This window comes from Oncorhynchus mykiss, chromosome 25 (assembly GCF_013265735.2).
Source record: "Oncorhynchus mykiss isolate Arlee chromosome 25, USDA_OmykA_1.1, whole genome shotgun sequence".
NCBI classification, from domain to species: Eukaryota; Metazoa; Chordata; class Actinopteri; order Salmoniformes; family Salmonidae; genus Oncorhynchus; species Oncorhynchus mykiss.
This window is the reverse complement of record NC_048589.1, coordinates 32,237,726-32,309,814: the sequence shown is the minus strand read 5'-3', so window position 1 is coordinate 32,309,814 and position 72,089 is coordinate 32,237,726. Positions and strand designations below refer to the sequence as shown.

At 46.1% G+C, this 72,089-nt stretch overlaps 1 protein-coding gene across 1 annotated transcript; it reads left to right on the top strand.

Moving 5' to 3' along the window:
• The first annotated feature begins 17,967 nt into the window (after window positions 1-17,967).
• LOC118944262 (dentin sialophosphoprotein-like) lies at window positions 17,968-35,148 on the top strand. The gene is made up of 2 exons (XM_036962726.1): window positions 17,968-18,735; window positions 33,757-35,148. The coding sequence occupies exons 1-2, from the start codon at window positions 17,968-17,970 to the stop codon at window positions 35,146-35,148; spliced, it is 2,160 nt and encodes a 719-aa protein (XP_036818621.1).
• The last annotated feature ends 36,941 nt before the right edge of the window (window positions 35,149-72,089 follow it).

The window sequence follows — 72,089 nt, the reverse complement described above, 5'->3', positions numbered from 1 at the left end:
TTATAGGAAAATCTATACTGGGACTGGGCTCTATGAATCTGATTACTGTATCTTTCCTTTGAAACTAGCCCATCTGCACAGCATTGCATTCACAATTGTGGTTTGACATTTAATTAATATGTCAAAAAATATGTTGGGCATTATTTGAAGTTTCCCCTGGAGTATTTGCCCACAAGTCAGGAATGTTCCCAGCCATTAAATCCTAACCACGCCCTCCTTCGTTCTCTTCTCTTCTCTGCTCTCTCTGTTCTGCTCTACATGCTCTGCTCTCTCTGTTCTGCTCTCCCGGCTCTGCTCTACACGCTCTGCTTTCTCTGTTCTGCTCTCTTTCTCTGCTCTCTCTGTTCTGCCTGTTCTGAGGACACCAGTTATACACTGAGTGTACAAAACATCAGGAATACCTGCTCGTTCCATGACATAGAATGTCCATATGAGTCCAGGTGAAAGCTGTGATCCCTTATTGATGTGACCCTTATTGAGGGCTCCCAAGTGATGCAGCTGTCGAAGGCACTGCATCTCAGTGCTAGAAGGGTCACCACAGACCCTGGTTCGATCCCGGGCTGTATCACAACTGGCCGTGATCGGGCGGCGCACAATTGTCCGAAGTAAGAGAAGGTTTAGTCGGGGTGGGCCGTCATTGTAAAATAAGAATTTGTTCTTAACTGACTTTTCATTAAAAAAAGGTTAATTAAATTAACTTCAGTCAGTGTAGATGAAGGGGAGGAGACAGGATTTTTAAGCCTTGTTACAATTGAGACATGGATTGTGTATGTGTGCCATTCAGAGGAGGAATGGGCAAGACAAAATATTTAAATGACTTTGTACGGGGTATGGTAGTAGGTGCCAGGCACACTAGTTTGAGCGTGTCAAGAACTGCAACGCTGCTGGGTTTTTCACACTCAACAGTTTCCCGTGTGTATCAAGAATGGTCCACCACCCAAAGGACATCCAGCCATCTTGACACAACTGTGGGAAGCATTGGAGTAAACATGGGAATGCTTTCGACACCTTGTAGTGTCCATGCCTGGACAAATTGAGGCTGTTCTGAGGGAAAAGGGGTCCTCCTAATGTTTTGTACAAGGTTGTAGATCCCTTGCTGGAAAACTTGAAGTGCAACTCAAATCTCTCACCCTGTTTGTGTTACAGTCAGTGCATTATGAAACAAGCTGTTGAGGAGTTCTATATCCAAAGCAGACTGGTGAGTGACGAGGTGCGGTTATATAAGGTTGGCTAGAGATTTTTTCTCTCTCTCTCTCTCTCTCTCTCTCTCTCTCTCTCTCTCTCTCTCTCTCTCTCTCTCTCTCTCTCTCTCTCTCTCTCTCTCTCTCTCTCTCTCTCTCTCTCTCTCTCTCTCTCTCTCTCTCTCTCTCTCTCTCTCTCTCTCTCTCTCTCTCTCTCTCTCTCTCTCTCTCTCTCTCTCTCTCTCTCTCTCTCTGGCTCTCTCTCTGGCTCTCTCTCTCTCTCGCCCTGTTGTTTCACTCTCTCACACACACACACACAGACACTGCAATTTCAATGAGCTCTTACATACTAGAGCATACATACTAGATGGAAGAAACACACACAGGACACAATACACAAATACATGATTTCTCACCTATGTCTGAATAAGGTAACAATACAGGGGCGGTCTATCAGAGAAACACAACGGTCTTCTGAAGCACCCTGCGGTTACTAAGATTCAACACAAAAAGAATGTGACGTAATATGATTTATGCCTTGAGGACTGAGCATAATAGAGCTGTAGTCGGATTGCACTGTGCCTTGCAAAAGTATTTACCCCCCTTGGCGTTTTTCCTATTTTGTTGCATTACAACCTGCAATCTAAATGGATTTTTTTGGGGATTTCTTATAATGGACATACACAAAATATCCAAATTAATGTTAAAAAAACATCCATGAAGCCACTAAATTAGATCTGGTGCAACAAATGTTTTATTTTTTTATTTATTTATTTCACCTTTATTTAACCAGGTAGGCAAATTGAGAACAAGTTCTCATTTACAATTGCGACCTGGCCAAGATAAAGCAAAGCAGTTCATCACTTACAATGACACAGAGTTACACATGGAGTAAAATAAACATACAGTCAATAATACAGTAGAAAAATAAGTCTATATACGATGTGAGCAAATGAGGTGAGATAAGGGAGGTAAAGGCAAAAAAAGGCCATGGTGGCAAAGTAAATACAATATAGCAAGTAAAACACTGGAATGGTAGATTTGCAGTGGAAGAATGTGCAAAGTAGAGATATAAATAATGGGGTGCAAAGGAGCAAAATAAATAAATACAGTAGGGGAAGAGGTAGTTGTTTGGGCAAAATTATAGATGGGCTATGTACAGGTGAAGTAATCTGTGAGCTGCTCTGACAGCTGGTGCTCAAAGTTAGTGAGGGAGATATGAGTCTCCAGCTTCAGTGATTTTTGCAGTTAGTTCCAGTCATTGGCAGCAGAGAACTGGAAGGAAAGGTGGCCAAATGAGTAATTGGCTTTGGGGGTGACCAGTGAGATATACCTGCTGGAGCGCGTGCTACGGGTGGGTGCTGCTATGGTGACCAGTGAGCTGAGATAAGGCGGGGCTTTACCTAGCAAAGACTTATAGATGACCTGGAGCCAGTGGGTTTGGCAACGAATATGAAGCAAGGGCCAACCAACGAGAGCGTACAGGTCGCAGTGGTGGGTAGTATATGGGGCTTTGGTGACAAAACAGATGGCACTGTGACACTGCATCCAATTTGCTGAGTGTTGGAGGCTAGTTTGTAAATTACATCTCAGAAGTTGAGGATTGGTAGGATGGTCAGTTTTACGAGGATATGCTTGGCAGCATGAGTGAAGGATGCTTTGTTGCTAAATAGGATGCCAATTCTAGATTTTACTTTGGATTGGAGGTGTTTGATGTGAGTCTGAAAGGAGAGTTTACAGTCTAACCAGACACCTAGGTATTTGTAGTTGTCCACATATTCTAAGTCAGAACCGTCCAGAGTAGTGATAATGGACGGACGGGCAGGTGCAGGTTGAAGACCATGCATTTAGTTTTACTTGTATTTAAGAGCAGTTGGAGGCCACGGAGGGAGAGTTGTATGGCATTGAAGCTCGTCTGGAGGGTTGTTAAGACAGTGTCCAAAAAAGGGCCTGAAGTATACAGAATGGTGTCGTCTGCGTAGAGGTGGATCAGAGACTCACCAGCAGCAAGAGCGACATCATTGATGTATACAGAGAAGAGAGTTGGCCCAAGAATTTAACCCTGTGGAATCCCCATAGAGACTGCCAGTTGCCCTGACAACAGGCCCTCCGATTTGACACACTGAACTCTATCAGAGAAGTATTACCTTCAGAATTACCTTCAGAAGTCACATAATTAGTTAAATAAAGTCCACCTGTGTGCAATCTAAGTGTCACATGATCTGTCACATGATCTCAGTATATATACACCTGTTCTGAAAGGCCCCAGAGTCTGCAACTCCCCTAAGCAAGGGGCACCACCAAGCAAGCGTCACCATGAAGACCAAGGAGCTCTCCAAACAGGTTGGGGACAAAGTTGTGGAGAAGTACAGATCAGGGTTGGGTTATAACAAATATCAGAAACTTTGAACATCTCACGGAGCACCATTAAATCCATTATTAAAAAATGGAAAGAATATGGCACAACAACAAACCTGCCAAGAGAGGACCGCCCACCAAACTCACAGACCAGGCAAGGAGGACTTTAATCAGAGAGGTAATAAAGAGACCAAGGATAACCCTGAAGGAGCTGCAAACCGCCACAGCGGAGATTGGAGTATATGTCAATAGAGTGGCAAGAAAAAAGCCATTGCTTAAAGAAACATATAAGCAAACACGTTTGGTGTTTTCCAAAAAGCATGTGGGAGACTCCCCAAACATATGGAAGAAGGTATTCTGGTCAAATCAGACTAAAATTGAGCTTTTGGTCATCAAGGAAAATACTATGTCTGGCACAAACCCAACACCTCTCATCCCCCTGAGGACACCATCCCCACAGTGAAGCATGGTGGTGCTAAGCTTATAGAGACAAACCCCAAGAGACTTGCAGCTGTAATTGCTGCAAAGGTGGCTCTACAAAGTATTGACTTTGAGGGGGTGAATAGTTATGCACGCTCAAGTTTTCTTTTTTGTCTTATTTCTTGTTTGTTTCACAATAAAACATATTTTTCATTTCAAAGTGGTAGGCTTATTGTGTAAATCAAATAATACAAACCCCCCCAAAGAGAGAGAGAGAGAGAGAGAGAGAGAGAGACAGAGAGAGACAGAGAGAGAGAGAGAGACAGAGAGAGAGAGAGAGAGAGAGAGAGAGAGAGCGAGAGAGAGAGAGAGAGAGACACAAGGCTAAAGTGGTTTTCCAGGTACAGTATAAAGGCTCTGCGGGATGTTTGTTGGATCGTCCTTAGTCAGATTTCAGCACATCCTCAAGAAGGACAGTGCAGCACAGAGCTCTCTGGGGCTTGCAGGGTTGGTGTTTTCTAATCGTTACCAAGCGACCAAGTTACGTAGCAGCTCCTCAAGCCTGCAAGAGGTTATTTGATTACAGCTTGGCACGTTGATAATGGCTTTATGACTGTGATTGTTAGTGAAAAATGTATGGGCTGAAAAAATAACAGTTTCAGTGCTAACCATATCAATGGACATATGCACACATGCACACACACGTGCACACACACACACAAACACACACAACATCTCTCTTTCTTTACAGTCCTGGTTGCTGTTGTTTTAAATTCAACCCACCTCTTTGGTCACAGTAACTTTTAGTTTAACCTCCATGTGACTTAAACATATCTCTTTTTAAGTGAGCATCTCAGTCAAGACGTCCAGGGGCCTCCCCACAGCCCGACTCCCCAAGCCTTAAAACCCTCCTCTTATGTTCTGGGAGATTGAAAGTGTCCAGCGTATTATTCAAATGACACACAGAGACAGCCTCACCAGCCTCTCTCTCTTCTCTCAGTCTTTCTCTCTCTCTCTCTTTGTCTCTCTCTCTCCCTTTCCGTTTCCCTTTCACATGATTTTTGAGGACAACTGCAGGCAGGAGAGGAGGATATGAATCCCGGTTGCAGGCACTTCTTCTTCATCCTCAGCCTGATTTGAATAAAGAGCTTTGAATTAAGTGGACAGGGCCTCCTCAGAAAAGCAGCGGTGTATCTTTAAGAAAAAACACCATGCCAGTGTAAATTATTTTGATTGACGTTATGAGAAAATGTCCTCGCTAGCTGATTTAATTGCGAGTGCCAGGGGGCATCATCGGGGGCCAGGTAATGGGTCTTTCTTTTGGGGGGAGGGCGGTTCATCTCCCCCTCTGTCTCCCCATGGTACGGTCCGCCCGTGCACATTGGGCCAGAGGGCAGAGGAACAAAGACAACTGTCTGTGGGCTCACCGGTTCTCCCTCTCCTTCAGAAAACAAAGCCTCCGGAATGGGCATCCAAAGTGTGAAAATGGATTTCCAAGCTCATTTGATGTTAAGTCTTTAGTGTCAAGAGTGGCATATTCATTGATAAAAAAAACAAGTGGGAAGGGGAGAGGGGAAAGAGGGAGAAGAGAGGGAGAGAAGCGGGTGCATCTTCTGACAAACAGCATGCTGTCGTTCCTTGGATGGAGGAGAGAGGATGAAGGGAGGAGAGAGGAGAAGAGAGGAGAGGAGAGGACATGCGAGGGGAGGAGTTGAGAGGGGGGAGAGGAGAGGAGGGAGGAGAGAGGATGGAGGAAGAAAAGAGGATGGAGAGAGCAGAGGGGTGGATGGGGTTTCAAATGGACTGAGGGATTATGTGGAGAGGGCTTAATGAGAAACAGATACAGCTGCCAGCTGACTAGCCTGTCAAACAGGAGCCATTCAGCACCGACTGACTCTCACTATCATCATCCCCACTGACTGACTCTCAATATCATCATCCCCACTGACTGACTCTCAATATCATCATCCCCACTGACTGACACTCACTATCATCATCCCCACTGACTGACTCTCAATATCATCATCCCCACTGACTGACTCTCAATATCATCATCCCCACTGACTGACTCTCAATATCATCATCCCCACTGACTGACACTCACTATCCTCATCCCCACTGACTGACTCTCAATATCAACATCCCCACTGACTGACTCTCAATATCCTCATCCCCACTGACTGACACTCACTATCCTCATCCCCACTGACTGACACTCACTATCATCATCCCCACAGACTGACTCTCAATATCATCATCCCCACTGACTGACTTTCACTATCATCATCCCCACTGACTGACTCTCAATATCATCATCCCGACTGACTGACTCTCAATATCATCATCCCCACTGACTGACTCTCAATATCCTCATCCCCACTAACTGACTCTCAATATCATCATCCCCACTGACTGACTCTCAATATCCTCATCCCCACAAACTGACACTCACTATCCTCATCCCCACTGACTGACACTCACTACCATCATCCCCAACGACTGACTCTCACTATCATCATCCCCACTGACTGACTCTAACTATCCTCATCCCCACTGACTGACTCTCACTATCCTCATCCCCACTGACTGACTCTCACTATCCTCATCCCCACTGACTGACACTCACTATCCTCATCCCCACTGACTGACTCTCACTATCCTCATCCCCACTGACTGACACTCACTATCCTCATCCCCACTGACTGACTCTCAATATCATCATCCCCACTGACTGACTCTCACTATCATCATCCCCACTGACTGACTCTCACTATCCTCATCCCCACTGACTGACTCTCACTATCCTCATCCCCACTGACTGACTCTCACTATCCTCATCCCCACTGACTGACACTCACTATCCTCATCCCCACTGACTGACTCTCACTATCCTCATCCCCAATGACTGACACTCACTATCCTCATCCCCACTGACTGACTCTCAATATCATCATCCCCACTGACTGACTCTCACTATCATCATCCCCACTGACTGACACTCACTATCCTCATCCCCACTGACTGACTCTCAATATCATCATCCCCACTGACTGACTCTCAATATCATCATCCCCACTGACTGACTGTCACTATAATCATCCCCACTGACTGACTCTCACTATCCTCATCCCCACTGACTGACACTCACTATCCTCATCCCCACTGACTGAATCTCAATATCATCATCCCCACTGACTGACTGTCACTATCATCATCCCCACTGACTGACTCTCACTATTCTCATCCCCACTGACTGACTCTCAATATCATCATCCCCACTGACTGACTCTCACTATCATCATCCCCACTGACTGACTCTCAATATCATCATCCCCACTGACTGACTCTCAATATCATCATCCCCACTGACTGACTCTCAATATCATCATCCCCACTGACTGACACTCGCTATCCTCATCCCCACTGACTGACTCTCACTATCATCATCCCCACTGACTGACTCTCACTATCATCATCCCCACTGACTGACACTCACTATCCTCATCCCCACTGACTGACACTCACTATCCTCATCCCCACTGACTGACTCTCAATATCATCATCCCCACTGACTGACTCTCACGATCCTCATCCCCACTGACTGACTCTCAATATCATCATCCCCACTGACTGACTCTCACTATCCTCATCCCCACTGACTGACTCTCAATATCATCATCCCCACTGACTGACACTCACTATCCTCATCCCCACTGACTGACTCTCAATATCATCATCCCCACTGACTGACTGTCACTATCATCATCCCCACTGACTGACTCTCACTATCCTCATCCCCACTGACTGACTCTCAATATCATCATCCCCACTGACTGACTCTCACTATCATCATCCCCACTGACTGACACTCACTATCCTCATCCCCACTGACTGACTCTCAATATCATCATCCCCACTGACTGACTCTCAATATCATCATCCCCACTGACTGACTGTCACTATCATCATCCCCACTGACTGACTCTCACTATCCTCATCCCCAATGACTGACTCTCAATATCATCATCCCCACTGACTGACTCTCACTATCATCATCCCCACTGACTGACTCTCAATATCATCATCCCCACTGACTGACTCTCAATATCATCATCCCCACTGACTGACTCTCAATATCATCATCCCCACTGACTGACACTCACTATCCTCATCCCCACTGACTGACTCTCACTATCCTCATCCCCACTGACTGACACTCACTATCCTCATCCCCACTGACTGACTCTCAATATCATCATCCCCACTGACTGACACTCACTGTCCTCATCCCCACTGACTGACTCTCAATATCATCATCCCCACTGACTGACTGTCACTATCATCATCCCCACTGACTGACTCTCACTATCCTCATCCCCACTGACTGACTCTCAATATCATCATCCCCACTGACTGACTCTCAATATCATCATCCCCACTGACTGACACTCGCTATCCTCATCCCCACTGACTGACTCTCACTATCATCATCCCCACTGACTGACTCTCACTATCATCATCCCCACTGACTGACACTCACTATCCTCATCCCCACTGACTGACACTCACTATCCTCATCCCCACTGACTGACTCTCAATATCATCATCCCCACTGACTGACTCTCACGATCCTCATCCCCACTGACTGACTCTCAATATCATCATCCCCACTGACTGACTCTCACTATCCTCATCCCCACTGACTGACTCTCAATATCATCATCCCCACTGACTGACACTCACTATCCTCATCCCCACTGACTGACTCTCAATATCATCATCCCCACTGACTGACTGTCACTATCATCATCCCCACTGACTGACTCTCACTATCCTCATCCCCACTGACTGACTCTCAATATCATCATCCCCACTGACTGACTCTCACTATCATCATCCCCACTGACTGACACTCACTATCCTCATCCCCACTGACTGACTCTCAATATCATCATCCCCACTGACTGACTCTCAATATCATCATCCCCACTGACTGACTGTCACTATCATCATCCCCACTGACTGACTCTCACTATCCTCATCCCCACTGACTGACTCTCAATATCATCATCCCCACTGACTGACTCTCACTATCATCATCCCCACTGACTGACTCTCAATATCATCATCCCCACTGACTGACTCTCAATATCATCATCCCCACTGACTGACTCTCAATATCATCATCCCCACTGACTGACACTCACTATCCTCATCCCCACTGACTGACTCTCACTATCCTCATCCCCACTGACTGACACTCACTATCCTCATCCCCACTGACTGACTCTCAATATCATCATCCCCACTGACTGACACTCACTATCCTCATCCCCACTGACTGACTCTCAATATCATCATCCCCACTGACTGACTGTCACTATCATCATCCCCACTGACTGACTCTCACTATCCTCATCCCCACTGACTGACTCTCAATATCATCATCCCCACTGACTGACTCTCACTATCATCATCCCCACTGACTGACACTCACTATCCTCATCCCCACTGACTGACTCTCAATATCATCATCCCCACTGACTGACTCTCAATATCATCATCCCCACTGACTGACTGTCACTCTCATCATCCCCACTGACTGACTCTCAATATCATCATCCCCACTGACTGACTGTCACTATCATCATCCCCACTGACTGACTCTCACTATCCTCATCCCCACTGACTGACTCTCAATATCATCATCCCCACTGACTGACTCTCACTATCATCATCCCCACTGACTGACTCTCAATATCATCATCCCCACTGACTGACTCTCAATATCATCATCCCCACTGACTGACTCTCAATATCATCATCCCCACTGACTGACACTCACTATCCTCATCCCCACTGACTGACTCTCACTATCCTCATCCCCACTGACTGACACTCACTATCCTCATCCCCACTGACTGACTCTCAATATCATCATCCCCACTGACTGACTGTCACTATCCTCATCCCCACTGACTGACTCTCAATATCATCATCCCCACTGACTGACTCTCAATATCATCATCCCCACTGACTGACTCTCAATATCATCATCCCCACTGACTGACACTCACTGTCCTCATCCCCTCTGACTGACTGTCACTATCATCATCCCCACTGACTGACTGTCACTATCATCATCCCCACTGACTGACTCTCAATATAATCATCCCCACTGACTGACTCTCAATATCATCATCCCCACTGACTGACTCTCAATATAATCATCCCCACTGACTGACTCTCAATATCATCATCCCCACTGACTGACTCTCAATATCATCATCCCCACTGACTGACTCTCACTATCATCATCCCCACTGACTGACTCTCACTATCCTCATCCCCACTGACTGACCCTCAATATCCTCATCCCCACTGACTGACTCTCAATATTCTCATCCCCACTGACTGACACTCACTATCCTCATCCCCACTGACTGACTCTCAATATCATCCTCCCCACTGACTGACTCTCACAATCCTCATCCCCACTGACTGACTCTCACTATCCTCATCTCCACTGACTGACACTCACTATGCTCATCCCCACTGACTGACACTCACTATCCTCATCCCCACTGACTGACTCTCACTATCCTCATCCCCACTGACTGACTCTCACTATCATCATCCCCACTGACTGACTCTCACTATCCTCATCCCCACTGACTGACTCTCAATATCCTCATCCCCACTGACTGACTCTCACTATCCTCATCCCCACTGACTGACTCTCACTATCCTCATCCCCACTGACTGACTCTCACTATCATCATCCCCACTGACTGACTCTCAATATCATCATCCCCACTGACTGACTCTCAATATCATCATCCCCACTGACTGACACTCACTATCCTCATCCCCACTGACTGACTCTCACTATCCTCATCCCCACTGACTTACACTCACTATCCTCATCCCCACTGACTGACTCTCAATATCATCATCCCCACTGACTGACACTCACTATCCTCATCCCCACAGACTGACTCTCAATATCATCATCCCCACTGACTGACTGTCACTATCATCATCCCCACTGACTGACTCTCACTATCCTCATCCCCACTGACTGACTCTCAATATCATCATCCCCACTGACTGACTCTCACTATCATCATCCCCACTGACTGACACTCACTATCCTCATCCCCACTGACTGACTCTCAATATCATCATCCCCACTGACTGACTCTCAATATCATCATCCCCACTGACTGACTGTCACTATCATCATCCCCACTGACTGACTCTCAATATCATCATCCCCACTGACTGACTGTCACTATCATCATCCCCACTGACTGACTCTCACTATCCTCATCCCCACTGACTGACTCTCAATATCATCATCCCCACTGACTGACTCTCAATATCATCATCCCCACTGACTGACTCTCAATATCATCATCCCCACTGACTGACTCTCACTATCCTCATCCCCACTGACTGACACTCACTATCCTCATCCCCACAGACTGACTCTCAATATCATCATCCCCACTGACTGACTGTCACTATCATCATCCCCACTGACTGACTCTCACTATCCTCATCCCCACTGACTGACTCTCAATATCATCATCCCCACTGACTGACTCTCACTATCATCATCCCCACTGACTGACACTCACTATCCTCATCCCCACTGACTGACTCTCAATATCATCATCCCCACTGACTGACTCTCAATATCATCATCCCCACTGACTGACTGTCACTATCATCATCCCCACTGACTGACTCTCAATATCATCATCCCCACTGACTGACTGTCACTATCATCATCCCCACTGACTGACTCTCACTATCCTCATCCCCACTGACTGACTCTCAATATCATCATCCCCACTGACTGACTCTCAATATCATCATCCCCACTGACTGACTCTCAATATCATCATCCCCACTGACTGACTCTCACTATCCTCATCCCCACTGACTGACTCTCACTATCCTCATCCCCACTGACTGACACTCACTATCCTCATCCCCACTGACTGACTCTCAATATCATCATCCCCACTGACTGACTGTCACTATCCTCATCCCCACTGACTGACTCTCAATATCATCATCCCCACTGACTGACTCTCAATATCATCATCCCCACTGACTGACTCTCAATATCATCATCCCCACTGACTGACACTCACTGTCCTCATCCCCACTGACTGACTGTCACTATCATCATCCCCACTGACTGACTGTCACTATCATCATCCCCACTGACTGACTCTCAATATAATCATCCCCACTGACTGACTCTCAATATCATCATCCCCACTGACTGACTCTCAATATCATCATCCCCACTGACTGACACTCACTATCCTCATCCCCACTGACTGACTCTCACTATCCTCATCCCCACTGACTGACTGTCACTATCATCATCCCCACTGACTGACTCTCAATATAATCATCCCCACTGACTGACTCTCAATATCATCATCCCCACTGACTGACTCTCACTATCATCATCCCCACTGACTGACTCTCAATATCATCATCCCCACTGACTGACTCTCAATATCATCATCCCCACTGACTGACTCTCAATATCATCATCCCCACTGACTGACTCTCAATATCATCATCCCCACTGACTGACTCTCAATATCATCATCCCCACTGACTGACTCTCACTATCATCATCCCCACTGACTGACTCTCACTATCCTCATCCCCACTGACTGACCCTCAATATCCTCATCCCCACTGACTGACTCTCAATATTCTCATCCCCACTGACTGACACTCACTATGCTCATCCCCACTGACTGACACTCACTATCCTCATCCCCACTGACTGACTCTCACTATCCTCATCCCCACTGACTGACTCTCACTATCATCATCCCCACTGACTGACTCTCACTATCCTCATCCCCACTGACTGACTCTCAATATCCTCATCCCCACTGACTGACTCTCACTATCCTCATCCCCACTGACTGACTCTCACTATCCTCATCCCCACTGACTGACTCTCACTTTCATCATCCCCACTGACTGACTCTCAATATCATCATCCCCACTGACTGACTCTCAATATCATCATCCCCACTGACTGACACTCACTATCCTCATCCCCACTGACTGACTCTCACTATCCTCATCCCCACTGACTGACACTCACTATCCTCATCCCCACTGACTGACTCTCAATATCATCATCCCCACTGACTGACACTCACTATCCTCATCCCCACTGACTGACTCTCAATATCATCATCCCCACTGACTGACTGTCACTATCATCATCCCCACTGACTGACTCTCACTATCCTCATCCCCACTGACTGACTCTCAATATCATCATCCCCACTGACTGACTCTCACTATCATCATCCCCACTGACTGACACTCACTATCCTCATCCCCACTGACTGACTCTCAATATCATCATCCCCACTGACTGACTCTCAATATCATCATCCCCACTGACTGACTGTCACTATCATCATCCCCACTGACTGACTCTCAATATCATCATCCCCACTGACTGACTGTCACTATCATCATCCCCACTGACTGACTCTCACTATCCTCATCCCCACTGACTGACTCTCAATATCATCATCCCCACTGACTGACTCTCACTATCATCATCCCCACTGACTGACTGTCACTATTATCATCCCCACTGACTGACTCTCACTATCATCATCCCCACTGACTGACTCTCAATATCATCATCCCCACTGACTGACACTCACTATCCTCATCCCCACTGACTGACTCTCACTATCCTCATCCCCACTGACTGACACTCACTATCCTCATCCCCACTGACTGACTCTCAATATCATCATCCCCACTGACTGACTGTCACTATCCTCATCCCCACTGACTGACTCTCAATATCATCATCCCCACTGACTGACTCTCAATATCATCATCCCCACTGACTGACTCTCAATATCATCATCCCCACTGACTGACACTCACTGTCCTCATCCCCACTGACTGACTGTCACTATCATCATCCCCACTGACTGACTGTCACTATCATCATCCCCACTGACTGACTCTCAATATAATCATCCCCACTGACTGACTCTCAATATCATCATCCCCACTGACAGACTCTCAATATCATCATCCCCACTGACTGACACTCACTATCCTCATCCCCACTGACTGACTCTCACTATCCTCATCCCCACTGACTGACTCTCACTATCATCATCCCCACTGACTGACTCTCAATATCATCATCCCCACTGACTGACTCTCAATATCATCATCCCCACTGACTGACTCTCAATATCATCATCCCCACTGACTGACACTCACTATCCTCATCCCCACTGACTGACTCACTATCATCATCCCCACTGACTGACTCTCACTATCCTCATCCCCACTGACTGACCCTCAATATCCTCATACCCACTGACTGACTCTCAATATTCTCATCCCCACTGACTGACACTCACTATCCTCATCCCCACTGACTGACTCTCAATATCATCCTCCCCACTGACTGACTCTCACTATCCTCATCCCCACTGACTGACTCTCACTATCCTCATCCCCACTGACTGACACTCACTATGCTCATCCCCACTGACTGACACTCACTATCCTCATCCCCACTGACTGACTCTCACTATCCTCATCCCCACTGACTGACTCTCACTATCATCATCCCCACTGACTGACTCTCACTATCCTCATCCCCACTGACTGACTCTCAATATCCTCATCCCCACTGACTGACTGTCACTATCCTCATCCCCACTGACTGACTCTCACTATCCTCATCCCCACTGACTGACTCTCAATATCCTCATCCCCACTGACTGACTCTCAATATCCTCATCCCCACTGACTGACACTCACTATCCTCATCCCCACTGACTGACACTCACTATCATCATCCCCACTGACTGACACTGACTATTCTCATCCCCACTGACTGACTGTCACTATCCTCATCCCCACTGACTGACACTAACTATCATCCCCACTGACTGACTGTCACTATCCTCATCCCCACTGACTGACACTAACTATCATCCCCACTGACTGACACTCACTATCCTCATCCCCACTGACTGACTCTCACTATCCTCATCCCCACTGACTGACTCTCAATATCATCATCCCCACTGACTGACTCTCACTATCCTCATCCCCACTGACTGACTCTCAATATCATCATCCCCACTGACTGACTGTCACTATCCTCATCCCCACTGACTGACTCTCACTATCATCATCCCCACTGACTGACTGTCACTATCCTCATCCCCACTGACTGACTCTCACTATCATCATCCCCACTGACTGACTCTCAATATCATCATCCCCACTGACTGACTCTCAATATCATCATCCCCACTGACTGACTCTCACTATCCTCATCCCCACTGACTGACTCTCACTATCCTCATCCCCACTGACTGACACTCACTATGCTCATCCCCACTGACTGACACTCACTATCCTCATCCCCACTGACTGACTCTCACTATCCTCATCCCCACTGACTGACTCTCACTATCATCATCCCCACTGACTGACTCTCACTATCCTCATCCCCACTGACTGACTCTCAATATCCTCATCCCCACTGACTGACTCTCACTATCCTCATCCCCACTGACTGACTGTCACTATCCTCATCCCCACTGACTGACACTAACTATCATCCCCACTGACTGACACTCACTATCATCATCCCCACTGACTGACACTCACTATCCTCATCCCCACTGACTGACTGTCACTATCCTCAACCCACTGACTGACACTAACTATCATCCCCACTGACTGACACTCACTATCCTCATCCCCACTGACTGACTGTCACTATCCTCATCCCCACTGACTGACACTAACTATCATCCCCACTGACTGACTGTCAAAATCCTCATCCCCACTGACTGACACTGACTATCATCCCCACTGACTGACTGTCACTATCCTCATCCCCACTGACTGACTCTCACTATCCTCATCCCCACTGACTGACTCTCAATATCATCATCCCCACTGACTGACTCTCACTATCCTCATCCCCACTGACTGACTCTCAATATCATCATCCCCACTGACTGACTGTCACTATCCTCATCCCCACTGACTGACTCTCACTATCATCATCCCCACTGACTGACTGTCACTATCCTCATCCCCACTGACTGACTCTCACTATCATCATCCCCACTGACTGACTCTCACTATCATCATCCCCACTGACTGACTCTCACTATCCTCATCCCCACTGACTGACTCTCACTATCCTCATCCCCACTGACTGACACTAACTATCATCCCCACTGACTGACTGTCACTATTATCATCCCCACTGACTGACTCTCACTATCATCATCCCCACTGACTGACTCTCACTATCATCATCCCCACTGACTGACTCTCACTATCCTCATCCCCACTGACTGACTCTCACTATCCTCATCCCCACTGACTGACACTAACTATCATCCCCACTGACTGACTGTCACTATTATCATTCCCACTGACTGACTCTCACTATCCTCATCCCCACTGACTGACACTCACTATCCTCATCCCCACTGACTGACTCTCACTATCCTCATCCCCACTGACTGACTATCACTATCCTCATCCCCACTGACTGACTCTCAATATCCTCATCCCCACTGACTGACTCTCAATATCCTCATCCCCACTGACTGACACTCACTATCCTCATCCCCACTGACTGACACTCATTATCCTCATCCCCACTGACTGACTCTCAATATCATCATCCCCACTGACTGACTCTCACTATCCTCATCCCCACTGACTGACTCTCACTATCCTCATCCCCACTGACTGACACTCACTATGCTCATCCCCACTGACTGACACTCACTATCCTCATCCCCACTGACTGACTCTCACTATCCTCATCCCCACTGACTGACTCTCACTATCATCATCCCCACTGACTGACTCTCACTATCCTCATCCCCACTGACTGACTCTCAATATCCTCATCCCCACTGACTGACTCTCACTATCCTCATCCCCACTGACTGACTCTCACTATCCTCATCCCCACTGACTGACTCTCAATATCCTCATCCCCACTGACTGACTCTCAATATCCTCATCCCCACTGACTGACACTCACTATCCTCATCCCCACTGACTGACACTCACTATCATCATCCCCACTGACTGACACTCACTATCCTCATCCCCACTGACTGACTGTCACTATCCTCATCCCCACTGACTGACACTAACTATCATCCCCACTGACTGACTGTCACTATCCTCATCCCCATTGACTGACACTAACTATCATCCCCACTGACTGACTGTCACTATCCTCATCCCCACTGACTGACTCTCACTATCCTCATCCCCACTGACTGACTCTCAATATCATCATCCCCACTGACTGACTGTCACTATCCTCATCCCCACTGACTGACTCTCACTATCATCATCCCCACTGACTGACTGTCACTATCCTCATCCCCACTGACTGACTCTCACTATCATCATCCCCACTGACTGACTCTCACTATCCTCATCCCCACTGACTGACTCTCACTATCCTCATCCCCACTGACTGACACTAACTATCATCCCCACTGACTGACTGACACTAACTATCATCCCCACTGACTGACTGTCACTATCATCATCCCCACTGACTGACTCTCACTATCATCATCCCCACTGACTGACTCTCACTATCATCATCCCCACTGACTGACTCTCACTATCCTCATCCCCACTGACTGACTCTCACTATCCTCATCCCCACTGACTGACACTAACTATCATCCCCACTGACTGACTGTCACTATTATCATTCCCACTGACTGACTGTCACTATCATCATCCCCACTGACTGACTGTCACTATCATCATCCCCACTGTCTGACTGTCACTATCCTCATCCCCACTGACTGACTGTCACTATCATCAACCCAAATGACTCCCCATCATACCGAAACATCCCCAACTGCCATCTTTAACCCCATCAGGTCTCACTTTCAATATGGTAAACTCAAGCACTGACTCATCACACCGCATCACTCAGCCACCAACACCCCCAAACACCTCCACCCCCACCTCAGACATGCAGCTCCCCAAGCGCCTCCACCATCCTCCCCAACCCCTCTCCATCAACCTCAAACCCAATTTCCCCTGGCCACCACCATCATCTCCAACCCCTCTCCATCAACCTCAAACCCCATCACCCCTGGCCACCACCATCCTTTCCAAACCTCTCCATCAACCTCAAATCCCATCACCCCGGGACACCACCATCATCCCCAAACCCTATCCATCAACCTCAAACCCCATCACCCCTGGCCACCACCATCCTCCCCAACCCTCTCCATTAACCTCAAACCACATCACCCCGGGACACCACCATCCTCCCCAACCCCTCTCCATCAACCTCAAACGCCATCACCCCTGGCCACCACCATCCTCCCCAAACCTCTCCATCAACCTCAAACCCCATCACCCCGGGACACCACCATCCTCCCCAACCCCTCTCCATCAACCTCAAACCCCATCACCCCGGGACACCACCATCCTCCCCAACCCCTCTCCATCAACCTCAAACCCCATCACCCCTGGCCACCACCATCCTCCCCAACCCTCTCCATCAACCTCAAACCCCATCACCCCGGGACACCACCATCATCCCCAACCCTCTCCACGTCAACCTCAAACCCCATCACCCCGGGACACCACCATCCTCCCCAACCCTCTCCACGTCAACCTCCATTCAGGCCAATTCGTTCATCATCCCCAGGTAGGGCCAGGACGATTTCATCAGGTAAAGCTCTTGGACCTTGTTAGAGACTGTAACTAGCATGCATATATACACACACACACAAACACAGAAACGTACACACAGGTGCTTTTTAGTCAGAAAAATGCTGGCCCTTGAAAGCCACATCATCATCACAACACATTGAGGTGAACATAACAATAGAGCTGTATGTCTTTACCGTGAAAGCAGCCAGGCTTCTATTTCAAAACTCCCGCTGTGCTAAACCACTACATGAAAGCAGCCAGGCCTCTATTTCAAAACTCCCGCTGTGCTAAACCATTACTGCCCACCAGATCTATATACTGTATGTTCCAAATGGCACCCTATTCCTTTCATGGTGCACTACTATGACCAAAGCCTTATGGGTCCTGGTCAAAAGTAGTCCACTACATAGGGAATAGGGTGCCATTTGGAACGCATTCCTTAATGCTTTCTTGGCTATTTCAAATGTATTTACAACAGTATGAGAGATCCCACGGAGAATACATGCATGCCACTATCCACACTACTAGCTGTAACTATACACACAAAATAGGAAATTGTTGTTAACAGAATAGGTTCCATCTACACTTCGAAAACACCTTTTAGTTACTACTTATCGTCCACACAATAGAGAGAAAGTATCTCATTTGAAAATCACACATGTCAACGGAAGGGAATAATTTCATTTGTACAGAAAATACCTTAAATTGTCTCAAAATGAAAAGCCCTCAGGCTAGTTATATCAGCATACAATAGACTTTAATCCAATGAAACCCCATCTATATACACACACACTTGCACACGCATGCACACACACAAACACACACACACACACACACACACACACACACACACATAGCTCACAAATTCTTTGTTACCTTATCCTCTGGATAATCTCATTTTTTTTCTTTTTCAAACTTCTTTAGATTCAATTTATTTTTTGTTTGATATCAGTTCCACTGACATGATGTATCACGACCACAGCTAAATGCAGCTACGCAATCAAACGTATTGTAAAATGTATTATTTTCTTTCTTTAACCCGGGGAGCGGAGGGTGTTGGTCTCCTCTTAAGGATCGGCCCCATTTTTTTTTTTAATCGCAAAAAACGACATACCCAAATCTAACTGTCTGTAGCTCAGGCCCTGACGCAAGGATATGCATTTGGGTACCAGTTGAAAGGAAACACTTTGAAGTTTGTGGAAATGTGAAAGGAATGTTGGATACTATAACACATTAGGTCTGGTAGACCTAGATGGCAGCAGTGTATTTGCAAAGTTTTAGACCGATCCAATGAACCATTGTATTGCTGTTCAAAATGTTGCATCAAGACTGCCCAAATGTGCCTAATTTGTTTATTAATAACATTTCATGTTCAAAACTATGCACTCTCCTCAAACAATAGCATGCTATTCTTTCACTCCTGAAGAAGTTTTAACTTACAGTTGGGATGGAGATGATACGTTACTGAGATGGACTACATTTTGTCTTTCATAAGGTTTAACCTTTTACTGCAGTGGGCTAAATCAGGGTCACACGGAGTGTTTATTGGTAGTTTTAAACAAATCTACTTTGAAACAAAAGTTTATACCTCACACACATGGTTATGGGCTTAAAAAAACAAGACACCTGTACCATATCAGATATAGAGTTGAAATCTATTACATTTTGAGTTTGCATCCCAATATTAAACTTTATATACTTCACAGAAGACTGAAATATAACAAAACCATTTGACATAGAAACACCTGATTTTTGATTTTTTTTAAATAGTTTATTAATTATGAAATTATGAAAAATATTAATAATGTTCCACCCATGAGGCCACTAGAGGGCCATTTAGTCATTTGACTGCAGGAAAGGGCTATGTCCCTTCTTTACTTTTTTGAGGCAAAAACGTGTAAATAAATACATTTTAAAGAGGTGGAACAGTGCGCTTGAAAATACTATTTATTTTTGTAATACTTTTTGTTAAATAATAAGCTGGATGGTTATGTGAAACAATAACCTCAGAATGACAACCATAAACATTGTACGGCCTTGCTCTTGCTTGGCCCTGTGCTTTTTAGGGTATCTCAACAATAGAAGACGTCCAAGACCACTCTGTATCTCCAAAGTCAAAGCCTTCATCTCAAATGGCACCCTATTCCCTCTATAGTGCACTACTTTTGAGCAGATCCATATGGGCCTTGGTCTAAAGTAGTGCACTATGTAGTGAATAGGTTGCCTTTTGGGATGCAGTCAAAGAATGATGTAGTTATTTTCTCTTGTACTTCATATGGATGTCTGTGTCCTATAGTCTATTGAGAAAACTGTGAATTTACTTGATAAAATGCCCATCATCAAGGTTTACAGGGCATAATGGCCATATGGTTCATTGTCATGAGAAATGGACAGAATGCCTAGCCGGAGATATTATACTGTGTCAAGATGATGATGAAATAGTTTTAAACATAACTACTACTCTAACCTTCACAGATTTGCATGGCTGTCTTTTCTTTCCCTCTAGTGATTTGGTTCATATTTGATTGATTTGATTACCTTAAGACAGTGACTGTCCAGTTAATTGTTATCCAAATTACCCTTCAACGAAAGATGGCCCATATTGTAAGTCATACAGTTTATCCTCAGAGTTGTGTGCACAAACACCTATACGGGTTTAAAATCGTTCCTCAATAAAAACGCTCCCATTTATCATGTAAAATGCACCATTTCTGCTACTTGGGGATGTAGGAATACCTGAAAGTATGACATTTTGAGGAGAGAATTCCAGATTTCAATGTAGATTTATGCATTGTCTCTATAATGAAGTCTTCAGGACAGAGCAGAGTGGGTAGATAAAGGGCTTGTTTGTATTAGAAATCACTCCCCATCGCAAACACTTCACCCTCTCCTCTATTTTCTCTCCCTCTGAACCCTCTTTTCTGAACACCGTTCCCCACTTAATTGACTTTGCATAAGAGAGACTCTCTAAACTGGGATAATATTGTAGAATGAAACCCCTAAACTTTGCACAGGGAAATTGAGTGACACTAGAAAACCAACATGCACAGGGAGAAGAAAAGCAAAGCAATGCAAACTAAATCTTACCCATGCCCTCTCAACCTAATATCTGTCTGTGTGTCTGCCTGCTACTGTACTTGTGGAAGTCCTAACTAAATAGAAAAGTGTATCAAGCATTGGCATCAACTGCTTTGTAGAATAGCCTATACAATACACATGGATTCATAAAATTATTAACTAGTAATTGATAAAAGTCAAATTTGTCAGATCATCACAATAACTAGGCCTAATCGCCACTTAGGCACCAATGTGGCCAATAAGAACAAGGCTTCAGTAGATCCATAAGTGAAGTGTTGAACACTGAGATTCATGAGGACTGTGTGATCAGTCACGTGCTTCCCTAAGTGTTTCTGTTGTTTTGGGGGGTTTTCTCTAAGTACCCCGGTATTGGATCCAGCTAACCCTCCTTTCCCATTCTGGCACACCGCCTCTCTATCCAGCCCAGCCAATGATTATTTAACCAGGGCCCACATTGTTGATTTTATTATATAAGTCAATAATCTTTTTCATTCCCAAGATTTGTCTAATCTTCCTAATTACAAATTAGAATTCTCCACATAACAGTCCTAGATTTCCAAATGAAGACCTTGGCTTCCTGGGGATGGTAAATCAGCCTGGCTGGCTAATACCTCTGTGGAGTGCCTGATGCACAACAGATTTTTCTCCTCCTTTCCTCCCTTCTCTCCTCCTCCTCCTCCCTTCTCTCCTCCTCCTCCTCCCTTCTCTCCTCCTCCTCCTCTCTACTCCCTCTTTCCTCCCTTCTCTCCTCCTCCTCCTCCCTTCTCTCCTCCTCCTCTTCTCTCCTCCTCCTCCTCCTCCTCTCTCCTCCTCCTCCTCCTCCTCTCTCCTCCCTTATCTCCTCCTCCTCCCTTCTCTCCTCCTCCTCCTCTCTACTCCCTTCTCTCCTCCTCCTCCCTTCTCTCCTCCTCCTCCTCTCTCCTCCTCCTCCTCCCCTCTCCTCCTCCTCCCTTCTCTCCTCCTCCTCCCTTCTCTCCTCTCTCCTCCTCCTCCTCCCTTCTCTCCTCCTCCTCCTCCTCCTCCTCCCTTCTCTCCTCCTCCTCCTCCTCCTCCCTTCTCTCCTCCTCCTCCTCCCTTCTCTCCTCCTCCTCCTCTCTACTCCCTCTTTCCTCCCTTGTATCCTTCTTCTGTGATTATCCCCCTCAATTGTCCGCTTCACAAAAAAGGGGAAATAAGGAAGAGAGGGAGAGGAAAAAGGAAAAACACATCAAGGAGACTCCAGCGTTGGCTTGCTCATCTCTCTCTGGCTCACACACTCATACTCACGCACACACAGTCTCTATGCATCTCTCTCACACACACATACTCTCTCTCTCACACACACACACACACACACACACACACACACACACACACACACACACACACACACACACACACACACACACACGTTGGCCTTGGTGGGTTGTGATCAGCAGCATTAATAACAATTAGTGTTGTAAGTGTTGAGGTGGGGCTGAGCCTTTTCCACTGTCTCCTACCATCAGCCACCAGGCAGCTATGAGGCATCTTTGAGGCTGGGCTTCATGGGAGAATATTGGCCCTGAGTCACTGAACATCATTAGGTGGCGTCGGCGTGAAAGAGCTTCAATTAGCCCAAAAACAGACATGGAGGTGAGAACTGTCCAAATGTTGGGGGAGAGACAGAGAGTGTTTCTCGATATGCATTCTACCTCCACACTCTCATGCTACGAATGCACTCTCCGACCATATTCTATTGAGTATGTTCTTGTGTGAGAAGCACTCGCACTCCCGCTACTGTATTACCTCATGCTGCATCTCCCTATTCACTGAACCTTCTTCCAGCCAGGACAAAGGCAACAATAGATGAAACACGATATGCACAAAGCAAACTATTTACTTCATGATAATCAGCTAGATACAGTATGTGAATAGTAATAATAATCTAGCAAGCCAGCTAGTTAAACAGGCAAAAATGACCTAAAACTAATGTTACGCAAGGTACATTTTTCATGGGTAGCTAAGAACGGAAAACGGAGTCAAACCGACCTCCCGTGCTCCAATTTACGTGCTCAGAGCATTTTGAGAAAACACAGACATTACGCTACCTAGCTAGCTAACAGATCAAGGATGGCTTACTAAAGTTATCTAGAATGCAGAAGTAGTTATCAAACACTCTAAATTAATCAGAAACTGACATTTCTATCAGGAACATTTGTGATGTTTAACTTTCCAAATTTTCCTTTTCCAAATGTGTATATTTCCGGTACATGATGTAATGGAATAAAAAATGTAAAACAGATATTTTACTAATTCAATTAAATAAAAATGACATATTGCTCAACCTCTTTGTCACGAGTCCGACCGAGGGTGTTTCCCTTTCCCGGGCAGGTGGCGCTCGGCGGTCGTCGTCACCGGCCTATTAGCTGCCACTGATTGTTTTTCCTTCCCCTCCTTGTATGTTTAGTGGTAGCACCTGTGAATGTGTAATTAGTTTGTCTTTATTAGACAGCCGGCCCGCCTGGTTGTTGTGCGGGATTATTTCATTGTAAACCTTCGGCTCTGTGGTATAGGCACGTTGTGTCCCATTTGTACATTTTGATTCCCTGTGTTTTGGGAACGTAACGTTTTTGTGAGCACCCTGTGGTGCATTGGTGCGATTAAAGGACGCGCAGCATTGAACTCTCTGTCTCCTGCATTTGACTCCACACCCACGACACCCGGAGCATTACAGAATCCCGCACCTATCAAATTGATGGAGTCAGCAGGAGCAGCAGCCAACCCTCTCCCATCGATGGAGGAACGGGTTCTCCACCACACCACCGTCCTTCATCGGATCGGATCCGCGATGGATCAAGTGATGGAGAGAATGGACAGATGGGAGAGGAGTGGGCTCCTCTCTCCACCTTCGGCACCCACGGTTCCGGACTCCCCATCTCCCGACTCCAGCACCCTCCGTCTGACGCTACCGAGGGCTTATGATGGAGCGGCGGCGGGTTGCCAGGGGTTTCTGCTCCAGCTGGAGCTATACCTGGCCACCGTCAGACCCACACCCTCAGGAGAAGAGAGGGTGAGTGTCCTCATCTCCTGCCTCACGGGTCGTGCCCTGGAATGGGCGAACGCGGTCTGGAATGGTCCAGACTCAGCGCGGGAGCACTACCCAGAGTTTTCCCGTCGCTTCCGCGCCGTGTTTGATCACCCTCTAGATGGCCGAGCGGCGGCAGAACGACTATTTCACCTCAGGCAGGAGAGGAGGAGCGCCCAGGATTACGCGCTGGAGTTCCGGACCTTGGCAGCCGGATCTGGGTGGAACGACAGGGCTCTCATGGACCACTACAGGTGTAGTCTCCGAGAGGATGTCCGCCGGGAGTTAGCGTGTCGGGACACCACTCTGTCACTGGATCAGCTGATTGACATGTCCATTCGACTGGATAATCTGCTGGCTGCCCGCGGGCGTTCAGAGAGGGTCCTGTGCGTTCCACCACCCAGCCCCTCCGCTCCCATTCCGATGGAGTTGGGAGGGGCTGCGCCGAGGGGTACCGGAGGAGGAGGCCTTCCCTGCACCAACTGTGGTCGGAGAGGACACACGTCTGATCGGTGCTGGGGGGGTCCGTCTGGGAGTAGAGATGGCAGGCGGAACGCTTCTCGGTCACCCCAGGTGAGTCAGCATCAAACTCACCCAGAACCCCCTGTTGGCCACATGTTTGTCTTAACTTTTTTCCTTCGCTTTTTTCCCTCTTCCCAGCATAGGGCGCTCGTCGATTCAGGCGCAGCTGGGAACTTTATGGATCGCGGACTCGCCCTTAAGTTAGGGGTTCCGCTGGTGCCGATAGATTCTCCTTTCCCCGTGCACTCCCTAGATAGCCGGCCATTAGGGTCAGGGATGGTCAGGGAGACCACGGTCCCACTGGACATGGTGACGCAGGGGAATCATAGGGAGCGTATCAGTTTCTTTATTATTGACTCGCCTGCGTTTCCAGTGGTGCTGGGGACTCCCTGGCTGGCCCGGCACAATCCTAAAATTTTGTGGAAACAGGGGGTTCTCCAGGGGTGGTCAGAGGAGTGTTCTGGAAGGTGTTTGGGAGTTTCCATCGGTGCCACGTCGGTGGAGAGTCCAGACCAGGGTTCCACGGTGTGCATTCCCCCCGAGTATGCCGATTTGGCAATCGCTTTCAGTAAAGTGAAAGCGACTAAATTACCACCTTATCGACCGGGAAGGGATTGTACGATAGATCTCCAGGTAGACGCTGCGCTTCCCAAGAGTCACGTGTACCCGCTGTCCCAGGAGGAGACGTTGGCAATGGAGACATATGTCACGGAGGCGCTGGGACAGGGGTACATTCGGTCCTCCATTTCACCCGTCTCCTCAAGTTTCTTTTTTGTGAGGAAAAAGGAGGGAGGCTTGCGTCCGTGTATCGATTATAGAGGTCTAAATGCCATCACAGTGGGGTATAGTTACCCTCTACCTCTCATCGCTACGGCGGTGGAATCGTTCCACGGAGCGCAGTTCTTCACAAAACTGGATCTCAGGAGCGCGTATAGTTTGGTGCGTATTCGGAAGGGAGACGAGTGGAAAACCGCATTTAGTACTACATCAGGCCACTATGAGTACCTCGTCATGCCGTATGGGTTAAAGAATGCTCCAGCCGTTTTCCAATCCTTTGTAGACGAGATTCTCAGGGACATGTGCGGGCAGGGAGTGGTGGCTTATATCGATGACATTCTGATCTACTCGGCCACTCACACCGCGCATGTGTCTCTGGTGCGCAAGGTGCTTGGTAGACTGCTGGAGCATGACCTATACGTCAAGGCTGAGAAATGCGTGTTCTCTAAACGAGCCGTCTCTTTTCTGGGATATCGCATTTCCACCTCGGGGGTAGTGATGGAGGGTGACCGCATTAGGGCCGTGCGTAATTGGCCGACTCCGACCACGGTAAAGGAGGTGCAGCGTTTTCTGGGTTTTGCCAACTACTACCGGAGGTTTATCCGGGGTTTTGGCCAGGTAGCGGCTCCCATCACCTCACTGCTGAAGGGGGGCCCGGTGCGTTTGCAGTGGTCAGCAGAGGCGGACGGAGCATTCAACAAGTTGAAGGCGCTGTTTACTGATGCGCCCGTGTTGGCGCATCCGGACCCCTCTCTAGCATTCATAGTGGAGGTGGACGCGTCCGAGGCTGGGGTGGGTGCCGTGCTATCACAGCGCTCGGGTACGCCACCAAAACTCCGACCCTGCGCTTTCTTCTCAAGGAAGCTCAGCCCAGCGGAGCGTAACTGTGATGTGGGGGACCGGGAGTTGCTAGCGGTGGTTAGAGCTCTGAAGGTGTGGAGACACTGGCTTGAGGGGGCTAAACACCCCTTTCTCATCTGGACCGACCACCAGAATCTGGAGTATATTCGGGCAGCTAGGAGACTTAACCCACGTCAGGCAAGGTGGGCCATGTTCTTCACCCGGTTCCGATTTACTTTGTCTTATAGACCGGGCTCCCAGAACGTGAAGGCTGACGCACTGTCCCGCCTTTATGACACGGAGGATGGGTCCACCGAACCTACTCCCATCCTTCCCGCATCGAAGCTGGTAGCCCCAGTGGTATGGGAGGTGGACTCGGACATCGAGCGGGCGTTACGGGCTGAACCCGCGCCTTCTCAGTGTCCAGCGGGGCGAAGGTACGTGCCGCTTGGTGTTCGGGACAAACTGATTCGGTGGGCTCACGTTCTACCCTCCTCGGGTCACCCTGGGGTGACGAGGACAGTGGGGAGCCTTCAGGGGAGGTATTGGTGGCCTACGTTGGCTAAGGACGTTAAGGGTTATGTCTCCTCCTGTTCAGTGTGCGCTCAGAGTAAGGCTCCTAGGCACCTTCCTAGAGGGAAGCTACAACCCCTCCCTGTTCCACAGCGGCCATGGTCACATCTGTCCATAGATTTCCTAACCGATCTCCCGCCGTCTCAGGGGAACACCACGGTTCTGGTGATTGTGGATCGGTTCTCTAAGTCCTGCCGTCTCCTCCCGTTGCCCGGTATCCCTACAGCCCTACAGACTGCGGAGGCGTTATTCACCCATGTCTTCCGGCACTACGGGGTGCCGGAGGACATCGTTTCTGATCGGGGCCCCCAATTCACGTCCCGGGTATGGAGAGCGTTCATGGAACGTTTGGGGGTCTCTGTCAGCCTGACCTCCGGTTATCACCCCGAGAGTAATGGGCAGGTGGAGAGAGTGAACCAGGAGGTGGGTAGGTTTCTGCGGTCGTATTGCCAGGATCGGCCAGGGGAGTGGGCACGATACATTCCCTGGGCTGAAATGGCTCAGAACTCACTACGCCACTCCTCTACTAACGTGTCCCCTTTTCAGTGTGTGTTGGGGTACCAGCCGGTCCTGGCACCATGGCATCCGAGCCAGACCGAGGCTCCTGCGGTGGAGGAATGGGTACAGCGCTCCAAGGAGACCTGGAGGGCCGTCCAGGAATCTCTACGACAAGCGAGTGGACGGCAGAAGAGGAGTGCTGACCGCCACCGCAGTGAGGCCCCCGTGTTTGTACCGGGGGACAGGGTCTGGCTCTCGACCCGAAACCTACCTCTCCGCTTGCCCTGCCGGAAGCTGGGTCCGCAGTGTGTAGGGCCCTTTAAAGTCCTGAGGAGGATAAACGAGGTGTGTTATCGATTACAACTCCCTTCCTATTATCGTATTAACCCCTCGTTTCATGTGTCTCTCCTCAGGCCGGTGGTAGCTGGTCCCCTGCAGGACAGTGAGGTACCGGAGGTCCCCCCCCCCCCCGCTGGACATCGAGGGGTCCCCGGCGTACACGATCCGGGCCATTCTGGACTCAAGACGCCGGGTGAGGGGCCTGCAGTACCTCGTGGACTGGGAGGGGTACGGTCCGGAGGAGAGGTGCTGGGTACCGGTGGGGGACATCTTGGATCCCTCCATGTTGAGGGATTTCCATCGCCTCCATCCGGATCGTCCTGCCCCTCGTCCTCCGGGGCGACCTCGAGGCCGGTGTCGGCGCGCTGCGGGAGCCATGCGTCAGGGGGGGGGTACTGTCACGAGTCCGACCGAGGGTGTTTCCCTTTCCCGGGCAGGTGGCGCTCGGCGGTCGTCGTCACCGGCCTATTAGCTGCCACTGATTGTTTTTCCTTCCCCTCCTTGTATGTTGAGTGGTAGCACCTGTGAATGTGTAATTAGTTTGTCTTTATTAGACAGCCGGCCCGCCTGGTTGTTGTGCGGGATTATTTCATTGTAAACCTTCGGCTCTGTGGTATAGGCACGTTGTGTCCCATTTGTACATTTTGATTCCCTGTGTTTTGGGAACGTAACGTTTTTGTGAGCACCCTGTGGTGCATTGGTGCGATTAAAGGACGCGCAGCATTGAACTCTCTGTCTCCTGCATTTGACTCCACACCCACGACACCCGGAGCATTACACTCTTTAGGTGGTCTGTAAGTTGTCAATGAAACCAATGTTTAAATATAGCGTGGTGATTGGACATGTTTGTCCAAAAGCTGACGTGGTGTTTGGCTAGTACAGTGCCTTCAGAAAGCATTCATACCCCTTGACTTATTCCACATTTTGTTGTGTTCCTGCACAAATTCAAAGTGGATTACATGTATTGTTTTTTCTCACCCATCTACAGACAAAACCCCATAATGACAAAGTGAAACATGTTTTTAGAAATGTTTGCAAATTTATTGAAAATGAAATACAGAAATACTGTATCTCGTTTACATAAGTCTTCAGTCCCCTGAGTCAATACTTTGTAGAAGCATCTACAGCTGTGAGTGTTTCTGGGTAATTCTCTAAGAGCTTTCCACACTGGATTGTGCTACATTTTCCGATTATTATTTTGAAAAATGTTCTTCAAGTGCTATCAAATTTGTTGTTGATCATTGCTAGACAACCATTTGCAGGTATTGCAATAGATTTTTAGGTAGATTTAAGCCACCCAGGGAACATTCACAGTATTCTTGGTAAGCAACTCCAGTGTAGATTTGGCACTGTGTTTTAGGTTATTGTCCTGCTGAAAGGTGAATTCATCTCCCAGTGTCTAGTGGAAAGCAGACTGAACTAGGTTTTCCTCTAGGATTTTGCCTCTAATCCATTTATTTGATATCCTGAAAAACTCCCCAGTCCTTCACGATTACAACCATACCCATAACATGATACAGCTACCACTATGCTTGAAAATATAGAGAGTTGTACTCAGTAATGTGTTGTATTGTATTTGCCCCAAACATAACACTTTGTATTCATGACAAAAAGTTGATTGCTTTGCCACAATTTTTGTGGTATTACATTAGTGCCTTGTTGCAAACAGGATGTATGTTTTGGAATACTTTTATTCTGTACAGTCTTTCTTATTTTTCCTTTGTTAATTATGTTAGTTTTGTGGAATAACTTCAATGTTGTTGATCCATCCTCAGTTTTCTCCTATCACAGCCATTAAACTCTGTAACTGTTTTAAAGTCACCATTGGCCTCATGGTGAAATCCCTGAGCAGTTTCCTTCCTCTCCGGCAACTGTGTTAGGAAAGACGCCTGTATCTTTGTCGTGACTGGGTGTATTGATACGCCAGCCAAAGTGTCATTAATAGTCACCATAGTAAAAGGGATGTTCAATGTCTGCTTTTTTATATACCCATCTACCATTAGGTGCCCTTCTTTGCGAGGCATTGGAAAACCTCCCTGGTCTTTGTGGTTGAATCTGTGTTTGAAATTCACTGCTTGACTGAGGGACCTTACAGGTGTCAAATACAGTTTTCAACAGGTGGCAAATACAGTATGTGTGGGGTACAGAGATGAGGTAGTCATTCAAAAATCATGTTAAATACTATTATTGCACACAGAGTGAGTTCATGTAACTTATTATGTGACTTGTTTTACTCCTGAATTATTTAGGCTTACCATAACAAAGGGGTTGAACCCTTATTGACTAAAGACATTTCAGCTTTACATTTTTTATTCATTTGTAAAAATGTCTAAAAACATGAATCCACTTTGACATTATGGGGTATTGCGTGTAGGCCAGTGACAAAACATCTCAATTGAATCAATTATACATTCAGGCTGTGACACAAAAAAAAGTGGAAAAAGTCAAGGGGTGTGAAAACTCTATTTGCCACCTTCTAATCAGACGGTGTTAAGAGTTACATTGTCATGGGTATGAGCAATGTTCCCCATCCTCACTACCTGCTCAGCCAGTGAGACAAACAACTCACATCTCTGCTCTTGAAGCCTGAGAGAGGGAAGATGAAAAAAAGAAACGCTCTCTCTCATCTCCAACTTTCATCCCTTCATTCCTTCCTTGGTACTACTAGGTCCCTCCTCAAATCCAAAGTTGATGGCAACAAGGGTAGAAATAAACAGATTTGAAAAAGCAATTAACATTTCCCTAAAGCTCAGAAGCTGATTTGCATTTGATTCCAAGATCATGTTTTATTTATCAGTAATGACAACCAATCAGAAGAGAAATGAATCAATGAAGGCGCTAGCAGGAGCAATATCCGGCCATCTGGGGGTCGCGCTTGTCCCTCCGCCCCTGGCACACACACACATGCACCCACATACACACACACACAACTCCCAATCCAACCCACACCACACACACACACTCCTGTGCCACCCCCCATGCCCAACTACCCACTACCCCCTTCCCCTCTTGCGCTGGGCTTGTCATAGGCCCATATTTAGGTGACTGATTTTTTTCCCATTGAGCTCTAAGGAACTCCATATGGCCTGGATCAAAGGTGTTGCTGGGTGCATGGTTCTGCTTTATTGCCAGCCGCTGCTGTTAATTAGAAAACAAGATCAGAGGCAGTATTAAAATCCAATTAAATTGATATGAACAGATTGCCAAGTGATGTTCGCTAATGTATAATTGAGCACCATGCAAATTTCAGTGGCTGCCTTTTGTTTTTTCGTGTCCCTCTGTCTATCTCTCTCGTACAGAATGTGCAATGGAGCTTGAATGTTGTTTTCTTCCTCTTCCTGTTTTTTCTTCCTCTTCCTGTTTTTTCTTCCTCTTCCTCTTCCTGTTTTTTCTTCCTCTTCCTGTTTTTTCTTCCTCTTCCTGTTTTTTCTTCCTCTTCCTGTTTTTTCTTCCTGTTTTTTCTTCCTCTTCCTGTTTTTTCTTCCTCTTTTTCTTCCTGTTCTCCGGCTAAAGGTAAACAAGTAAATGCCAGGAGACGGAGGTATTACTTTCATTAGTTAAGTTACATTGATATCCTACACATCTTGCACTTGTGCTCAGGAGCGCCGAGGAGAAGGAGAAGGGCGGGCAGGAGGCTGCAGTATGTATCCCAAGATCCTCTGCTTCCCTGGCAGAGAGAGGGGGGTGAAGGAGGGGGGATGGGGGGATGCCGGCGCATAGAGACCGTTAGTACGCCTGCTTGTCTCGACACGCTTGCTGGAAATGTGTGGAAGGGCCAGGCATCAAAAATGTTTGTTGAGCTGAGGAAGGGCCAGGCATCAGAATAATCAGTCAGATTTTAGATCCATACTATAAATGTGTGATATTGTGAGTTCCTTAGCGACCATAGGAATATATTTAAAAAGGAAATTGCTCTGTTCAGATAGAGATATTTTAATTTATATTGTATAAAATAACAGTACAGTAGTTATGTCATGGGCTTACTCGCCGACAGCCTGATCTCATCAACGTCTTTAGTTAAAACAGGTCACCCAGGTTACAGGATTGGACACATTTCGGATTAGGGATTATATTCGGGTAATATAAAGCACAGCCCCAAATGTCATATATTACATATTCAGACAAATAAACATCAATGGTCAAACACTGCTTTAGCTGACCCTAAACCAGTCAGTCCAGAGGCCTACCCAGCAGACGTCAGGTTTCTGTGTTGTGTTGAGGCTTGTGACACATCTGGTTTGAACATTTTGATCATTCAGCGGACTCTCTTATACATAGTGATTTACAGTCAGTGCATTCAACTAAGGTAGGGAAGACAACCACATTAGACACCTGAAACCTGAATATCGAAGATGTGTCTGTTGAAGTCGGACTGAAACAATGCTGCCTTATTTACACTCTAATAGGGTGTGTGCATGGGCGGATTGGCCATTTGGCAATTCTGGCAAATGCCAGATGGGCCGGACAATCCTTTTGTTGGGTGGTCTGGTCCTGTTAAGATTTGTTCAAATTCTTTTTGCGAAATTTCTCTTTCATAATAATATATTTCAGCATTTGCCAGATCAGTGGGGAATGGCCGCCCCCTACCAAGATGGGCTGGCCTGGTTTTCTGATAGGCTGAGCTGAGCTCATGCAGAAATGCACATTCAAAGTCAAACGAGCATTAGCAGAGCTGTTCTGACTCTCTGTCATCAGTGAGCCAAGATCATGGATAAGCTTTAAAAAATTACAGGTGCTACCGAAAAAGGTTCTTGAGGCCACATTGCTAGTTTATGAGCTGTAGTAATGAGTGACTGTGGTGTCAGATTACATTATATAGCCACTGCCACTGGAGGCTGGAAAGTCCCACCTATTTCCCACCTGTTTCCTTCGCTGAAAGGCCCATTACTTCTTGGCAGAAAGATACGCATACTGTCAATCAAAGCACAATGCTGGAAATCAATCCGCATCAACATTAACTAGTCCCGGTATCATTCTATGAGAAACACAGAAGTTTTATATTGAATTCAATAGAATAAAGCAAAGAGAGGGAGAGAGACAGAGATACTGCCAGTTCTTTAACGTAGCTATTGGCTGTATTATGCAGACAAAACATGAATTAAGCGTCTATTGACGCTCCCGTGCGTCAAACTAAGTAAAGTAATAAACATATACCTATCAAAATCTGTCAGTTTAAATTAGAGATATTTTTTGCCTGTGCTGCATCTCACATCCACCGATGAGACATTCACTGATGAGACATTCACTGATGAGACATTCACTGATGAGACATCCACCGATGAGACATTCACTGATGAGACATTCACCGATGAGACATAAACCGATGAGACATTCACCGATGAGACATTCACTGATGAGACATTCACTGATGAGACATCCACCGATGAGACATTCACTGATGAGACATCCACCGATGAGACATTAACTGATGAGATATTCACTGATGAGACATCAACCGATGAGAGATTCACTGATGAGACATTCACTGATGAGACATCCACCGATGAGACATTCACCGATGAGACATTCACCGATGAGACATTCACTGATGAGACATTCACTAATGAGACATTCACTGATGAGACATTCACTGATGAGACATTCACTGATGAGACATCCAACGATGAGACATTCACTGATGAGACATCAACCGATGAGAGATTCACTGATGAGACATTCACTGATGAGACATCCACTGATGAGACCGATGAGACATTCACCGATGAGACATCCACCGATGAGACATCCACCGATGAGACATTCACCGATGAGACATTCACTGATGAGACATCCACTGATGAGACCGATGAGACATTCACCGATGAGACATTCACCGATGAGACATTCACCGATGAGACATTCACTGATGAGACATCCACCGATGAGACATCCACCGATGAGACATTCACCGATGAGACATTCACTGATGAGACATCCACCGATGAGACATCCACCGATGAGACATTCACCGATGAGACATTCACCGATGAGACATTCACTGATGAGACATCCACCGATGAGACATCCACCGATGAGACATTCACTGATGAGACATCCACCGATGAGACATCCACCGATGAGACATCCACCGATGAGACATCCACCGATGAGACATTCACCGATGAGGCATCCACTGATGAGACATCCACTGATGAGACCGATGAGACATCCACCGATGAGACATCCACCGATGAGACATCCACCGATGAGACATTCACCGATGAGACATTCACTGATGAGACATCCACTGATGAGACCGATGAGACATTCACCGATGAGACATCCACCGATGAGACATTCACCGATGAGACATCCACCGATGAGACATCCACCGATGAGACATTCACCGATGAGACATTCACTGATGAGACATTCACCAATGAGACATCCACCGATGAGACATCCACCGATGAGACATTCACCGATGAGACATTCACTGATGAGACATTCACCAATGAGACATCCACTGATGAGACATCCACTGATGAGACATCCACTGATGAGACCGATGAGACATCCACCGATGATACATCCACCGATGAGACATTCACCGATGAGGCATCCACCGATGAGACATTCACCGATGAGACATTCACCGATGAGACATTCACAGATGAGACATTCACCGATGAGGCATTCACCGATGAGACATTCACTGATGAGACATTCACTGATGAGACATTCACCGATGAGGCATCCACCGATGAGACATTCCGAAAATCAGTCTTCTCATGAAAACGTCTGCAGCGTCCATAGCTCTACGACCCCCACAAATGTCACGGGACTCATCTGAAGGTAACCCATATAAATGAATGGGGGTACGGAGGTAGTAAATAAGGGGGTAAACATGTGTCCTATTTCCTGAACTTTCTTATCTCCTAGATATAGGACAGAAACTTCAAAACATTATTCATTATGATTTTTGGGGGGACCGTCTATTTTGCAGTCCCTAATCTAAAGTGAGTGCTATTTATACTTTATAAATACTTTATACATTTCTGAGTGACCAGTGTAATTTCTCACAAAAACATGGGAATGCCATTGGTAGACATTATTGCAGTACCTGGTAAAACAAACAGGCTGTCACATTCTGACCTTAGTTCCTTTGTTATGTCGTTGTTTTAGTTTGGTCAGGGCGTGAGTTGGGGTGGGTAGTCTATGTTCTTTTTTCTATGTTGTGGTTTTGTGTTTGGCCTGGTATGGTTCTCAATCAGAGGCAGGTGTTGTTCGTTGTCTCTGATTGAGAATCATACTTAGGTAGCTTTTTCCCAGCTGTGTTTTGTGGGTGATTATTTCCTGTTTAGTGTTTTTTTCATTCATCTTACGGGACTGTTCGTTTGTCGTTTGTTGTTTTGTTCAGTGTTCAGTTATTTTATTAAAAACATGAACACTTACCACGCTGCGCTTTGGTCCTCACCTTCTTCCACCACAGACGATCATTACACAAGCACACAACACAGAATGTTTAATGAACTATATATGAGAGAATGAACGAGTGCCAAGAGTGGCTACTTTGAAGAATGTCAAATGTAAAATATATTTAGGTTACTACTGTACAATATTCCATATCTGTTGTTTCATAGTGTTGATGTCTTCACTATTATTCTACAGTGTATAGAACTTGGTAAAAAATTAATAAAACCCTTGAATGAGTAGGTGTGTCCAAACTTTTGACTTGTACTGTATACATGTGTGAATAACTAGCTTAGTAACATTTACAAATGTGGGAGTAATGATTAATAAATGGAGAGCAAACAGTTTGAAATTCCTTATAAATGCTATATAAATGGTTTATTATGGACCCTTAAAACAAAGAGTTACCCTAGGAGATTGCTGGGCCCAGCACAGGTCCCCTGGTCTTCTGGTCCCAGTGATGCTTGGCTTAGCACAGCGTTTCCCAAACTCGGTCCTAGGGACCCCAAGGGGTATACATTTTGGTTTTTCCCCTAGCACTACACAGCTGATTAAAATAATCCAAGCTTGATAATGAGTTCATTATTTTCAATCAGCTGTGCTGTGCTAGAGCAAAAAACAAAATGTGCACCCCTTGGAGTCCCCAGGACTGAGTTTGGGAAACGCTGGCATAGCAGCACAGACAGCTGCTTCTGCTGCAGTCAAATGCAATGGAGAAAAGAAGAAAACAGAGAGGCCTCCGACTTAGCATGAATTTTTGTCCCAGTCCGCCCGGCGTGCGTGCTTGCTTGGGTCTCTAAACAAGCAAAGTGAATCCTTGGCTATTTACAGCACACCTTCCCCACCATCAGTTCCAGCTTCAGGTGTGACTTTCACATCATCTGACAAATAGAGTCCTGCCGCGGGATCTGAATCACATTGCCTACCCAGCTGTACTGTAATCCACAGCCACAGCAATCCCAACTCAATAACTCCTCCTGGCTGACATTGAACAAGCACTGTTTCTAATTATTGAATAACCTCAATCACATGCATTGTTGACTTCTCCACCATTTGAACCACAGAAACAGACAAAGTGAACAGTGGTTATAGATGAGGGGGCATAATGGTAAACTAGGCTATGAGTGACTGCGATCTCTCTCCAAACAACCCCTAATCAGACGCCATGATCCCAATATCCTGCTCCTTGTCGTGTTGTATGGGAGGAAGGGCGCCGGAACGTTTTCCCGAACGCTAGGAACGTCATAGACACAAACACAGATATATATATATATATATACGTATATATATATATAGAGAGAGAGAGAGAGAGAGAGAGAGAGAGAGAGAGAGAGAGAGAGAGAGAGAGAGAGAGAGAGAGAGAGAGAGAGAGAGAGAGGGGACAAGTGGGTGCAGCTGGTGGCCTTTGTCTCTTCCTGTCCCTCCTCCACGACTCCCAACTGAAAGGTCCTCGGAATTCTGTGTGACACGCCGGGATAAAATTCCCGCTAAAAGCCGTTCCTATATAATGACATGCTAATGTCATTGTAAGGAAATAAAAGTGGAGAGATCGGAAATTGCGCCAATTCTCCACCGTAAATGGGGTGGCAGAATAGGGGGGAGATATTCCCCTCTTTTTATTGAACAGTGATAAAAACCTCAATAAATCCCAATAAAAGGGGATGTGAGATGTGTGAGGAGGATGGAGGATGGAGGGTGGATGGGGGTGTAGGGTGCTGTAAGAATGTGCCGGTTGGGTGGGGTTGGGTTGGGGAGGGGAGAGAAATTAGGATAGAGGGTGGTTAGGTGGGGTGGGGTTGGGTTGGGTTGGGGAGGATAGTGGAGAGCAGTTAGGATGGAGGGTGGTTAGGTGGGAGTGGGGAGGGGAGGGGAGTTAGGATGGAGGGTGGTTAGGTGGGTGTGGTTGAGGGGGAGGGGAGGGGAGAGCAGTTAGGATGGAGGGTGGTTAGGTGGGTGTGGGGAGGGGGAGGGGGAGGTGAGGGGAGGTGAAAGCAAAGGGGTCGGATGCAGATTTTTGAGGTCTGTGTGAAAAGATTAAGCCTATTCTCTGTGATTTAGGTTGCAGCCCATAGTCCAACAAAGGTTTACAGTCTAGTCCTTTCCTTTGTCCTCTTCACATGTTTCTTAGATGTCAAATTGGAGTTCAAAATGACGCCGAGATACCTGAAGTTAGACACAACTTTCAGCTGGTTGGGAAGAATCAATGGATTTCTTAGAGAAGTACATACAAACATACAAACAGTCTAGTCAATATTTAAATGCAGGCAAGAATTAATCATTCATTTAGAAATATGTACCATAGCTTCTTTTAACTTGTTAACAACTGGTTCATTATGTTTTAAGTGTACATACAGAGCTTACAAGCATGTTAACTTGTGGGCAAGCAAGTGGGAGATAATTTATATAGATGGTAAACAGAAGGGGGCCTTATATTGACTCTTGTGGGACCTCAATGTTATGTATATAATCTATGTCTATAGGGCAGCAGCCTCTAAAGTGCAGGGTTGCATAAGCGTGTGGAAGCCGGCCAGTGATGGCAATTTAACATTCTGATGGCCTTGAGAAGGAAGCTGTTTTTCATTCTCTCGGTCCCAGCTTTGATGCACCTGTACTGACCGCTCCTTCTGGATGATATGAGAGTGAACAGGCATTGGCTCGAGTGGTTGATGTCCTTTGTCGTGTCTTTGGCTATGCTGAATTAGGAGATATGACATGCAGGAATTGGCAGGCATTGAAATATAAAATAATTTCAATGTAATTCATATTATCTAATTAAGCTACTCAGGTAAATAATTAACTAGAAAGTCGGGGCACCACGAAATACTGTTTATAGAGCTGTTATCTTCCGAATAAACTCTTAAAGACCTGGTAATCTTTTATGTCAGTAGCAGTCAATATTTAATCCTCACTTTATTCAGTCTAATCTGAAAGTTGTAAATTCTTGGTTATCTTCACGAACCCTGGCTAACAAGTTGAATCAGCAATATCAAATGTATTTATTTACTAAATACCTAACTAATCACACAGAATTACATATACACAGAATGAATAATACATTGATGGACCTGGTGAACGGAGCCGATATAGCGGCTGGTTACACAATGAAAAGGGGGAGGGGGTTTGAGTGAAAGAGCGGGAAGACTGAGGAATAAAGGGAGAAGCTATGCTATTGTAAATACAGTATCTTATGCATTCTAAATTACCACCCATTTGAAAAAGGTGTCCTATAGGTGTCCTATAGGGCCGGTAGTTTGCCGCCAGTAATGTGTTGGGCAGACCGCACCACCCTCTGGAGAGCACTGCTGTTGCAAGCAGTGCAGTTGCTGTACCAGATGGTGATACTTTCCGTCAGGATGCTCTCAATTATGCATCTGTAAAAGTTTGTGAGCCTCCTTACGTTGAAGAGGCGCTGTTGCGCCTTCTTCACCACACTGTCCTATCGATGTGGATGGGGGCATGCTCCCTCTGTTGTTTCCTGAACTCCACGATCAGCTCCTTTGTTTTGTTGATGTGGAATGAGAGGCTATTTTCCAGGCACCACTCTCCCAGGGCCCTCACTTCCTCCCTGTAGGCTGTCTCGTCATTGTTGGTAATCAGGCCTACTACTATTGCTTCGTCTGCAAACTTGATGATTGAGTTGGAGGCGTGCGTAAACAGGGAGTACAGGAGGGGGCTGAGCTCACACCCTTGTGGGGCCCCTGTGTTGAGGATCAGCGAAGTGGAGGTGTTGTTTCCTACCTTCACTACCTGTGGGCGACCCGTCAGGAAGTCCAGGACCAAGTTGCACAGGGCTGGGTTCAGACCCAGGACCCGAGCTTAAAGATAAGCTTGGAGGGTGCTAAGGTGTTGAATGCTGAGCTATAGTCAATGAACAGCATTCTTATGAAGGTATACCTTTTGTCCAGATGGGATAGGGCAGTGTGTAGTGCCTAATATTGACCCTTGTGGGACCCCAATGTTATAGTAAAGAGAGTTCGACTGAGTGCCCCCCAAACAAAACTTTTGACTTTTGTTTGTCAGATAGGAATACATCCAACTAATAACTTCAGTGGACACATTAAGGGTGGATATTTTGGATAGCTGGACCTCATCATTCACAGTATCAAAGGCCTTTTTAAGATCTAAAAAGACCACCTACATCCAGTTTAGATTTAATGCACTCCAGAAAATAACAATTGGCTGTTTGAGTAGAATGGTTAGTTGTGAACCCAAATTGCATTTGATGGGTGGAGTTGCCCTGAATGAGGTGATCAGTCAGATGATCAACTACCCATCTTTCAGCTACTTTTGATAGCACTGGAAGAATGCTTATACTGTAGCTCAGACATTTTCCACCAGTGTTGGTTCACCAGATTTTAAAACAGGTATCATTGCAGCAGTGATACTTGTTTTAAAATCAGACAAAACCATATTTGATGGATAGACTAACTAGATGTACAACAGGGGCAATCAGAGAAAACTTAGTCCAGACAAATACATCCTTTATTCAAGAGCTCCTGAAGAAGGTAACATTACTGTCCAGAACTGATGCTGACATTTCAGGAATTCTGAATATTGGTTTACTATTATCTATGGGAGTGAGAACTGTGGTCTTGGTTGAAAATCTTTGAGCCAGTTTGATGACAGAGTCAATAAAAACATTGTCGGTGTCCCTTCCACGGGACGGTTGAGCTAACGTAGACTAATGTGATTAGCATGAGGTTGTAAGTAACAAGAACATTTCCCAGGACATAGACAAATCTTATATTGGCAGAAAGCTTAAATTCATGTTAATCTAACTGCACTATCCAGTTTGCAGTAGCTATTACAGTGAAATAATACCATGCTATTGTTTGAGGAGAGTGCACAGTTTTGAACATGAAACGTTATTATTAAACAAATTAGGCATATTTGGGCAGTCTTGATACAACATTTTGAACATAAATTAAATGGTTCATTGGATCAGTCTAAAACTTTGCACATACTCTGCTGCCATCTAGTTGTCAAAATATGTATATTGCACCTGGGATGGAAAAATATGTTATGGCCAGTCTCTTGCATTTCAAAGATGATGGTATAAAAAAATACAATAGAACGGTTGGTTCATTCTTTGTAATATCTTTTACCAGATCTATTGTGTTATATTATCCTACATTCCTTTCACATTTCCACAAACTTCAAAGTGTTTCCTTTCAAATGGTACCAAGAATATGCATATCCTTGTTCTGGTCCTGAGCTACAGGCAGTTAGATTTGAGTATGTCATTTCAGGAGGTCTAAGGTGGTGGACATGAAATCAGTCTTGAATTAGAATCCCATTAACCTTTAATTCAGGATGTTTCTTGGACTTTTTACATCTTCTCCCTATATAGTGCACTGCCATTGAAAAGTTGTGCACTATAAAGGGAATAGGGTGCCATTTGTAATGCAGACACATCTATAGCCAGCTACCTACGGCCCCGGCAGCAACAGCACAGGGCTGTTGTTATTATAGGTACAACCACACTTATCTTATCACTGCTACACTCTCCAGCAGAACAGAACAGGCCCTCAAACCATTGGCAAAAGACCATGCTACAATATGAAAGGATTAAATAGCAGATGAGAAGTATTATGCAATGTGGAGGAGGAGAGGAGAGAGAGAGAAGGAGAGAGATGGGGAGATAGTGAGAGAGAAACAGACAGAGAGGAGAGAAAAAGAAAGAGAGAGAGAGAAAGTGAGAGAGAGCGCGACAGAGGAAATACATAGAAATAGAGAGAGAGAGAGCGACAGAGAGAGAGAGAGAGAGATGGGGAGAAGGTTAAACAAGGATATGTTTATTCCCTGTAGAGCAGATATGTCACTGTACATTACAAAAGCACACAGATTCCCAGGCCTCCGACGTGGCATGCATTTAGAGGACGTACCACTGTAGCATAAATGTCCAGCCATTCCCACTAAATTATGCAGGGGGAAATTTCCCCTTTATTAAACTAATCTTTTGCATGGCCAGATGGTTATGTAGCCACACAGCAGAGGAGAGGGACAGAGGTAGAAGGAGAGAGAGAGAGAGAGAGAGAAAGAAGAGCGCAGGAGACACCTCACCCTGCTCCACTTCCTCAGGCCACTTTGTGTGTGTGTGTGTGTGTGTGTGTGTGTGTGTGTGTGTGTGTGTGTGCGCGCGCGCGCGTTTGTGGGTGTGTGTGACAGAGAGAGATAGAGCGAGAAAGACAGAAAGAGAGAGAGAGAGATATTATATCCATCAACGTCATAAGTTGTGAAGATGTGAAGATGTGAATGTGTTCCCTGCTCCACATCTGCCATATCTAAAAGACAACCCACGTCAACCTTGGTCAGACTCTCACTCACTAACTCATTAGTTTGGAAGGGTCTCTCAATCACTGACTCATTAGTTTGGAATGAACTCTCACTCTGACCCTCTTTCAACCCTCTCTGAACCCTGTCTCCACACTTCCTCAAAACACTGACGTGACAATATGGCAGTGCAGAAAATATACCAAAAATGTGACCAAATATGACCAAAAGTATGTGGACACCTGCTTATCTACATCTCATTCCAAAATCATGGGCATTATATGGAGTTGGCACCCACCTTTGCTGCTATAACAGCCTCCACTCTTCTGGGAAGGCTTTCTGCTAAATGTTGGAATATTGCTGCGGAGACTTGCTTCCACTTAACCACAAGAGCATTAATTAGGTCGGGCACTGACGTTGGGCGATTAGGCCTGGCTTAAGGTCGCCATTCCAATTCATCCCAAAGGTGTTCTATGGGGTTGAGGTCAGGGCTCTGTGCAGGCCAGTCAAGTTCATCCACACCAATCTCGACAAACCATTTCTGTATGGATCTCGCTTTGCACACATTGTCATGCTGAACAAGAAAAGACCTTCCCCAAACTGTTGCCACAAAGTTGGAAGCACATAATTATCTAGAATATCATTGTATGCTGTTGCGTTAAGATTTCCCTTCACTCGAACTAAGGAGCCTAACCCAAACCATGAAAAACAGCCCCAGACCATTATTCATCCTCCATCAAACTTTACAGTTGGCACTATGCATTCAGGTAGGTAGCGTTCTCCTGGCATCTACCAAACCCATATTCGTCCATCAGACTGCCAGATGGTAAATTGTGGTTAATTACTCCAGAGAAAGCGTTTTCACTGCTCCAGAGTCTAATGGCGGCGAGCGTTCAACTCAAATCAAATCAAATTGTATTGGTCACATATACATATTTAGCAGATGTTATTGCGGCTGTAGCCAAAATGCTTGTGTTCCTAGCTCCAACAATGCAGTAGCATTTAACAGTGCACCTGTACTGACCGCGCCTTCTGAATGATAGCAGAGTGAACAAGCATTGGCTCGAGTGGTTGAAGTCCTTGATAATCTTTTTGTTCTTCCTATGACATCAGATGCTGTAGGTGTCCTTGATGGCAGGTAGTTTGCCGCCAGTAATGTGTTGGGCAGACCACACCACCCTCTGGAGAGCACTGCTGTTGCAAGCAGTGCCGTTGCTGTACCAGACGGTGATACTTTCTGTCAGGATGCTCTCAATTATGCATCTGTAGAAGTTTGTGAGCCTCCTTACGTTGAAGAGGCGCTGTTGCGCCTTCTTCACCACACTGTCTGTGTGGGTGGACAATTTCAGATTGTCAGTGATGTGTATGCAGAGAAACTTGAAGCTTTCCACCTTCTCCGATGCAGTCCTATTGATGTGGATAGGGGGGTGCTCCCTCTGCTGTTTCCTGAAGTCCACAATCAGCTCCTTTGTTTTGTTGACGTTGAGCGAGAGGCTATCTTCCAGGCACCACTCTCCCAGGGCCCTCACTTCCTCCCTGTAGGCTGTCTCGTCATTGTTGGTAATCAGTCTGCAAACTTGATGATTAAGTTGGAGGCGTGCGTGGCCACGCAGTCAAGGGTGAACAGGGAGTACAGGAGGGGGCTGAGCACACACCCTTGTGGGGCCCCTGTGTTGAGGTTCAGCGAAGTGGAGGTGTTGTTCCTTACCTTCACCACCTGGGGCGGCCCGTCAGGAAGTCCAGGCCCAAGTTGCACAGACCAGGTTCAGACCAGGACTAGGGTCAGACCCAGGGCCCCGAGCTTAAAGATGAGCTTGGAGGGTACTATGGTGTTGAATGCTGAGCTATAGTCAATGACCAGCATTCTTATATGGGTTTACCTTTTGTCCAGATGAGATAGGGCAGTGTGCAGTGCAATGGCAATGGCAATTGCATCAACAGTGGATCTATTAGGGCGGTAAGCAAATTGAAGTGGGTCTAGGGTGTCAGGTAAGGTAGAGGTGATGTGATCCTTAACTAGCCTCTCAAGCACTTAATTTAGTTCAGTTACCTTTGCTTTCTTGGGTACAGGAACAATTGTGGAAATATTGAAGCAAGTGGGGACAGCAGACTGGATTAGGGAGAGATTGAATGTGTCCGTAAACACTCCAGCCAGCTGGTATGCGCATGATCTGAGGACGCGGCTAGGGATGCTGTCTGGGCTGGCAGCCTTGTGAGGGTTAACACTTAAATGTCTTACTCACATCATTCACGGAGAAGGAGAGCCTTAAACGGGCAAAAAAGGTGTTTAGCATTTTTACACCACTCCAGCTGAGGCATATGTTGATCTTCAGCTTGTGTGCGGCTGCTCGGAAATGAATGCCGGTTTCATGAAGCTCCCGACAAACAGTTATTGTGCTGAAGTTGCTTCCAGAGTCAGTTTGGAACTCGGTAGTGAGTGTTGCATCTGAGGAAAGGTGATTTTTACACACCACGAGCTTCAGCACTCGGCGTTCCCGTTCTGTGATGTTGTATGGCCCACCACTTCGCGACCTAGCCGTTGTTGCTCCTTGACGTTTACACTTCACAATAACAGCATTTAGTTTACAGGGGCAGCTCTAGCAGGGCAGAAAACTGACAAACTGACTCGTTGGAAAGGTGGCATCCTATAACGGTGCCATGTTAAAAGTCACAAGCTCTTCAGTACTGGCCATTCTATTGCAAATGTATGTCTATGGAAATTGCATGGCTGTGTGCTCGATTTTATACACGGTGTGGCTGAAATAGCCGAATCCACTGTATATATAGTGTAGGTCTATCTCAACCAAACTCTCTCTCTCTCTCTTTCACACACACACACACACACACACACACACACACACACACACACACACACACACACACACACACACACACACACACACACACACACACACACACTCTCTCTCTCTCTCTCTCTCTCTCTCACACACACTCTCTCACACACATTCTTTCTCTCTCACGCACACACACACACTCTCACACACACTCTTTCTCTCTCACGCACACACACACACTCTCACACACACTCTCCCTCTCTCACACATACACACACTCGCTCTCTCTCTCGCAGACACACACACACACTCTCCTTTCTCTCACAGACACACACACACACACTCTTTCTCACAGAAACACACATACACACACACAGACACACCCACAGACACACCTACATACACACACAGAGAGAGACACACACACATACACAAACACACAAACACACGTTCACAGATACATATAGAGAAACACACAGACACACACATACACACACACACAGAGAAACACACACACACACACACACACAGAGACACACACACACACGTTTGTTCAATAATGTCCTTCTTTATATCCATAAAAAGTATGTTTAGCTGGTGCGCTTCAGTCAATAAACCACCCAGTTTTCCATCATCAAAATTAATACAAAATGAATCCCAAACGTTTCCAAACAAGTCAAACAACGTTTAAAATCAAACCTTAGGTACCCTAATACGTAAATAAATGATACAATTTAAGACGGAGAATTGTTATTGTCTTTACTGGAGAAAAATATCAAGGAACGCGCTCTCTTCCACTCGCTTGGAAACATTACAGCCAAAATGGGAGCCACCAAGAAAAAATACAATTTCTGGCTCATTTTTCCAAAAACCAGCCTGAAACTCTTTCTAAAAACATCTAGTGGAAGCCCTAGGAACTGCAATCTAGGACGACTTGGCCTTATAATAAAAGTGGTTGCCATTGAAAATTGTGATAGGCTGAATTATTTTTTGGGAGGGGTGGTTTGTCCTCGGGGTTTCGCCTGCCATATCAGTTCTGTTATACTCACAGACATCATTTCAACAGTTTTATAAACTTTAGAGGGTTTTCTATTATGTGCATATCCTAGCTTCTGGGCCTGAGGTACAGGCAGTTTACTTTCAGCACGCTTTTCATCCGGACGTCAAAATAATGCCCCCTACCCAAGAGAGGGTAACAGAATGTGACTGGCAGAACTGGTGTTGTATGTGGAGGATGAGGGCTGCAGTAGATAGCTCAGATGGGGGAGAGGGGCCTAAGAGGGTTTTATAAATACGCATCAACCAGTGGGTCTTGCGACAGTTATATAGCGATGACCAGATGACCAGATGACCAGAGTGCAGGGATGTGTCCCGTAAGGAGCATTTGTGGCAAATCTGATGGCCGAATGGTAAAGAACATTTAGCTACTCGAGAGCACCCTTAGCTGCCGATCTATAAATTAAGTCTCCGTAATCTAGCATGGGTAGGCTGGTCATCTGAATCAGGGTTCATTTGGCAGCTGGGGTGAAATTGGGGTGATTACAATATAGGAAACCAAGTCTAGATTTAACTTAATCCTGCAGCTTTGATATGTGCTGAGAGAAGGACAGTGAACTGTCTAGCCATACTCCCAAGTACTTGTATGAGGTGACTACTTCAAGCTCTAAACCCTCAGAGAATGTAATAACACCTGTGGGAGGAGGGGCATTCTTCTTACCAAACAGCATTACCTTTGTTTCGGGTGTGTTCAGAACAGGGTTAAGGGTAGAGAAAGCTTGTTGGACACAAATAAAGCTTTGATGTAGAGCATTTAACACAAAATCCCAGGAGGGGCCAGCTGAGTATAAGACTGTAAAATCTGCATATAAATGGATGAGAGAGCTTCCTACTGCCTGAGCTATGTTGTTGATGTAAATTGAGAAGAGTGTGGGGCTTAGGATCGAGCCTTGGAGTACTCCCTTGGTGACAGGCAGTGGCTGAGACAACATATTTTCGGACTTTATACACTGCACTTCGAGGGAGACAGTTAGCAAACCAGGCCAAAAACCCCTCAGAGACACCAGTACTCCTTAGCCGATCACAAGAATGGAGTGGTCTACTGTATCAAAAGCTTTGGCCAAGTCAATGAAAATAGCAGCACACTGGCCAAGTAGATTGGTCACGAAAGTCAGAAAAGCAATAAATTAAATCGCTCACCTTTGATGATCTCCAGATGTTTGCACTCACGATACTCCCAGTTATACAATAAATGTTCCTTTTGTTCCATAAAGATGATTTTTATATCCAAAATACCTCCATTTGGTTGGCACGTTATGTTCAGAAATCCACAGGCTCGAGCGGTCACGACCAGGAAGACAAAAATTCCAAATAGTATCCGTAAAGTTTGTAGAGACATGTCAAAGGTTTTTTATAATCAATCCTCAGGTTGTTTTTACAATATATAATCGATAATATTTCAACCGGGACTGTAGCTTCTTCAATAGGAGAGAGAGAGAAAATGTCTGCTCCAAGCTGTTGCGCATGCAAAACGCTGCTGGCACCCAGCCATCCAGCCATCCAATGACGCCATCCAATGACGCGATCAAGCTGTTGTGCATGCAAAACGCTGCTGGCACCCAGCCATCCAATGATGTGATCTTTCTCGCTCATTTAAATAAAAGCCTGAAACTATGTCTAAAGACTGTTCACACCATGGGGAAGCCATAGGAAAATGAATATGGTTGATATCCCTTTAAATAGAGCGAAGGCATGCAATGGAACAGAGAGCTTTCAAGAAAAATATCACTTCCGTGTTGGATTGTCCTCAGGTTTTCGCCTGCTATATCACTTCTGTTATACTCACAGACAATATTTTGACAGTTTTGGAAACTTTAGAGTGTTTTCTATCCTAATCCTAATTATATGCATATTATAGCTTCTGGGCCTGAGAAATAGGCAGTTTAATTTGAGGACGTTTTTCATCCAAACATCAAAATACTGCCCCCTACACTCAACAGGTCAAGGAACTTTAAGGACCCGAATGATATCCCCCTTTAAATGATGGACGAACCGTGGCTGCCTTCTAAGCAATGGGAACCTCCCCAGAAAAGAGAGACAGGTTAAAAAGGTTGGATATAGGCTTGGCGATGATAGGGGTAGCAACCTTAAATAAGAAAGGGTCTCAACCAGATGTATTTTTCAGGGTCAAGTTTAAGGAGCTCCTTTAGCACCTTGGACTCAGTGACTGCCTCCAGGGTGAAACTTTGTAGCGGGGCAGGGGAAAAAGAGGAAGATGGATCAGCGATAGTCGCAGTAGACGTTGTGGGAGATAAGGGAATGTTGGACGGGCAAGTAGGCATGGCTGAGTCAAATAGGAATCCTGACTTAATGAAGTGATGATTTAAGAGCTCAGCCATGTGCTTCCACATCATCAACATTAAGGGACATAGGCAGCTGTGAGGAGGAGGGTTTATTATCCAGGTCTTTAACCGTTTTCAAGAACTTCTTGGGGTTAGACCCACAGAGAGAGAACTGCTCCTTAAAGTAACTAACTTTGGCCTTCCGGATATCCTGAGTGCAATTATTTCTCATTTACCTGAAAGATAGCCAGTCAGCCTGAATATGCGTGTGCCAAGCCTTTCGCCAAATGAAATTCTTGAGGTGGAGTAACTCTGCAAGATCACGGTCGAACCAGGGGCTGAACCTGTTTTTAATTCTCATTTTCTTTATGGGGGCGTGTTTGTAGACAATACCACTGAAAATATAAAAAAAGAATGTCCAAGTATCTTCGACAGAGGGGCTCAAGCTGATTCTATATCATTTTACAGATTTACCATTTTTCTTGAACTACATTGTTGGTTAAGGGCTCGTAAGTAATCATTTCACTTTACGTTCTACACCTGTTGTATTCGGCATGTAACAAATACAATTAGATTTGACTTGAAATGGAACCTTATTTCCTTTTTAGTGCACTTTAGTGCCTTTGGACCATTGCCCATAGGGCCCTTGTCAAAAGAAGTGCACTTTATAGGGGATAGGCTGCCATCTGGGACCACTATCTTTTATCACTATGTTGTAGTGATTGTGAAACGGCATAAAGTCAGGAATCAAAAGGTAGAAAAGAACAATGGAGAATCATGTGGAATATGACAATGTGATCTGGGCGGGTTGTGTGTTCTGACAAGGCTTCAGTGTGAATGACAACTACATTAGTACACTATTACAACTACACATCACACATACAACAATCTAACCAAGCTGTATCAGACAAGCATTAGTCAATGCTAACACCCTATCAATGGCTTATATTAGACTATAAACGCAATGATACAATGAACCACAAACATTTAAACATTTAAAACATTGAACATGAGAAGGATAAAAAAAAATCTTCCACAATAACACAATACATCGACACAATCGCATCGTATTTCCAGTCGAGATTTAAAACTGTTGTAATACTCATTCAGGTATTTGCATTGGGCTACAGTCCTGCAGTCACTAATTGACAGTCACTAATTGACGCACACACACACAGACGTTCACATACACACAGACGTTCACATACACACAGACGTTCACACACACGTTCACACACACATTAACACACACACATTTTCCCACACACACACACATGTTCACACACAAACACACACACGTTCACCGAGACACACACACGTTCACACAAACACACACACGTTTACACACACACACGTTCACACACACACACACACACACATTAACACGCACGCTTTCACACACACACACACATGTTTACACGTTCACACACTCATGTTCATACTCACAGACGTTCACACACACACGTGTTCACACACATACTTACACAAACACACACACGCACACAAACGTTCACACACAAGCACACACACACACACGTTCACACACACACGTTCACACACACACGTTCACACACACACACACGTTCACACACACAAACGTTCACAGACACACACAAATTCACACACACACGTTCACACACACACACACACGTTCACACACACACACACGTTCATACACACACACACACACACGTTTACACACAGACACACGTTTACACACAGACACACGTTTACACACACATACACACACACGCGTTCACACACACACACACACACGTTCACACACACACACGTTCACACACACATTCACAAACGTTCACACACACACGCACACACACACACACACACACACACACACACACACACACACACAGTTTCACACAGACACATTCACCCACACACACATTCAAACACACGTTCAAACACACACGTTCACACACACATTCACACACACACACATTCACACACACTCACACACACGTTCACACACACACGTTCACACATACACATTCACACACACACACACACACACGTTCACACACACAAGTTCACACACACACTCATTCACACGTTGACAAACGCACACTCACACACACACACGTTCACACACACGCTTTCACAAGTTCACACACACATTCACACACACACGTTCACAAATGTTTGCAAACACTGTACACATAATAGAGGATGGAATGCCCACATTCACTAGCACACAGACAGCAGTGAAGAATACATGCATGCCTGGAAAAAACATGGAAACGGCAACAATGGCATGTCACTACCTTGAGAATAGGTTGGGACAGCGTTCAACATGCGTTCACAATGTGTGTTTGGCTGCTTAGAGATCGGTGGCACAAGCCCCTCTGTTCAGCAGCACTTATACTGCATTGTTCTGGTAAATCCCTCGGTCTCATCCCCACAATGACACAACACAGGCCTGCCCAGATACTGTTCTGGAACTACGCTCCTCTGGAAGAGGCTGGCACGACTGCGTTCAGAGGGAAGGTTTGAACAAGGTGCCTCTAAACTGCTAAGCTTCCTTGGCTGCCATCTTAGCTTGTCCAAGATGATGTGCAAAGAGAGAGAGAGAGAGAGAGAGAGAGAGAGAGAGAGAGACAGCAGAGCAGAAGTCACGATCAGATGAGCTCCTGCATTTTTCAGCATTTTCTTTAAAAAATATAGATTAGGAGTTAGATAAACTTGGATTTTTTGTCAGGAACACATACTGGATTATACCCTCTACAACATAATCCCCACTTCAAATCAAAACTTAAAACCTACAACCTGATTTTGGACGGAATTACGGAATCACCTGGAAGGTTCACAACAACCAAGGATTATTACTCGATGCAGCAAATTCTCTGGAAAACAACAGAAACCTGAAAACACCATCCAACCTGGAACTGAGTGAGTAATGTTTAGTCTGAAACTATATTTTATTTCCAAAAGCCAAGAAGAAAAATACACAACATTACTTTATAAGGACTGTATTCTAACATAATTCTGCCAAGCTTGATACAGCTTCAACTAGCACTGACGTGTCAAGTGAGAGGTGTCAAAGCCCATTAGCCCAACAATGGCAGGAGAGTCACACAGTCTACCCCAACCAAATGGAGAGGCCTTAGAAGCTCCCTCCCGCTGTTCAGAGGTAATTAAAATACAGTACCCTGTGCATGTAAAGAATGATAAAGCAAGAAAAGATTACAAAATGAAGCTCCTTTTGGAAAATCAAGAGACACTTTTTGCTGACTATTACAAAAATGAGTACATCAGCAACCTTATCTTCCACACAAACCATCCCCTGGCATGGCACAGTGCTATATTAGCACACTACCCCTTTTGTTAAGAGAGGGGGGGTTAACGAGGGGTGGAAACTCAGAATACTTGACAACGAGGACTTTGAGTCAGCTAATGTAAACCTCTATAAGTCCGGAACAGTACTTGTACAGGGTAACTCCAAACAGTTTCAGCTGGACTTTCACCAAATTAAAGAATTAGCCCAGCAGGAGAAGCTCTCCCTTGATAAAGATACCCCCACCCCGAGTGGGTCAGACCAGACGTCTTCATTATGTAACCCCACAGACGAGCAACCCCCAGCGGAGAGTCAACCTCCCAGCACAGATTACCACTCCCTCATTGAAATGAAGGACAAATTCACCCAGCTGGAGTTAAGGCAGGTGGAGCTGGAACAGCAGGTGATTACACTTCAGTCAGCACAGACCCAGACAACAGTCCAGCACAACAACACCCCCTTAACCAGACCCGGAATGCTGGAGGTGGAGAGAGACATATCTGCACTCTGGACACTGGTGAGACAACTTCAACAGGAGAAAGAGCAGGATCAGGAGAAGAACAGCGCACTAGAGGAGAGGATCAGACTGCTGGTGGAGGAGAGGTTGAGGGGGATGGAGGAGAGGGTGAGGGGGACGGAGGAGAGGTTGAGGGGGACGGCGTGTGACAGAGAACAACCCACTAGAGAGGTGGCCACCCCAACAGAGAAGCCAGCAGAACAGCCCACCTCAGCACCCGACAAATGTCTCGACACCACAGCAGAACAGTCCACACCAGACCCTGACCATAGAGTCGACATCACAGCAGAACAGACAACTGAAGAACCCCAAGCCCAGTGGCTCTCACCCCCCCTGAGCACCCCCCCTGTCAGCCACCCTGATAGCCCTTCTGACAACCCCCCCACACCCACTGAGGACAAACACAAGACACAGATTGTACTACTTATGGACTCAAATGGGAAATATATAGAAGAAAAAAAACTTTTTCCCAAACACAGTGTGTCTAAACTCTGGTGTCCAAACACCCAGCGAGCCCTCAACCTTCTGTCTGAGGACCAACTAGGCTCACCTAGCTACATAATAATACACACAGGCACAAACGACCTGAGAGCACAGCAGGAAAGGGTGGCCACAGCACTGAAGGGAGTGATTGAAAAGGCTTCTTCTACTTTCCCCAACGCACAAGTGGTAATCTCCACCCTGCTACCACGAAAAGACTTCCACCCTGCCACAATACAGCGGGTAAACGCAAGTATTTCCCATGACTGTGCTTCAAAACCAAATGTTTTCCTGGCCCACCACTCCACCCTGGACTTGAACAGCCTCTATGACCAGGTCCACCTCTACAAGGCAGCAGTGCCCACCTTTGCCCGAACCCTAAAGGACATCGCTCTCAAAAGTATCCCCAACACTTCACACAGGAGCAACAGAATAATATACACTCCACCCAGACCAGCGAGACACCCTCCCAGACCTGCAGGACCCCCCCCTGGACCTACACATAGAGGCCCCACGCCAAGAGGAATTATATCCAGACCACAGCACCCCCAGACACATCCACACCCCCACCCCAACCAATCAACACCCCCCCCACGTCAACCATGCCCACACCCCATTTAGGCCCCCTCAGATCAGACCTATGCCACTCCTGCCCACCCCATGCACCCCACCCCCGCAAAGAGGGCCTCAACATGGAAGCCACACATACGCCCAGGTAGTGAGCGGGCAAACAGTCCCAACCCCCACTCTCACACTCGCCCAAGCCAATGGCATGTACCAGATGCTCAGCAGGCTCTGCTCACACTTACTGGCCTGAGGCCAAACCACGACCAACAACATTGGACACTCTATGGAACAAAAAGCCTTCACTATTTCATCCTGGAAAATCCAAGGCCTGAGATCATCTGCCTTTGGCCTAAAGAGCAGGAACCCGGACTTCACCAAAGAAATCGGTAATACAGTCATCCTGCAAGAAACCTGGTATAGAGGAGACGGACCCACTGGTTGCCCTCTAGGTTACAGAGAGCTGGTAGTCCCATCCACCAAACTACCAGGTGTGAAACAGGGAAGGGACTCAGGGGGTATGCTAATTTGGTATAGAGCAGACCAAACTCACTCCATTAAATTAATCAAAACAGGAACATTCTACATTTGGCTAGAAATTCAAAAGGAAATTATCCTAACAGAGAAAAATGTCCTCCTGTGTGCTACATGTATCCCCCACTAGAATCCCCATACTTTAATGAAGACAGCTTCTCCATCCTGGAGGGGAAAATCAATCATTTCCAGGCCCAGGGACATGTTCTAGTCTGTGGCGACCTAAATGCCAAGAACCGGACAAGAACGTGACATCCTCAGCACACAGGGGGAAAAACACCTGCCTGGAGGTGATATCATTCCCTCCCACATATGCCCCCCTAGGCACAACTATGACAACATAACCAACAAAAACGGGTCACAACTCCTGCAGCTCTGGACTCCTATGGTAGGTACACATACAGCTCATCTCTTGGCAGTAGTACCGTAGACTACTTTATCACTGACCTCAACCCAGAGTCTCTCAGAGCGTTCAGTGTCAGCCCACTGACACCCCTATCAGACCACAGCACAATCACAGTCTACTTAAACAGAGCAATACTCAATCATGAGGCATCAAAGCCAAAGGAACTGAGTAACATTAAGAAATGCTATAGATGGAAGGAATGCAGTTTGGAAACCTACCAAAAAACAATTAGGCAACAACAAATTCAATCCCTTTTAGACAATTTCCTGGGTAAAACGTTCCAATGTAATAGTGAAGGTGTAAACTTGGCAGTAGAAAATCTCAACAGTATATTTGACCTCTCAGCTTCCCTATCAAATCTAAAAATCTCAAATAGAAAACCGAAGAAAATTAACAACAATGACAAATGGTTTGATGAAGAATGCAAAAATCTAAGAAAGAAATTGAGAAACCTGTCCAACCAAAAACATAGAGACCCAGAAAACCTGAGTCTACGCCTTCACTATGGTGAATCATGAAACAATACAGAAATACACTACGGAAAAAGAAGGAACAGCATGTCAGAAATCAGCTCAATGTAATTGAAGAATCCATAGACTCTAACCACTTCTGGGAAAATTGGAAAACACTAAACAAACAACAACACAAAGAATTGTCTATCCAAAATGGAGATGTATGGGTAAACAACTTCTCCAATCTTTTTGGCTCTATTACAAAGAATAAAGAGCAGAAATATATACATGATCAAATACAGATCTTAGAATCAACTATTAAAGACTACCAGAACCCACTGGATTCTCCAATTACATTGAATGAGTTACAGGACAAAATAAAAACCCTCCAACCCAAAAAAGGCCTGTGGTGTTGATGGTATCAATGAAATGATCAAATATACAGACAACAAATTCCAATTGGCTATACTAAAACTCTTTAACATCATCCTTAGCTCTGGCATCTTCCCCAATATTTGGAACCAAGGACTGATCACCCCAATCCACAAAAGTGGAGACAAATTTGACCCCAATAACTACCGTGGAATATGCATCAACAGTAACCTTGGGAAAATCCTCTGCATTATCATTAACAGCAGACTCGTACATTTCCTCAATGAAAACAATGTACTGAGCAAATGTCAAATTGGCTTTTTACCAAATTACCGTACAACAGACCATGTATTCACCATGCACACTCTAATTGACAACCAAACAAACCAAAACAAAGGCAAAGTCTTCTCATGCTTTGTTGATTTCAAAAAAGCCTTAGACTCAATTTGGCATGAGGGTCTGCTATACAAACTGATGGAAAGTGGTGTTGGGGGTAAAACATACGACATTATAAAATCCATGTACACAAACAACAAGTGTGCGGTTAAAATTGGCAAAAAACAGACACATTTCTTCACACAGGGTCGTGGGGTGAGACAGGGATGCAGCTTAAGCCCCACCCTCTTCAACATATATATCAACAAATTGGTGAGGGCACTAGAAAAGTCTGCAGCACCCGGCCTCACCCTACTAGAATCCAAAGTCAAATGTCTGCTGTTTGCTGATGATCTGGTGCTTCTGTCACCAACCAAGGAGGGCCTACAGCAGCACCTAGATCTTATGCACAGATTCTGTCAGACCTGGGCCCTGACAGTAAATCTCAGTAATACCAAAATAATGGTGTTCCAAAAAAGGTCCAGTCACCAGGACCACAAATACAAATTCCATCTAGACACCATTGCCCTAAAGCACACAAAAAACTACACATACCTTGGCCTAAACATCAGCGCCACAACTTCTACAAAGCTGTGAATGATCTGAGAGACAAGGCAAGAAGGGCATTCTATGCCATCAAAAGGAACATAAATTTCAACATACCAATTAGGATTTGGCTAAAAATACTTGAATCAGTCATAGAGCCCATTGCCCTTTATGGTTGTGAGGTCTGGGGTCCGCTCACCAACTAAGACTTCACAAAATGGGACAAACACCAAATTGAGACTCTACACGCAGAATTCTGCAAAAATATCCTGTGTACAACGTAGAACACCAAATAATGCATGCAGAGCAGAATTAGGCCGATACCCACTAATTATCAAAATCGAGAAAAGAGCCGTTAAATTCTACAACCACCTAAAAGGAAGTGATTCCCAAACCTTCCATAACAAAGCCATCACCTACAGAGAGACGAACCTAGAGAAGAGTCCCCTAAGCAAGCTGGTCCTGGGGCTCTGTTCCCAAACACAAACACACCCTACAGAGCCCCAGGACAGCAGCACAATTAGACCCAACCAAATCATGAGAAAACAAAAAGATAATTACTTGACACATTGGAAAGAATTAACAAAAAAACAGAGCAAACTAGAATGCTATTTGGCCCTACACAGAGAGTACACAGCGGCAGAATACCTGACCACTGTGACTGACCCAAAATTAAGGAAAGCTTTGACTATGTACAGACTCAGTGAGCATAGCCTTGCTATTGAGAAAGGCCGCCGTAGGCAGACATGGCTCTCAAGAGAAGACAGGCTATGAGCTCACTGCCCACAAAATGAGGTGGAAACTGAGCTGCACTTCCCTAACCTCCTGCCCAATGTACATGTATATATATTAGAGAGACATATTTCCCTCAGATTACACAGATCCACAAAGAATTCGAAAACAAAACTCCCATATCTAATGGGTGAAATTCCACAGTGTGCCATCAGCAATATTTGTGACCTGTTGCCACAAGAAAAGGGCAACCAGTGAAGAACAAACACCATTGTAAATACAACCCATGTTTATGCTTATTTATTTTATCTTGTGTCATTTAACCATTTGTACATTGTTAAAACACTGTATATATATAATATGACATTTGTAATGTCTCCCTCTCTGTCTCTCTCTCTCTCCCTCTCTCTCCCTCTCTCTCTCCCTCCCTCTCTCACCCTCTCTCTCTCCCTCCCTCTCTCACCCTCTCCCTCACTGTCTCTCTCTCTCCCTCTCTCTCTCCCGCTCCCTGTCTTGGCTGGCCTTGGTCAGCCACAGAAGCGAGTCAGACCCAGGGCCTCCCAACAGTCATGCTGAAAAGAAAAGGAAAAACGGAGCAGGAAAAAAACCCACAATGGTTTTAATCCCTTTGTTTTATCTATAATTAATGAAATCCATTTATTTCCTTTCCTTTATGAATTTTTTCCCTCTCCTACACTCAGAAAACCAACACTGTAAATGTTGGCCACAGGACGAGTGTATAGCCTAGCGGACACAACAGCAGACAAATGAGAACTGGAGGAGCCCTCTGTACTCCAAGCCAACCAACCTGACATGGGAAACCTCAGCGAGCCTCTGAATAGAACACAGACATTGTGTGGTGAATGGAAGTGATTAGACTCATTGGATTGCAATACAGAGGGTACAGTAGATTTAAGTCAGTGGGACAGTATTTCGTTCTCTCTGTCTCTCTCTCTCTCTCACGCACACACCAAAGCACACATAAGCTCACGCACACACACACCACTGAGACAGAGGGGCATGTTCATTCACAGCTGACTCAGCTATGAGATACAGCTGGCAATAAGTCACAAAATGAAATGCAACTACATTGAAGTAGCCTGTTCACAACAAGCAATTTCCAAATGTACGCAGCTAGAGTGAGATGATAATAGTGAAAAGAACAACCAGAAACACTGCAGTCCTACAGCATAAAGAACTGTTTATCCCCCAAGATGAACAATTAAATAATTAAAGGGGATTGCCAGAACACACACAAAGTAAACCGTACCTTCAGTATCTAGAACCCTGTGTCTCAGTGGCTCTCTGGACAGCCAAGCCATTTCCACCTGATTTCTTCATTTGACAGTAATTCAGCCCTATGTTCCATTCTGCAGCTTTAATGAATAATGGAATAAATGTGCTTAAACTGGGGAGTCAGACAGACAGGACAGGAGTCAGTTAGTTTAACATCACCACTGCCATCAGCCATGACATTAATTGCACCCTAATACTGCAGGCAGTGGTGACTGGGGGTGGGGGGGTGCCAGGAGGAGAAGGGAAGGCCAGGAGGAGAGAGGAAGAAGGGGGGCAGGAGGAGAGAAGGGGGAGGGGGGGGGGGGGTACCAGGAGGAGAGAGGAAGAAGGGGGGGGGGCAGGAGGAGAGAGGGAGATGGGGGAGGTACCGGGAGGAGAGAGGGAGGGAGGGGATGCCAGGAGGAGAGAAGGGAAGACCAGGAGGAGAGAAGGGAAGGCCAGGAGGAGAAAGGAAGAAGGGGGGGCAGGAGGAGAGAAGGGAGATGGGGGGGGGGGGGGGGGGGGGGGTCAGCCACTCCAGGGTGACGGGTTGAGTGGTGGAGCCAGTGGAGAAAGGACTATGTAAAAGTAGATTAGCATTGTCCTCTCTCTGGGCAAGTGATGACCGTTACATGGATAGTAAGGTCACTCTGCACTTTTTCTTCCCCTGATCTCGCTAACTTTTCAGCCTTAGCATAGTGGACCATTTTCTGGCATTAACATGCCGTTCAGGGCTCTTTTGTACTAGACAGGGTAGGTTGGTGTTGGTTAAGTGTCTATCATTACCTCTAAGAGCTGTCTACGCCACTCTCCACAGGTCAGACAGCAGGTATTATAGAGCCGGGGTAGAACTAAGAACCAGATGGAAGCAAACTGTCACGGTTCTCTGTAGGCAAAGGAGAGTCGGACCAAAATGCGGCGTGTAGACTGCGATCCATGTTTAATAAACAAACGTAAAACACGAATCGATACAAACACTACAAAACAAAGAACGTAATGAACGTAACGAAAACCGAAACAGCCCTATCTGGTGAAAACACAGAGACAGGAACAATCACCCACAAACACACAGTGAAACCCAGGCTACCTAAATATGGATCCCAATCAGAGACAATGACTAACACCTGCCTCTGATTGAGAACCATATCAGGCCAGACATAGAAATAGACAAACTAGACAATGAAACATTGAATGCCCACTCAGCTCACACCCTGACCAACCAAAACATAGAAACATACAAAGTAAACTATGTTCAGGGTGTGACAGTACTCCCCCCCCCCCCCCCCTCCAAGGTGCGGACTCCGGCCGCAAAACCTGAACCTATAGGGGAGGGTCTGGGTGGGCATCTGTCCGCGGTGGCGGCTCTGGTGCTGGACGTGGCCCCCACTTCACCTTAGTCTTCCCCCACCTTGTCCTCTTCCGTGGCCTCCTCACCATGGCAACTCTTCTCAATGGACAGAGGGGCGGCAGCTCGGGACAGAGGGGCGGCAGCTCGGGACAGAGGGGCGGCTGCTCGGGACAGAGGGGCGGCTGCTCCTGGCTGACTGGCGGCCCCTGGCTGACTGGCAGCCCCTGGCTGACTGGCAGATCTGGAAGAGTCTGTCTGACTGGCAGATCTGGAAGAGTCTGGCTGACTGGCAGATCTGGAAGAGTCTGGCTGACTGGCAGTTCTGGCTGCTCCATGCTGACTGGCTGCTCCATGCTGACTGCCAGCTCTGGCTGCTCCATGCTGACTGGCTGCTCTGGCTGCTCCATGCTGACTGGCGGCCTTGACTGCTCCATGCTGACTGGCGGCTCTGGCTGCTCCATGCAGACTGGCAGCTCTGGCGGCTCCTTGCAGACTGGCAGCTCTGGCGGCTCCTTGCAGACTGGCAGCTCTGGCGGCTCCTTGCAGACTGGCAGCTCTGGTGGCTCCTTGCAGACTGGCAGCTCTATGCAGACTGGCAGCTCTATGCAGACTGGCAGCTCTATGCAGACTGACAGCTCCTTGCAGACTGGCAGTTCTGAAAAGGCGGGAGACTCCGGCAGCGCTGTAGAGGAGGAAGGCTCTAACAGCGCTAGATAGGCGGGAGACTCCGGCAGCGCTGAAGAGGCGAGGCGCACTGTAGGCCTGATGCGTGGTGCTGGCACTGGTGGTACGAGGCCGAGAACACGCACAGGAAGCCTGGTGCGGGGAGCTGCTACCGGAGGGCTGGGGTGTGGAGGTGGTACTGGATAGACCGGACCGTGCAGGCGCACTGGAGCTCTTGAGCACCGAGCCTGCCCAACCTTACCCGGTTGAATGGTCCCGGTCGCCCTGCCAGTGCGGCGAGGTGGAATAGCCCGCACTGGGCTATGCAGGCGAACCGGAGACACCGTGCGCAAGGCTGGTGCCATGTAAGCCGGCCCAAGGAGACGCACTGGAGACCAGCTGCGTAGAACCGGCTTCATTGCATTTGGCTCGATGCTCAATCTAGCCCAGCCGATACGCGGAGTTGGAATATACCGCACCGGGCTATGCACCCGCACTGGGGACACCGTGCACACCACTGCATAACACGGTGCCTGCCCGGTCTCTCTAGCCCCCCAGTAAGCACAGGGAGTTTGCGCAGGTCTCCTACCTGGCCTAGCCATACTCCCTGTGAGCCCCCCCCCCCCCCCAATACATTTTTGGGGCTGACTCTCGGGCTTCCGTCCGCGCCGCCGTGCTTGCCTCGCCAACTCCATTCTCCGATAACCTTCCGCGCACTGCTCCAGCGAATCCCAGGCGGGCTCCGGCACTCTCCCTGGGTCGACCGCCCACCTGTCTATCTCCTCCCAAGAAGTATAGTCCATACTTTTGTAGTCCAAACCGTACTCCCATGTCCAATCCTCTTTTCTCTGCTGTTGCTGCCTTTGTATGCTTCTCCTGCGGCTCCTGCCTGTTGACACGCTGCTTGGTCCTGTCAAGGTGGGTGATTCTGTCACGGTATTCTGTATGTGAAGGAGAGTCGGACCAAAATGCAGCGTGTAGATTGCGATCCATGTTTAATAAACAAAAGTAAAACACGAATCGATACAAACACTACAAAACAAAGAACGTAACGAAAACCGAAACAGCCCTATCTGGTGAAAACACAGAGACAGGAACAATCACCCACAAACACACAGTGAAACCCAGGCTACCTAAATATGGTTCCCAATCAGAGACAATGACTAACACCTGCCTCTGATTGAGAACCATATCAGGCCAGACATAGAAATAGACAAACTAGACAATGAAACATAGAATGCCCACTCAGCTCACACCCTGACCAACCAAAACATAGAAACATACAAAGTAAACTATGGTCAGGGTGTGACAGTACTCCCCCCCCCCCCCCCCAAGGTGCGGACTCCGGCCGCAAAACCTGAACCTATAGGGGAGGGTCTGGGTGGGCATCTGTCCGCGGTGGCGGCTCTGGTGCTGGTGAAATGGAGAGGAGACTACCTGAACAAACTTGTCCAAAAAGAAACTCTCAATGTTATTGTAAAACCTTTTTCTGCGTATTTAGTGGGTTTATTAATATGTATATTTTGTTTCATAAAGCTGCCTAAATGTTGGTTTTGAATTAAGATCAGTGTTCCTTTGATGAGTTGGATTTATCAAGATTTTCTTTGCATTCATCAGAGAGGAAATCTGACAGAGATCTCAGTCTTGAGCTCTCCCATGATGTCCGATGACTTCAGTGCTGCTGACAGTGTGGCGCATTGACAACTTTTTAGATGCTTAGCGGAATGTTCCACTATGAATATCCTGCGGGTAGATTTTCAGAGGGTTTTGTGTTTTTGGGATCACAAAAGCAAGTTCCTTTCCACAATAAGTGGTGTGATGTAACAAGTTACTTTTAATAATTGCAGTAACTTTGTAACCTAACAAGTAACTTTTTTTTAAAGTACTTTTATTAAAAGTAACGTTCCCCAACACTGCAGATAAATAATTAACTAAAGCTGCTAGACTTTAAGCTTGGAGGACACAAACCCGATCAAACATGAAGCCTGACTTGCCAACACCTTGTTCTTGGATGATAACACACCAGCTATGGGGAGAGCGAGTCTCTCTCTCTCTCTCTCTCTCTCTCTGTCTCTCTCTCTCTCTCTCTCTCTCTCTCTCTCTCTCTCTCTCTCTCTCTTTCTCTCTCTCTCTCTCACTCTCTCTCTCTCTCTCTCTCTCTCTCTCTTTCTCTCTCTCTCACTCACTCTCTCTCTCTCTCTCTCTCTCTCTCTCTCTCTCTCTCTCTTTCTCTCTCTCTCTCTTTCTCTCTCTCTCACTCAGTCTCTCTATCCCTCTCTATCTCTCTTTCTCTCTCTCTCTCTCTCTTTCTCTCTCTCTCTCTCTCTCTCTCTCACTCTCTCTCTCTCTCTCTCTCTCTCTCTCTTTCTCTCTCTCTCTCTTTCTCTCTCTCTCACTCACTCTCTCTCTCTTTCTCTCTCTCACTCACTCTCTCTCTCTCTTTCTCTCTCTCTCTCTCTCTCTTTCTCTCACTCTCTCTCTCTCTCTCTTTCTCTCTCTCTCACTCACTCTCTCTCTCTCTCTCTCACTCTCTCTCTCTCTCTCTCTCTCTTGCCATCCTATCGTACCACACAGACACACTCACAAACACACACACACACACAGACACACTCACAAACACACACACACACACACACACACACACACACACACACTGATATACTCACTCACACATTCTTAGTTAACATTTTCCAGAGATGCCTGGCATGTGCCATTACCCACAATGCACTTTGGGGGCCACCCTTCAGACTGCTGCCACATCCCAGCACTGCGGACTGTCAGACCGGGCTCTCCGCTGCTCCTTCATACCACCATTAAGACTCGCCTCTCTATCCAGGCTATCTCTCTGGAGAGGACGGGCCGCAGACACACACAGACACACACACAAAAAGGGGGATGGCGAGGGCAAGTATAATGTCAAGAGTGGTTTCTTTAGATGAGACAGGATTGTGAATAGTTTAACATGGTGTGATGCATTATCTATATCTGGCTTTGCCATGTCCCTTTCCGTTTACCTTCTCTGTCTATATCCTCTTCACTTAGTGAGACCAGCCATTGTCATTATGCTTGATTATATTGAGGAGTGGACCAGTTTTGGAGATAACCCTGTACAGACACAGCCTCTATAAATCTCCAGCTCCAGTCCAGTCATACCAGTCTGCGGCCAGGGGATGACCGTTCACTACTGTACAGCCTTCCACTCCACTCCTCCAGGGACACCCCACCTCAGAGGGGACACATTAACTAAGGCTAGGGGTTCCACAACATCCGCTGAAAAGGCAGAGCTCGAAAAACAAAAATGTTTTTTTAAATATTTAACTTTCATACATTCACAAGTGCAATACACCAAATTAAAGCTTAACTTCTTGTTAATCTACCCATCATGTCCGATTTCAAAAAGGCTTTACAGCGAAAGCACACCATATGATCATGTTAGGTCAGAGCCAAGTCATATTTATATCCAAAAATCTCCATTAACATTGGGGCGTTATGTTCAGTAATGTTGTGCCTCGAAAACATCCGGCGAATTTGCAGAGAGCCACATCAATTTACAGAAATACTCATCATAAACGTTGATAAAAGATACAAGTGTTATGCACAGAATTAAAGATATACTTCTCCTTAATGCAACCGCTGTGTCAGATTTCAAAACGCTTTACGGAAAAAGCACACCATGCAATAATCTGAGTACAGAGCTCAGACACAAAAACAAGCCATGTTGTGGAGTAAAAGTCAGAAATAGCGTTGTAAATATGAACTTACCTTTGATGATCTTCATCAGAAATGTTTGCTTTGTTCGATAAAGTCCATAATTTATGTCCAAATACCTATTTTTTGTTAGCACGTTTAGTTCAGAAATCCAAACTCAGGAGGCGCGGGCAAGTCCAGGCGAAAGTTTAGACGAAAAGCCCAAAAAGTTATATTACAGTTCGTAGAAACATGTCAAACGATGTATAGAATCAATCTTTAGGATGTGTTTAACATAAATCTTCAATAATATTTCACTGGACAATTCCTTTGTCTTTAGAAATGCAATGGAACGCAGGTCGCTCTCACAGCCATGCACGTGACCAGCTCATGGCCTTCTGCCAGACACCTGATTGAAACAGCTCTCATTCTCTCCCCCTTCACAGTAGAAGCCTGAAACAAGGTTCTATAGACTGTTGACATCTAGTGGAAGCCTTAGGAAGTGCAATGAGTTGAAAAACTAAAAACCTCAGATTTCCCACTTCCAGGTTGGATTTTTCTCGGGTTTTTGTCTGCCATATGAGTTCTGTTATACTCACAGACTTCATTCAAACCGTTTTAGAAACTTCAGAGTGGTTTCTATCCAAATCTACTAATAATATGCATATATTAGCTTCTGGGCTTGAGTAGCAGGAAATTTACTCTGGGCACGCTTTTCATCCGAACGTGAAAATGCTGCCCCCTATCCCAAACAGGTTTTAAAGGTGCGTCTGGGCATTCCTCCTCCTCTATGGGTCTCAGCTCTAAGACAAGCAAAGCAGGGTGGGACCAAGAGTGGAGCTTCAAGGTGGCGTGAGGGCGTTGAAGTAAAGTCTGTGTAAAGTAAAGTCTGAGAGAGAGAGAGAGAGAGAGAGAGAGAGAGCGAGAGAGAGAGAGAGATAAATAAGTGTTTTGTCTATGGTGATGAAAGGGGAGTGGGATGGGTTGGTATATAGAGATGCCATTTTTTGTCCTCTGTAGCCCATTCCTTTAACCCAGAGAGGGAGAGAGAGAGAGGAGAGAGAGAGAGAGAGAGAGAGAGAGAGAGAGACGGGGGGGAAGAAGGAGAGAGAGTGAGAGAGAGAGAGAGAGAGAGGGGGGGAAGAGGGAGAGAGAGTGAGAGAGAGAGAGAGAGAGAGAGAGGGAGAGAGAGAGAGAGAGAGAGAGAGAGAGAGAGAGATAAATAAGTGTTTTGTCCATGGTGATGAAAGGGGAGTGGGATGGGTTGGTATATAGAGATGTCATTTTTTGTCCTCTGTAGCCCATTCCGTTAACCCAGAGAGGTAGAGAGAGAGAGGAGAGAGAGAGAGAGGGGGGAGAAGAGGGAGAGAGAGTGTGAGAGAGAGAGAGAGCGAGAGAGAGAGGGGGGGGAGAGAGAGAGAGAGGGGGGGAAGAGGGAGAGAGAGAGAGAGAGAGAGCGAGAGAGAGAGAGAGAAATAAGTGTCTATGGTGATGAAAGGGGAGTGGGATGGGTTGGTATATAGAGATGACATTTTTTTGTCCTCTGTAGCCCCGTCCTTTAACCCAGAGAGGGAGAGAGAGAGAGGGAAAAAGAGGGAGAGAGAGGGAGAGATAGACAGAGAGAGAGAGAGAGAGAGAGAGAGAGAGAGAGAGAGAGAGAGGGAAAAACAGGGAGAGAGAGAGTGAGCAAGGAAAGAGAGAGAGAGAGAGAGAGAGAGAGAGAGAGTGAGGTGGGGGAAAAAATGAGGTGGAAACTGAGCTGCACTTCCTAACCTCCTGCCCAATGTATTAGAGAGACATGTTTCCCTCAGATTACACAGATCCACACAGAGAGAGAGAGAGAGAGAGAAATGGAGGGATGAGATTACTCGTCATGACTAAAGGCATTTATCCTTTCCTTCTTCAACTCTCCTCTACCTTCTCTCTCTTTATCCACCTCTCTATCGCTCGCTCTCTCCTTCTTCCACCCCATCTGTCTCTATTAGTCACTCTGAGTAATTGAATTCTGAAGTGCTCAACAGTATTGTTAATTTGGGAGTGCTCACAGAACACCTATGGCTGTATGTCACCTGTCATTCAAGGTGAAGAGAGAGACAATTTTCAAGAGCAATAATATTCTGTCATAATATAAAACAAAATAGCACCCCCACACACATTTATACTAACACAAAAATACATATTTTCATAATAAATACACAAAGCAAACCCACACTTTAAAAACAGATACTTCTGTGTGGGATGTAGAATTAGTTTCTAGAAATATTTTCTAAATGTGATTCAGACTATCATCTTATTTCCCAATGTGTGTGATTATGTGAGTGCAATAATCATGGCAATCTTAGGAGAAAAATTACGGCATGTAGATATTGAACCATGTTCATAATAACTTAACTCCAGATATTCCACGTGCGACTCCCCAAGCATAGAGCACAGATGGCTATACCAACAAAGGTTATAATCATGTTATGGCAATTTAAATATTGGCAATCTTATCAAGAAGACCAGATATGTTTGAGATTACAAAATCTGAATTTAGTGTCTTCCAATGGGTCTAATTAACATGAAGTCATCACTGGGACACAAAGGCTTTAAACTCATTATGAGAGCGAGAGAATGAGAGAACGAGAGACAGAGTGAGAGAGCAAAAGAGCGAGAGAGAGAGAGAGAGAGAGAGAGAGAGAGAGAGAGAGAGAGATAGACAGAGAGATACACGGAAAGAGAGAGAGAGAGAGAGAGACAGAGTGAGAGAGCAAAAGAGCAAGAAAGCGAGAGAGAGAGAGAGAGAGAGAGTGAGAGAGAGAGAGAGAGAGAGAGAGAGATAAATAAATAAATTAATAAATAAGTGTTTTGGTAGAGTATAGTGTAGAGTAGATAGTAGAGTAGAGTAGTGTAGTGGGTAGAGTAGTGGGTAGAGTAGATGGTAGAGCTGTGGGTAGAGTAGTGGGTAGAGTATAGGGTAGAGTAGATGGTAGAGTAGAGTAATGGGTAGAGTTGTTGGTAGAGTAGAGGGTGGAGTATAATGTAGAGTAGATGGTAGAGTAGAGTAGTGGGTAGAGTAGTGGGTAGAGTAGAGGGCAGAGTATAGTGTAAAGTAGATTGTAGAGTAGAGTAGTGGATAGAGTAGAGGGTAGAGCTGTGGGTAGAGTAGAGGGGAGAGTAGAGGGTAGAGTTGTGGGTAGAGTAGAGGGTAGAGTAGTGGGTAGAGTAGAGGGTAGAGTAGAGGGTAGAGTAGTGGGTAGAGTGGTGGGAAGAGTGGTAAGTAGAGTAGAGTAGAGTAGAGTAGAGTAGAGTAGAGTAGAGTAGAGTAGAGTAGAGTAGAGTAGAGTAGAGTAGAGGGTAGAGTAGAGTAGAGTAGTGGGTAGAGTAGTGGGTAGAATAGTGGGTAGAGTAGAGGGTAGAATAGAGTGTATAGTAATGGGTAGAGTAGAGGGTAGAGTGGTGGGAAGAGTGGTGGGTAGAGTAGAGTAGAGTAGAGTAGAGTAGAGTAGAGTAGAGTAGAGTAGAGTAGAGTAGAGTAGTGGGTAGAGTAGAGTAGAGGGTAGAGTAGTGGGTAGAGTAGAGGGTAGAGTAGTGGGTAGAGTAGAGGGTAGAGTAGTGGGTAGAGTGGTGGGAAGAGTGGTAGGTAGAGTAGAGTAGAGTAGAGTAGAGTAGAGTAGAGTAGAGGGTAGAGTAGAGTAGAGTAGAGTAGAGGGTAGAGTAGAGTAGAGTAGTGGTTAGAGTAGTGGGTAGAGTAGAGTAGAGTAGTGGGTAGAGTAGTGGGTAGAGTGGTGGGTAGAGTAGAGTAGAGTAGTGGGTAGAGTAGTGGGTAGAGTAGTGGGTAGAGTAGAGGGTAGAATAGAGTTTATAGTAATGGGTAGAGTAGAGGGTAGAGTGGTGGGAAGAGTGGTGGGTAGAGTAGAGTAGAGTAGAGTAGAGTAGAGTAGTGGGGAGAGGAGAATAGAGTAGAGTAGAGTAGTGGGTAGAGTAGTGGGTAGAGTAGAGTAGAGAAGTGGGTAGAGTAGTGGGTAGAGTAGAGGGTAGAATAGAGTGTATAGTAGTGGGTAGAGTAGAGGGTAGAGTAGTGGGTAGAGTAGTGGGTAGAATAGAGGGTAGAGTAGAGGGTAGAGTAGAGTGTAGAGTAGAGTAGTGGGTAGAGTAGAGTAGAGTAGAGGGGAGAATAGAGTGTCTAGCTGTGGGTAGAGTAGAGGGTAGAGTAGTGGGTAGATTAGAGGGTAGAATATAGTGTATAGTAGTGGGTAGACTAGAGTAGAGTGTCTAGCAGTGGGTAGAGTAGATGGTAGAGTAGTTGGTAGATTAGAGTAGAGTAGAGTAGAGTAGAGTAGAGTAGAGTAGAGGGTAGAGTAGAGTAGAGTAGAGTGTAGAGTATTGGGCAAAGTTGTGAGTAGAGTATTGGCAAGAGTAGGGGTTAGAGTAGAGGGTAGAGTAGAGGGTAGAGCTGTGGGTAGAGTATATGGTAGAGAAGAGTAGAGTAGTGGCTAGAGTAGTGGCTAGAGTAGTGGGTAGAGTAGAGGGTGGAGTATAGTTTAGAGTATTGGGCAAAGTTGTGGGTAGAGTAGAGGTTAGGGTAGAGTGTAGAGTATTGGGCAAAGGTGTGGGTAGAGTATTGGCAAGGGTAGAGGTTAGAGTGGAGTGTAGAGTAGAGTAGAGGGTAGAGTAGAGTGTAGAGTATTGGGCAAAGTTGTGGGTAGAGTATTGGCAAGGGTAGAGGTTAGAGCGGAGTGTAGAGTAGTGTAGAGAGTAGAGGGTAGAGTAGAGGAGAGAGTAGAGGATAGAGTAGAGGGTAGAGTAGAGTGTAGAGTATTGGGCAAAGTTGTGAGTAGAGTATTGGCAAGAGTAGAGGTTAGAGTAGAGGGTAGAGTAGAGGGTAGAGCTGTGGGTAGAGTACATGGTAGAGAAGAGTAGAGTAGTGGCTAGAGTAGTGGGTAGAGTAGAGTGTAGAGTTAGTTTAGAGTATTGGGCAAAGTTGTGGGTAGAGTAGAGTAGAGTAGAGTAGAGTAGAGTAGAGTAGAGTAGAGTAGAGTAGAGTAGAGTAGAGGGTAGAGTAGAGGGTAGAATAGAGTGTATAGCAGTGGGTAGACTAGAGGGTAGAGTAGAGTGTAGAGTAGAGTAGTGAGTAGAGTAGAGGGGAGAATAGAGTGTCTAGCAGTGGGTAGAGTAGAGGGTAGAGTAGAGTGTAGAGTAGAGTAGTGGGTAGAGTAGAGTGGAGAGTAGAGTAGTGTCTAGCTGTGGGTAGAGTAGAGAGTAGAGTAGTGGGTAGATTAGAGGGTAGAATATAGTGTATAGTAGTGGGTAGAGTAGAGTAGAGTAGAGTAGAGTAGAGTAGAGTAGAGTAAAGGGTAGAGTAGAGGGTAGAATAGAGTGTATAGCAGTGGGTAGACTAGAGGGTAGAGTAGAGTGTAGAGTAGAGTAGTGAGTAGAGTAGAGGGGAGAATAGAGTGTCTAGCAGTGGGTAGAGTAGAGGGTAGAGTAGAGTGTAGAGTAGAGTAGTGGGTAGAGTAGAGGGGAGAGTAGAGTGTCTAGCAGTGGGTAGAGTAGAGGGTAGAGTAGTTGGTAGATTAGAGGGTAGAATAGAGTTTATAGTAGTGGGTAGAGTAGAGTAGAGTAGAGGGTAGAGTAGAGTAGAGTAGAGTAGAGGGTAGAGTAGAGGTTAGAGTAGAGGGTAGAGTAGAAGTTAGAGTAGAGGGTAGAGCTGTGGGTAGAGTAGCGGGTAGAGCAGTAGGTAGACTAGAGGGTAGAGTAGAGTGTAGAGTAGAGTAGTGGGTAGAGTAGAGGGGAGAATAGAGTGTCTAGCAGTGGGTAGAGTAGAGGGTAGAGTAGAGTGTAGAGTAGAGTAGTGGGTAGAGTAGAGTGTCTAGCAGTGGGTAGAGTAGAGGATCGAGTAGTTGGTAGATTAGAGGGTAGAATAGAGTGTATAGTAGTAGGTAGAGTAGAGTAGAGTAGAGTAGAGTAGAGTGTAGAGTATTGGGCAAAGTTGTGAGTAGAGTATTGGCAAGAGTAGAGGTTAGAGTAGAGGGTAGAGTAGAGGGTAGAGCTGTGGGTAGAGTATATGGTAGAGAAGAGTAGAGTAGTGGCTAGAGTAGTGGGTAGAGTAGAGGGTGGAGTATAGTTTAGAGTATTGGGCAAAGTTGTGGGTAGAGTAGAGGGTAGGGTAGAGTGTAGAGTATTGGGCAAAGTTGTGGGTAGAGTAGAGGGTAGGGTAGAGTGTAGAGTATTGGGCAAAGTTGTGGGTAGAGTATTGGCAAGGGTAGAGGTTAGAGTGGAGTGTAGAGTAGAGTAGAGAGTAGAGGGTAGAGTAGAGGAGAGAGTAGAGGGTAGAGTAGAGGATAGAGTAGAGTGTAGAGTATTGGGCAAAGTTGTGGGTAGAGTATTGGCAAGGGTAGAGGTTAGAGTGGAGTGTAGAGTAGAGTAGAGAGTAGAGGGTAGAGTAGAGGAGAGAGTAGAGGGTAGAGTAGAGGGTAGAGTAGAGTGTAGAGTATTGGGCGAAGTTGTGAGTAGAGTATTGGCAAGAGTAGAGGTTAGAGTAGAGGGTAGAGTAGAGGGTAGAGCTGTGGGTAGAGTATATGGTAGAGAAGAGTAGAGTAGTGGCTAGAGTAGTGGCTAGAGTAGTGGTTAGAGTAGAGTAGAGAGTTAGTTTAGAGTATTGGGCAAAGTTGTGGGTAGAGTAGAGGGTAGAGTAGAGTGTAGAGTAGAGGTTAGAGTAGAGGGTAGAGTAGAGGGTAGAGCTGTGGGTAGAGTAGAGGGTAGAGCAGTGGGTAGTGGGTAGAGTAGAGGGTAGAGTAGTGTAGAGTATAGAGTAGAGCTGTGGTTAGAGTAGAGGGTAGCGTGGAGGGTAGAGTATAGTGTAGAGTAGAGTGTAGAGTAGAGGGGAGAGTAGTGGGTAGTGGGTAGGGTAGAGTAGAGTATAGTGTAGAGTAGAGTAGAGTAGAGTAGAGTAGGGTAGAGGGTAGAGTAGTGGGTAGAGTAGAGGGTAGAGTATAGTGTAGAGTATTGGGCAATGTTCTGGGTAGAGTAGAGGTTAGAGTAGAGGTTAGAGTAGAGGTTCGAGTGGAGGGTAGAGTATAGTGTAGAGTATTGGGCAACGTTGTGGGTAGAGTAGAGGTTAGAGTAGAGGTTAGAGTAGAGGTTCGAGTGGAGGGTAGAGTATAGTGTAGAGTATTGGGCAACGTTGTGGGTAGAGTAGAGGTTAGAGTAGAGGTTCGAGTGGAGGGTAGAGTAGTGTGTAGAGTATTGGGTAACGTTGTGGGTAGAGTTGAGGGTAGAGTAGAGGTTAGAGTAGAGGGTAGAGTTGATTTGGAGAAGCAGGAGTATGATGAGTATGTGTGGAGGGGTAGGACAGTTGGCGTGTGTGTTCATGTGTGTGGGCAACGTGCATGTGTGCTTGTGTGTGTGTGTTCGTGTGTTTGTGTGTGCATCCATGCAACTGTGTATCGGTTCATCTGTGTGCATTTGTGCCCATGCCTGTGTTTGAGTGTTTGTGTTTGTGGGTGGCTCATAAAAATAATGCCAGTTTGGGTCATTTGGCAATACACTTTTTCCTTTACAAAGAGCCATGCAGGAATCTGCTGGAGTCTCCTCCATCACAACAGCAGGATTTGGCTGCTACCTCAATTCTCCCCTCAATGTTTTATTAATTCCAAAGTTTGAATATTTGGCAGTTGGCAAATGATCACAAAACACATGTAAAGCGTTTCTCTGGGACTCTGAAGATTCATCTTCATTGAAAAGAGGTCAGGGATTAAATTTCATCCTTGTTAGCATAAAAATAAATCAATGTTTCTAATTTCAGGCATTCACCATACAACAAAAAAGATTGAGTGGCAATCGACTTTGAAGTTGTGTGGTATGACACGCTCACTGTCTCATTATCATCACATAGGTTTTGTCATTACTATACACAGAGTAGAATTAGGCAAACTGAAAGGGAAAGGGAAAAGGGATACCTAGTCAGTTGCACAACTGAATGCATTCAACGGAAATGTGTCTTCCTCATTTACCCGACCCTTTGGGCTCAAAGTTCAACGCTTAGGGTTAGGGTTACGGGTTAGTGAAAATAGGATATTTTTTTAGTTTGGTCCCCACAGGCATAGTAAAACAAATGTGTGTGTGTGCCGCTAGCCAAACTGAAGCTTCATCCAGTGTTTATATCTGACCTGAGTCCAGGTACTTCATCTTGTCAATCCAGGGATAGGAAGTCCTAACCTACACCTCAGTTTTGCTAATATGTCCTCTCTATTTATGTTTCTGTTTCCACCTCTCCGCTAGTCATTTAGCAAACACTCTAATCGGAGCAATTAGGGCTTAACTTCCTTGCTGAAGGGCACAGGTAGCCTAGTGGTTAGAGCATTGGACTAGTAACCAAAAGGTTGCAAGATTGAATCCCTGAGCTGACAAGGTACAAATCTGTCATTCTGGCCCTGAACAAGGCAGTTAACCCACTGTTCCTAGGCCGTCATTGAAAACAAGACTTTGTTCTTAACTGACATGCCAAGTTCAAAACAGACAGATTTTTCACCTCGTTGTCTCGAACCAGTGACTGTTCAAACTCTCTAACCGCTAGACTACCTGAGGCCCCATTATTCACTATTCACTACATTATTCACAGTCTCCACACATA

Coding starts and splice junctions, on each gene's coding strand:
- LOC118944262 (XM_036962726.1), top strand. CDS start 17,968: ATGGTAAACTCAAGCACTGACTCATCACACCGCATCACTCAGCCACCA. Junction 18,736..33,756: donor AATTCGTTCATCATCCCCAG/GTAGGGCCAGGA, acceptor TTCACCGATGAG/ACATTCACTGATGAGACATT.